This window comes from Talpa europaea, assembly GCF_964194135.1.
Source record: "Talpa europaea genome assembly, chromosome: 1".
In the NCBI taxonomy this organism is placed as follows: Eukaryota; Metazoa; Chordata; class Mammalia; order Eulipotyphla; family Talpidae; genus Talpa; species Talpa europaea.
In genome coordinates, this window is record NC_140073.1 from 8,486,770 (window position 1) to 8,548,334 (window position 61,565).

Consider the following 61,565-nt stretch of genomic DNA (forward strand, 5'->3'; position numbering starts at 1 on the left):
GCTACTTGGGCGGATTGTGAAAAAATGTATATATTTTGTTATTAGCACCGTGATGATAACGTATACAATTTGAATACCACCAAAAGTTTTCTCGTGTGCCTTTATAATCCCCCACCTTCCCTTACTCCCAAGCCCTAGCCATCCTAAATCTGATCTCTGGCTTGTGACTTTTCCTTTGACAGGATGTCCAATAAAAAAGAATAATTTCATGTGTAACTTTTTGAGGCTCAGTGGGCAGCATGAGGAGCACCCCGGGACCCAAAACCTGCCTGCTCAAAATGGGTTCTGCTACCACCGCATAAAGACAAACATACTTGTAGCATATAAGACCTTCAATGGAAAAGTACGTTAATGTAATAGTGTGTGTAGGGCCAGAGGGGAAACACAGAGTTCTCTCAGAGTTTCTCAGACTGTTTTCCCTGTGACCTGCCAGCACAGGTGCCTAGTGGGTAACATGCAGCCTGGAGACATGGTCCGCATGTGGGGAGAGGGGTTAATAATAGGTGACCTTGAGTATAGTTTTCATGAATGAAACCTATTTCTGTGAACTAGGTCTAAACTTGGCCCTTTGCTGGCTTTGTCTATCAGTCATGTAAAACCTAACAGGGCCTCCCTGGTGGCCTAGGAGCCAAGTCTCAGACTACCTCTGATAACGAATGCCAGCCTCAGTTTCCCTCAGACAATAAAAGAAAACAGAGTTTGAGGAAAAGGAAAGCGGTTTAATTTCTTGACAAATGAGGAGGGCAGCAGACTTATGTCTGAAAGACCACCATCCTGCTCTTTGGCAGAGGGCAGGGGTATTTATACAAAGGGAAGAAAGGGGGTTGGGTGAGGGCTGCAAAGGGGCAGGGGAAGGGGTTCACACAGAGACAGGTGGGTGCCAGTGTAGGGTAAACAGTTTTCAGGCTTTTCTGCCTTCCCACTGTTAGGATTGCCCTCCCTGATGGGGGTACCTGCAGTTGTTACATTGTTGCTAGCAGGCTTGTTTCCTTCCCTGGGCCATCCGAGGAATTTTGAGATAATCACTGAAAGAAGCAGAAGCAGGAGAGAAGCAAGAGAGAGAACAGCAGGAGAGAGAAGGGGCGAGAGAAGCCAGAGAAGCCCAGAGTGAAGACTTGGCACCCCTGCCTGCCATGTACCTGTTTGCCACACTACATGTGCAGCTCAATACAAGCCTGAGAAAGCCACTGAGGGCTCCAGGACTCCTCTTTTACCTGATCTGCAGGGATCATAGATAACCTGCTCTGTGCCTACCCTGCCTCCACAGCCAGCTTGCTTTTTTCAGCAACTGCTGCTAAACGCCCTTTTCCTTGGAATGCAAGAAGACAAACTGTCAAACAAGGGGGAAATTGCATAAAATACAGGAAAGACAAGCTAATTAATGCTTATCTGAGAGACTGGTCATTTGTAACTGCATGTCCACCTCTATCACCTCCAAGGCCTGAGTTCGATCCCCAGCCAGGGAGCTGACCCACATGGCACAGCAGATCTCTCCTGTCTCGCCTGTTGCTCCCCTAAGCTGTGTATTTCAGTAGATCTTCTCTTCCCTACTCTGTCTCTGGTGAATCTTTTCACATCCCGCTCCTCTGGCCTACACCCCAGTTCTTCTACGCAAAAAAACCCAAAAACCAAAAAAACCACCTATAGGGCTCTTTGGGGAGATTAACCTACAAAGTGTTAACTGTCTTGACAAACATTCAGCTTTGTCTCCAAACAGGACTCTGAACTTTGACCCACCCTCAGCCTGAGCCAACATTGGGTAGGAGCTGGGAACATGGAAGCCCACTGTGAACCTTGCTTTCCCTTCTTTATTAAAAAAAAAAAGCAGCCTTTTTATCATTTCTCAGCCTTTTGGCTAAGATCAAGTGTAAAATAAAAAGTCTTTTTCTGCCTGACCTTGCAGATGTTTGCAAATCCTGTGAGTTGCGAGCTCTCCCGTTTGAGATAGCCCTTCCTCCCCATTACCGAGTCCCTGCTGTGACAATCCTGTCCAACAAAGTCTCCCCTGAACTAAGCATGCAGGATTTTTTTTAATGCATCCACACTTTGGTGTAGCTGTGTTATCAGTGAGCTGGATTTTTGTGACTGGCCTCAAAACCTGAGCATGTATCTCCTCATCCATTCGTTCATTCCCTCGCTCACTAAATATTGACTGAGATCCTAGTGTTGTGGGCTTGTAGTGTTGTGGTGTCACTAGCTAGGCTGAGCATCATTGCCTGAATTCCTTTTCTTTCGTGTTTCCAGCTACGTGAGTCCACACAAGAGAGTCCTAGGAGAGATTTGGGGGGCAGAACAGCAGAAGCTGTTGACTAAAAGCGGTGGACAAAAGGCTGTGCCTCATCAAGTGCTTGTCGATTTCCCTGAGAGTTCACAGACAGAGATGCTGTTTCTCAGCGGAGGCATCTGAGGCAGCACCAGAAGCTGCCCTGGAAGAGGGTGGTGGTGGATGCCTGTTGCTCTGCCATCCCCCCCACAAGTGTGGGGTCACCTTTTTGTGTTAGGAACCAGGGAGAGTGTTAGCCTCCAATGGTGTTGAATTTGAGATTCACAAAATCCTGTGGATTTGCAAATCTACAAGAATTGCAAAAATCTTTCATGCATCCAGAGGAAAGTCAATATTGTCTAAACTGATTTCTTTACCTACTTTCCTGACTGTTCTTTTAAAGTTCACATCTGCACTGTTTTTCATGTCCAGGATCTTAGCCCCTCACTGCTAGGGAAATTGATTTCAGCTGGCTTCTCTGCTCACTGGCTTTCCAACTCTCTGATTACTGTGTTTAATGTCTTCCCTTTTGCTTGACTCCTTGGGAACAGTGGTCTTTGGGGATGATCAAGTAGACTCTAGTTTGGAGAAATGGTACTGGTATTAGTTTCCACTGAGAGGCATCTTCCAGGTCTCATTACATTTTTGTTTGATATTGTTGCTTGAACATATTGAAGAATTCTTGGATATATTCATTGATATATAGCATCATATTAGTTTCAGGTGCACAGCACAATGATTTGCTGTGTGTATATTACATAATAATCACCACATTGAGTCCAGTTAGCACGGTGGTTAGTTGTCATCATGGTTTTCATTGATTTCCTTGGTAATTAGCAATGTTGAGCATCTTATCATGTACGTGTTGGCTATCTGTATGGCTTTTTCTGTTTGCTTTTTGCAAAAATTATTTTTCAGGTACTCCCTCTGCCCATCTCTAGTAGGATTACATGCTGTGGTTTTGCTTTGCTTTGCTCTCTCTTGAGTTCCTTATATGTTTTGGGTCTCTTACCAGCTATATGGTTTGCAACTTTTCTCTCCTAGGGAAGGCTGCCTCTTGTTTTGTTGATTGTTCTCTTGTTCTGCAGAGAGACTTGTTAGCTTGATGTAGTCCCAGTTGGTTATTTTTGATTTCATTTCTTGTGCTTTTGGAGTCATATCCAAAAAATCTTTTCCAAGACAAATGTCATGAAGCTTGCCCCTGATGTTATCTTCTATGAGTTTTAAAGTTTCAGAGCTGACGTCTAAGACTTTATCCCATCTTGAGCTCACTCTTAGCAGTGTCTGTGGTTGTATCTTCACTGCCTCTGCTGTGGGTGGTCACTGAGACTGGCAAGAAGATTCACTTAGATTCTGTAAATCATTTTTTTTAAACCATCAAGGTGTAGCATTTTAGTTCTGTTGGCCTTCTCTTCCACATCAGCCCATATATATATCTTTAACTCAGTGTCTGACTTAGCACCTCTGATCTTTCTTCTTTTTATTTATAACCTGCTTCCAGATAGCCTTTAAAATCTAGCATTTTCTACTCAAAGTCTCACTTAAATGTCAGTTTTTTACCTATTGACTTCTGGTCTCTCGATATATGAAGGGAAAAAAAAATTTTCCCTTGAAACTATGCACATATTTTAATTATGAAAGTGATTACTTGTACTGAAATTTACCTCTTACATGTAAATCTTCTGGGCATTTTCTCAAAATTATTTGTCTTTCATGCTCTGTTTATCCCAGGGCCTAACATGCAGTGAGGACTCAGTAAATGTTTATACAGATACTGCATAGATTTGATCATTAAACATACTTGACTGTGTAGTCGGGCCACTTTCCAAGAGCAAACACTCCCTCCTTCATTGCGAAGGCGTGTAATAAAGGCCTATAAGTCCTGGGCATGGAACTTTGTACCATGCTTCCGTGAAAAAATGTACTACTAGAATAAAGACATCTGTGCTGTGTCTTAGAAGACAGAAATGTGACATTTCTGAAGGTTTACCTGACATTTAGCTTGGGGCGTTTCCAAAATAGTTACCTGGAAATAAGAGTCACAGTCTAATTTGACACCAGATTACTGGGGATATAGTGTTAATGTACCAGAAAGTACATTTGAGACAACACACACACACACACACACACACACACACACACAAACACTGAAAACACAAAGCTAAGAAAGCCCTGGAAGGAGGAAGTCATCCACTGGCAACACGCTCTCAAGGAGGAAAAGAAAGAAGGGCTGAGTGCCACCATGTTGGGCAAGATGGCAATTATAGGTGACCTTGACAGTGCCAGGAAGGTGATTGTGCCGAGTAGCAGACTGAAGGTGAGAAAGCAGAGAGCTTTCTAGAAATAGCTAGAAACTATTTCCAGCAGTTTACTCTAGAAGGAATCAAGTGAACAGATCAGTGATGGAAAAGACCCCCAGGAATGTGGAAATCTTCATGTGGGTAAGGGTGACAGCTGGGACATGGATGCAAGTGAAATAACTTATGCTGCTGAGTTTGTTCAGTGGGTCACACACAGTGCATGTGGAACTGGAGAACTGAAAACTCATGGGTTTTGTCCAAATCAAACTAGCCTGGAGCACAATGAGGCGTGTGGCTTGTTCTGTCAAGCACAGCTGAGTGGTCACCAGGTCAAAACCAAGCCACAGGCTCCTGGCTCCCAGGGCCCCTTTCACAAGACCCCAAATAAGAGGCAGGCGGGGAGGGAACACGATGAGAACAATGGCCATGGACATTATGTGGGATGTTGTTATTGAAACCTTAGCAATGAGGAAATGGTGACTGAGAGAAGCTAAGTTCACACATGCAGCATTTGCATTATATATATTTTGTTCCCTTTGTGCTTAGTTTCAAAGCCCATAGTTTATCAGAAATGGTAATATTAGACAAAGTCATCATATCATTCATATTTGAGGCAAATCAGTATTTCTGACAAACGTGACAAGTTTAGAGATTTCTTAGTAATTCTTTTGGTTGCAATGGCTCCTTTCATGTTTTCATTGTTGATTTCTTACATTAAAGACTACCAGATCTCTTTCTGAGGAGTCATGGCCCTAAAACCTGCTCTATTTAACTGCTAGATTTTAAATGTGTTGATATTAAGGCTACTGAACAAGGAGAGATTTTGCTTTTATTTCATGTAAGCAATAAATGTGTAGAAAAATAGATGGAAAAAACAAAAAAAAATGTGTGTACAGAAGAACTTGTGACTTTTTTAGACCAACTTATCTTGAGCTTTCTTATTACAACTTAGACTTCTCTTTTACCTGAACACGACTACCAATGAGATTTCTAGATATGGTAATCTAACCAACCCCTTTCCTGGGTTATAAGAGTCAGAGAAACAGTTAGGATTGAACGAGAATCCTCCTTTACATCAACTACATTTCTACAGCTGCAAAAAAGCAAAGAAAGGCAAGGGGTCATGCACACGTTTAATGCAGTAACGAGAAATTCCACCATCCATCTCTCCAAAACCAGACAAAACTGAACCAAAACAAGCCCTACAAATCTGACAATAGAACTGAGAGTACCAGAGGGGAGGGGAGCAGGGAGGGGTAAAGTCCCAGTGTGCCGCAGTGGAGAACTCTGAGTGCTTTGGTGATGGGGTGATGTGGTAACACACACCTAAACTGGTCTAACACTGTACTTCTGAATTATAGGTGATGGTACAAATCCATGTTAATCCAGTTATACAAAATAATACAATAAAGAAAAAAACAGCCCTTAGAACAGAGTCAGGCAGGTCTCCAAGCCAGAACAGGATGTGCTCTGAATAGACTTAGTTCCTAAGGGGGAGTTTACTTTAACAATAAGCCTAAGGCTGTGATGACAAATCCTTTTGAATGAGGTTTCCTTCTGAATGGTTTTCACACTAAATGCGCTGTTTTAAGCTAAATTGTACCCCTACTTCCCCAGTCTTTACACTAGAGAGTTTTAAGGTGCCCCCTTCTTCCTGAAGTCACTTGTGGTCAGCTACACCTGCCCCACAGGTAAGATGCAGGAGAAGCTCAGATACCCTTTACCCTCAGGACCTGCCTCTGCATACAATGGGCTTAGATGAAATAGACCAGGTGAAAGAACTCATATTGATGGCTGTCTGCTTAATGCACCTTCTGCCTGCTGCAAGTACTGCCTGGATTTGCTGATTTTGTTTGTTTTTGATGAACTTATGTTTTCTTTTATTTTAAATTGTATTCTAACATTGGTTTACAACACTGTGTGTGATTTAGGGAAACAAGTTCTCACCTCCTCAGATGTGTGTCCCTACACCACATGCAGCAGCAAGCACCCAGAGCCCCCAGCACAGTCCACTGGGTCCCTTGTCCCGCCTCATTCTCCACCCCCTGCCTCCCCCTCTGGTAGTCTCTGTTCCACTGTCTATTTCGAGAGTTTATTCTGGTTTGGTTTTGTCTGTTCCTTTCCCCTTCCTTACATTCACATATGAATGAAATCATCCAGTATTTGTCTTTCTTCACTGATTGATTTGGCTTCCATAATCCCCTCCTGTCCCATCCATGTCGTCACCAAGGGCAAGATTTCATCTTCCATCTTTCGTTTTCAACGGTGTAGTATTTTTCTTGTGCATGTTACACTCCACATCTTCTTCACCCGCTCCTCCACCACTGAGCTCTAGCTTGGGTCCATACTGGGTTACTGTAAATAGTGCTGCAGTGAACACAGGAGGGCATGTGTCCCTTCAAATCAATGCTTTTGTACTCGCCCAAAGACTCAGGACTCCCCCGTCTGTGAGGATTCCCCGTCCATAGATTGGCAAAGTGAGACACAGAGAAGATGAAAGAACAACAAGGCCCATAAGAGGAGAAACACGAGTCTCAAACGGGGCCGCTGGGCCACAGAACCAGCCCACTAATCCCTCCACTTAGCTGCCCCCAGTGCACGAAACAAGGACTCAGAAGCACCTGCACTTGAACTGGAGCTAGAAACAGAGCTGAACCTCTAGATCTAGCTGGTTCCCAGGCATGGAAGCCCTATATTGGTTTACTCTTGTGTGAGGGCTGCTGTCACAGAGGACCACAGCTGGGACCATTTAAACCACAGAAATCTCTCATCTCCCAGTTTTGGAGTCTGAACGGTCAAAATCAAGGTGGGGCAGGGCCACACTCCTTCTGAAACCTGTAGAGGAGGACCTTCCCACCTCTGTCCAGCCCAGTGCTGGCCGGCAGCCCTTGGCAGCCCCGGCCCTGTCCTCTCACGCTGGTCTCTGAAAACACCTGTGCATCTGTGCCCTCAAGGGTCCATATCCCCCCTCCTCTCTCTGACCTATCACGTAGTTGTGTTTAACCTAATAGCTCACAAACATTTCTGGATTGATGCACAGACAAGGCAGTTGTCAGAAGAAGGATAGTCTCCAGACTGACTGAGGTCCCATTGCTAGAAAGATATAGAACAAGGCAGGAATAAGTCACAATGTCCTGAAATATCATCCCTGCTGGAAAACTTGGCAAGGCTCCACTCCTAGGCACCAAGAGTCTCTAGAACTATTACTGGAACCCAGTGGATTCAGACAGATTTGGATTCAAATCCACTCTGGAAGTCTCTGGATGAGCAGCTTGATTAACTCTCTGAGCTGAGATGTCCTTGGGTATGACATGGAACAATACCCAGAAAGGGTAGCCTTTGACAGCTGGGAGCTGTCCTTGGTGTTGTCAGGGACTGGGCCACCTGAAGTGTTCTCCTGCTGTAGAGAAGCAATGCACAGAATTTCAGATCCAGACATCCCCACATGTGAGTACATGGGAGAGCCCAGTTCTCTCAGATCTGCAGTCTAGGAGGAGAAGGCATTGGAACAGAAGATCCTTAGGCACTCTGGCACAGAGCCTGCCTCCCACAGCTTTCCAGGCTGGTTGGGGATCCAGGCCATGGGATTCCCTTCAACTCCCAGAAGACAGAAGATGGGGGAGGGCCAGCTACAGCATTTGATAAATCTCAAACTCCTCTCATTCCCATCAAAATTCATTCACCAAGACATTGTGAATGAGATCTAGGGGGATGAAAGTTTAAATACAGTTTGATCACTGTTGAGACCATAGAAAAAGCAAGATCTTCTTATCTGGTCTGGAGCATCTTCAAAGAACTGTGCCTGGTGCTCTTATTTGATCCTCCTAGCACACTGAGCCCTTGGCGGCAGGGTGACTGTTACCACTATTACGAGGTAAAGAAGCTAAGCCCCACACAAGAGAGACTTGGTCCAAATTCCATAGCTTGTCAGTGTCAGGATAGTTCTTAAAAGGTCACTAGTTCTGGTGGAAAGAAATAATGTCAAACAGGGACACAATTGAATGGTGATAAATTGTGGAAAATCTCTTTGTTTGCTTAGTTTCTTCAGTGCCTAGTAGAATGTTCAGCTCATACATGATGTGCAATAAATCTTTCATGAAGAAATTATTTGATTGAGAGAAATACTAGCTTTTTTGGTAGCTTTTAATAGTTTGGACTCAGCACAGCACACAGAGTCTATGTTGATTTCCTTGGACAGATAACATCTTAGGAATTGTGTTTACTCTGTACTCTCACTAGGATGAAATTCACAACCAAACAAAACAAAACATCCCTTAAAATATCCACTGAACCTGGAAGCACAGTAACCATCTCTGGGCCTGAAAGTCTTCTCTGTATTCCCTGGATATTTCAACATTTTTTTAAAGATTTATTTTATTTATTTATGCTTATAAGAGCTGGTGTGTAGGCCAGAGGTGGGGTGGGGGAGAGCAGGGTGAGGACTCACCAGAGACAGAGTGGGGAGCAGGGCAGGTAGCTCTACTGAAATACACTGCTGAGGGGAGCAGCAGCCGAGACAGGAGAGGTCTGCTGAGCCATGTGGGTAGTGCCCTGGCTGGGGATTGAACTCGAGCTGCAGAGGCTGCTGATAAGCTTCATAGTGCTAAGACTTAACCCCTTGCGCCACCAGGGAGGCCCCTGGATATCTCAACCTTAACCAAGAAGTAGTAGGTGAGTGAGATTATGACTTATCTCTCCTGAGAAGGAGAGGATGTGTTCTATGAGAGGGAAAAAAATGAAAAACACTTTGGTAACCAAAAATGGCAGGTTATGACATTGTCCTGTGTGCATACAATTTTGTCTCTTTTTTTTTATTGTGGCAAAAGTAATTCTCTCTTTTTAGCACAAGTACATACTATATTTTTACTATATTTTTCTGCAACCTCATTTCTGTTAAGCCTATAAGATTTGGGAAATCATTTGTTAGCTTATCATAGCCCAGAACACCCTGATTAATGCACTCATATTCTTCACAACAAAATGCACTTATTCTAGAGCAATGCAGGACATCACCAGGTTTATTGTAATATTTAAGAAAAGAAGCCAGTAAGGCCATCTGAGTCTGTTTAGTAAGTGTGACTTTAGATCCTTTCAGTAAGCAGAAACTTACGTGTACCAAAGTGAGCACCTGGCCCCAGGCCTAATAAGCATACAAGGAATCTATTCACTCACACATTCAGTGCATATTTATTGAGCACCTACTATATGCTAAGCACTGTTCTGGGCACTGAATTTATTGAGTACCTACTATATGCCAAGCACTGTTCTGGGAGTGAATAGTGAAAAAGCAGGGAAAAAATTCCTAGACTTTTTACTTTAAATAAGGAATGAGAATAAAAATTCATTGTTATGTAGAATACTTGATGCTCATCCTTGTACTGCTTGGATGCCTTCCTAAGCTGCCACTTAGAAACTCAGGTGTGCCCAGGTACCAAGGCAGCCTCTGTGTTGGGCTGCGAAGCCTCCTCTCAGCCAGCAGAGGGCAGCAGAGGAAGCCAAGATCTGTAGCATAAGGTCCCCTTGCTCCAGAAAGTGGAGAAATGAGCACAGCCTGAGGAGGGAGTGAGGGTAAAGAGAGAAGGGAAAGATGCCAAAGCCTCTCAGTTTGTTCCTTGTATTAAATCTCTTCCTCGTGATAAGCAGTGTCGTGCATATATGTACACACACTATTGGCTCTGTTTCTCTGGACAGCCCTACCGGTACAGAACCCCAACTCCATCCCTAGTTACCAAGGGATGGTTTCATCAACCCTAAAATGGGGAAAATAGGATGTGCATCACAAGGTGGATATAAAGATTAAATGGGATAATACAGTAAGTGTTAGGTGTGTAGTCTAGAATTTGACACAAAATAAGGGCTGATTTCTTTGTAGCAATAATTATTATTTAAATATTTAATATTTAAGAATATTCCTCAATCATCTGAAACTCAGTCAGGTGAAAATAAAACCACAGTTCTTCGCTATGACTCCAGAACTAAGATGGAAACATGAAGTCATCAAGGAGATCAATTTCTACTAAACAGAATGCAAATGTTTCCAGCAGCCAGAGCCAGCCAAGGCCATTGAGTTCCTTGGAAGGCAGGGGGTCCCTGGCTGGGGTCATTCAAGCAGACACAATCTGTTCATAGAGGCTTCCCCTGGTGGTGCAGGTGGTTGAGTGCCACGCTGTGAAGCTATCCACAGCCTCTGCAGTGCGGGTTCGATCCCGGCCTGCTGGCGAGGGTCCCACATGGTGTGGCAGACCTCTCCTGTCTCGCCCCCTGCTCCCCTCAGCAGTGTGTTTTGGTCAGTCTGCTTGTTCTGTTCCCTGCTCTGTCTCTGGTGGATCCTCTCACCCTCCTGCACCTCTGGCCTGTACCCCAGTTCTTGTATGCATGAATAAATAAATCTCTTTAAAAAAAAAAAAAAGAATCTGTTCACAGGCCCCAACCCTGGCAGCCCTGAGTGCCTCTGCCACAGGAAGCTCTGTTGTCCTTCCAGTGTCGTGACTCTCCCTATTCTTTGACTACTACAGGTTTAGGGCACCATACTGCATATAAACCAAGGAAACCATGGAAGCTTCGGGGGCTGCTGGAGAGGGGGCCTAATTCTAATACAGGCATCATCCGACTATAAGAACAGGTAGTGTTGGGGAGAATGGATGCCCTGAACAAACTCCACTAATAGGTTTTATGGACTCCACCCCCAGCCCAGACCAAAGAGATTCAAGACACCAAGAACTGCAAATCCCATCATGACCAAAGGAGGGCTGCTGGGACCTGAGGGTGGAGTTAAGCAGCCAGGTCTGGTATATAAACAGACATGTGGGTCTTGGGGGTCCTCTTGGCCTCTCGGCTCTTGGCTTTTTGCCAGCCCTCAGGGTGCTGTTGGGGTTCTAGCTCAGCACAACTGGTAGGACACATTCATCAATTTACCTCCTTTTCATTCTCCCTTCATTATTCATTTCCTCATTTCCCCTTATTTTGTAAATAAACCCTTTATTAACCTTTTTTGTGTGTGCCTGTGGTTGAGTCTTATAAATTATAAGTTCCTTTTAAGCACATGAGTGAGGACCCACAGTCAGGCAGCCCATTTCATACCAGGATTGCCCTGGAATAGTAGGAGTGACTAGTCTCTTGGGTCCCAAGCACCTTGCTCTGTGATATTTATGCTGTAGCTGGAATGTACAGGTTTTCTGTTTATCTTGATTCCCCAGTGTTTGAGGGGCCTTTCATTTTCTTTCCATAACTCATCCAGGGATGAACTTGACCACTACTTAACCCCTAGCTAGTCTATCCTAAATTTCAGGGGGTTACAAGAGCTCTTTGGCTGAGCAGGGATCTATGACTGGAAGCAGTACTTTCAGCTTCAGGGTGAAAGTGTGTTCAGGTGCCATTTGTGAGACAGAGGTGGGTCTGGGGGAGCAACACTCGGTAGGGACAAAGTTCTGCTGCTACTGGGCTTCTGAGTAATCCTTCGGTGGGACGGTTCTTTTACCCACTCTTGTCTGAGTAAGTCCTCCTCATCCTGCAACTTTTAGCCTAAAGCTCACTTCTTAAGAGGCCCTTCTAATCTCCTAGAACAGTCTAGACTTGACCAAACGCTGTGGGGGGATGGCTGTCTGCTCACCACCCTCCTGGGTCAGGGTCTGCCAAACACCAGCGCTCACACTTCTGCACACCCCTCTAAATATTTGAAATGTGATTTATTTTTTTCTTTCCTGAATCATTTCTTCTCAGTGGATTCCAGATATGGGAACATTGAGTGTTTGGGGCAGTTCTCCCTCTTGTACCTTCAGGGAGAATGTCCTTGGCAGGAACTTGGTGTGGGGAAGGAGCAGGTAGGTTTTCTTGGTTCTCCAGCATCCTTTAGTTAACCCCGCGGTGTAGACAGTACAGTGTAGACATATGCCTAGTGGGCACAGCAGTTGGAGGGAGATGCCACTTACAAGACTTACCAGGAGGAACAGTGAGGGAAATTCTGCCCGATAGTAAATTTTATACTCGTGTGTGTGTGTGTGTGTGTGTGTGTGTGTGTGTGCCACAATTGCGGGAGGGGGGTTGTATTTACAAACCCAGAGTGCTGTGATGCTCTCACAGTCTGCACTGCCCCCTGCTGGCAGGTGGCACCGACACAGGGAAGAGCATCCTGAGTTAAACCAACTCTCCCCACCAGGGGAGCCCTTGACTCCACGCTTCCCTCCTGGCTTTTCAAACCAGCCCAACATTTGTTCCTAGGGTCAAAGCTTAGTTCAAAGTCGGCACCATAAGTGAAGAAGCTTATTCAAAGCCTGCACCATAAGTGAAGAAGTCTGTGGGCCTCCCTGGTGGCCCAAGGGGTTAAGCACCGCACTATGAGGAAATCCGCAGCCACTGCAGCACGAGTTCAATCCCCAGCCGGCCAGGGAGAACCCACAAGGTGCAGCAGACCTCTCCTGACTCACCCGCCCCTCCCCTCAGCAGTGTATTTCAGCCAATCTGCCTGTTCTGTTCCCCACTCTGGCTCTGATGAGTCCTCTTACCCCCCACACCTCTGGCCTGTACCCCAGCTCTTGTGTGCATAAATAAATAAATCTTTGCTTTTAAAAAAAGTGAAAACTTTTAAAGTCTTCCCCTTCTTTGCTCTCCCCACTTCTAGTTGCTCTGCAGTATCCGGAGTGACTTTAAAGATTAAAATCTGATTTCCCCCGTGGCTGTGTATTCGCCACAGGCAGTTGAGCTGATCTCCGACTAGGGCATGTTGCTTCTTCTTTCTGTTATGGAGAGCAGTTTCCCTAAATTGCTGGTCTCACCTAAAATGGTCCATTGGCCACAAAATAGGTTGAATTCATGGAATACTCTTCAGGAAGAGAACAGAAAAAGATGGGAGTTTCCATTCAGGAATTTGAACACCTTCTATTTGCCTTTGGAAGAGAAGCAGGTGATTTCTACACCCAGGTGGTGGGGTGGGGTAACACGAGACCTTCCTGGGCCTGTGCGGTAAGGTAAGTCTGAGCAGTGTGAGGCTACACACCCCTGAAACAGAGTGTGATGAACCAGCGTTTCCCCAATTAACATAATTTAATTAAAATTGTTTTTCAAAACATTTCATGGAGTATCTTTTGAGTAACACTTTCAAAGTAAGAGTTGGTGACCTAGTATTGTGTAATCAATGAACTCTCACAAAAAGGTAGAGTTTAAAACAAATCTTTTGGGCTTTCTTTTTAATAAGGTAACATTAGCTTACCTCACTATAGTCCAAAATCAGGTGTATGATTTCTCACCTCAGCAATTGTGTCTGTCTCACCCCACCACCCAGTTGGTCCCCTCTGCCTGTTCCTCCTCCCATCTGCCCCCTCTGGTAGCCACCATTCTGTTATCAGAATCAACAGTTTTATTTTTGTAAAACAGGACTTCCCTCACTATTCTGGGGTTTGACTGTGGTCAACTGGACACTTCCTCTGTCCCACCAGATGTTGATCCAGACCTCATTCACATGTCCTTCATGAAGATGGCGGAAAGGCTGGACTCAGCCAAAACAAGGTGTCCTGTCTTTCCGGATAGTCTCCTGGCTCTCCCTCTCCGTTGGCCACAGGACCAGCCCAGCTTCGCTGTGGGATGTGGGATGGAACCTTTCAGGAGCACCAGTTCTGGGAGGGGTGGCTCATGGGTGACCATTCTAGGACATCAGTCACAACAACGGGTAAGGAAAAGCTCCTGAAATGTAGAAAAATGAGCAGAGAGGAAACCCAGGGGAAAGCACCAAGTTGGTAAACATGGCTAGTTTCAAGCGTACAGTCTGCAAATGAGAATAAATGGGCTACTGGTGTGAAAGTGCGGCCACAGTCAGACTGCTGGGGACTTGGAAACTTAGAAACAATTTGCAATTAATTTTGTCAGTAATTCTTGAATGCAACTGCTACGGAATCATCCTGGGGACTGAGGACAGTCAGCTCCCCAGATACTATCTATGTAACTTGTCAACAAGAAAGGGAAATCACCACCCCAGCAGAGATTTGACGGTGTCTTAACCCAAGGAAAGGGCAAGGTGAGAATTTATTAACAACTGGAAGTTTGGCTTAAGGTAGATCCCTCATTGGGTAGGGGCACAGGAGATCTTGATTAAGATTGGGTAAATGTCACAATACAACAGTCTATGGTAGGTGGAAAAATCAGGGCCTCCCTGCTGGCGCAGGAGTTAAAGACTGCTGCAGCACTGCTGATTAAAGAATGGGCCTATTCTGCTTCTTCTGCCGCCCAGATAAAAAGTCAGATGCCCAACCAGACTGGGCCCCACTTCCTGATAGTGCCAATGTGGGGCTGAAGTGTGGCTCCTTGAACCCTTCGAGTCTGGCGCCAACGCCCGCCACTCCCTCCCACCTCTGGCTGAGATGCCCGCCCTACTCCACCACATGTGTTCCCTCCAGGCTGCGCCTTATGCCAAGGAGCCAGTAAACCCACCTTTGTTCAAACACAGGTGTATTTCTGGTGGCTGGGGCAGTGCAGAGATGGGGGTGGGGCACATGGACCCGACATGGAAGATAGAACCTTCATTGACTCCAGCACATGTAAGTTCTGAAGGTGGAAATTTTATGTATTCTTGTTATAAAGTTTATGATATCCACCTGTTTTCCAGAATCATTGCTTTGTACCCAATGACCCAAAAACTTCTCTTGAGCTCTTAGACTAAGTCAGAGTTTTGTTCAAATAGGGTCTGATCTACTTGTGGATGATGAAATGGATTAGGTTGTTATCAGCATTTTTAAAAATGACAAAGAAATGCAAATACAGTGCACTGCATGAAAAAATATAACTGTGAAATTGTGTTTCAGTTATCTGTATCTGACTGTATATTAAGTTGATCACATAATGCTGCTTTTACCCAGTCATTTTTTACTCCAAAAAATGACAGTTTTGTATAGATTCAACTAGAGCTAATCTATAAATGCATGCATACATGTGTGTGTGAATATATATATATATATATATATTTCAAACTGTGATCACAGTCACACACTTAAACCACTGTTTTCCATGGGTGTTTCATGAAGTCTAGCTGAGTCTCCACACCTCTCTCTCTCACCCAACCAGTACCTATGGAAGAGCTTCTTCCCCTTTGAGGTTCTGTTTAAACTGCCATCTCTAGCCCAAGACAGCAGCCTCTGAATAGAGAGCAGAGCAGCTATGCAAGGTGCTTTCCAGGGGAGGACCTGGAAAACCTGAGCTCCACCCTCCAGATATACACCTGATCTCAGCCAGTCTTAGAGTCTAGCCTTAGGCTTGGTTCAAACACCATCAGGACTAACAATTGTTCTTTGTACTTCATGGAGAGAGAGTTGTGAACCAGAGTCTCTCCAGTTATCTCCAGAAGTTCCTGACAATTTAGCAATGAAAATAAATTTATTTTAAAACTATGTTTTCTTAAAGCAAGTTGGGTACAAATAAAGCAGTTTGTGTGTGTGTGTTGTAAAAAGTGTGTTGCAGCAATGAAAGGTTGGGAATAACTAAGTTATAGACAAATCAGCAAAGTTGGGAGCTAAAAAATCAGACAGGGATGCAAGGAATCTCTGCAGACTTTCATGGTTTGGGGATTCCAGAGTGGGGAATCTGGGCAGTAAGGAGGGTGTGGGGGGCAATAGTGAGGTCTGTGGGTTGCAGCTTGAGTGCTTACAGATTGAGACTCAGGCTTCAGCACTGCAGCCTGGAGTACACAGATTCAAGGGGTACTTGAGCTGATTGCACAGGAACCCTACTTATGTAGGCAGAAGGGGAGGGGTTAGGTCTCCTTTATGCAAATTAAGTTTTTATGCATAAAGTTTGCGCAGTTCTGATTGGTGGAAAATTTGTCAAGCAGTGATTTGTACAATTTCAAACCTGGCCGTGGCTTGCCAGGGGAGTTCATTTCTGATGAACTCTGTGTTCTGATGAACACAGGTTTTTCTGTGTCCCAACGTGTCTGGGCACCTGGACTTGTCTGGGACCTGACTCAACAACCCCTCAACTCTGTTTCGCTGTCCCCCAGACTCTGATGTGACTCCATATTAGTTTTTCTTTTTTCTTTTAATTATCAATGGTAAGGCATTTAAATCTTCCTTCCCTCCCTGCTCCCCTTTGTTCTGAAGAAGAATGATCCTTTGCTAAGATTCTGAAGATAAAAACAAACCAAACACTGAAGGAGAAAATGTAGAAATAAAACTCTGTGACCTTGAGGTAGGCAAAGCTTTTTGATATGACATCAAAAACACAATCATCAAAGAACAGATTAATAAATTGGATTTTGAAGGCAACCAGAATATGTCATCCTAAAATACAGTTCTTTGACATAAAGCTAAAGGTAATTAAGGAGCAATTGCGAAATCAGCTCCCCCTTTTCTATCTAAAGGCAGAATATAAATTCTGCTTTCATGGAAGTCAGAACCTTATCAGCCCAAAGAAAACACCAGAGAAATCTCCAAACAAACCTTACTCCATTAATTTTTTTCCCATATATTTTCCTTTCCACATTTTGGCACCTTTGGAAGTCTAAAATTGCTTCTCTTTGTCCTGCCATTTATCTACAAATGCATTACTCTTTGCTGAAGATGCTGTGTAACTGATCCTCATGGCTGCTCATCTGAGTTATAGTTGGTTCAGGTTTCTCCAGCTTTAATAAACTGCTTGTTTTGTTTGTGTTGATCTTTTTATTAGAGTTCCAGCTGAAAACTAAGATGTGTAGAAATAGAGTTCTATCTTCTTTACAGCTTTAATTTTACGAAGTTATTATGATACCAGCAAAATTAGAAATTGGACTTAGAGAAAGCTCTGAAGCATAATAATCATATGAAACTGGTGTCAGCAAGCATGGTCCACAGCTGAGTACCTGTTTTTATAAATAAAGTTTTATTAGAACATAGTCACACTCATTTGTTTACATCTAGAGCGGCTTCCATGCTACAGTGGTGGAGTTGAATAGTTCCTACAGACACCTGCTATGCACAAGTTAATGTCTACTAGCTGGCCTCATGAAATAGTATGTTAGTCCATCCTATAAAGTGAGGATTGTCCAACAGCATCCAAGCTATATTGACCCCTTCAATGCCACGGTAATCAACTGGGTACTGAAGCTACCTGACACCCCTGTTCTACCACGGTTCAGTTCCTGCCAGCTTAGGAAAGCCTCCTTTGAGAATCCAGATCCTTTCTAATTTACTCCAATATGCCATACAGACATTATCATTTCTTTTTTTATTTACTTCTATTTATTTATTGATGCACACAAGAACTGGGGTGTAGGCCAGAGGTACAGAACAGGCAGATCTACTGAAATACACTGCTGAGGGGAGCAGTGGGCGAGACAGGAGAGGTCTGCTGCACCATGTGGGTCAGCTCCCTGGCCGGGGATCAAACTCAGGCCACAGCAGTGGTAGCACTGAGAGTTAACCCCTATGCTACCAGAGAGGTCCCCAGACATTATCATTTCCATGAAACATGCTGGAAGCTTTGGTACAATGCTGCTTCTGCTCATACCTGTTCACTCCCTTCATCACTATCTCTACCGGTCTCACTTCCTCTCACACAGCATCTACTTGCCATAACAATTCCCATTATTTCAGGGAACCCAGTCTCTGCTTTCAAGGAGACCACAGTCTAGCAGGAGAGACACACATAATTAAGATGGAATGTGTTGTCATATAAAACTTACTAAGGGGAAGGTATGACTTGTCCACCCAAATAACTATTTGACTCTGAGAACTATCAATATTACCAGCTCTGCAACTTTGTATGAGTCACCTCTCTAAGCTTCATTCAGTTCTTTCACTGATAAAGTGAGAATGAAAATAACATTAAGAGTACCGGGTTGGCATGAGGATTAAAAGAGCCGCAATAGGCAAATCTCCTGGCTCAGTGTCAGCCTCCGTCTTCCTGTGGGCAGCGGGGCAGTGCTGTGAGCAGCAGTAGTTGGGCAGCCACGGCCACAGCCACGACCACAGCCCCAGGAGGTGCAGCTGAGCCGCGACAAAAGGGCAGCGGCACAGGCATCCTGATCAGTGACATGTGATGGGTCTTGAAGGGAGAGCAGCAGTGAGCCATGTGGAGAAGGAGGCACAGGGCAAATAAATTGCAACCCTTTTGTGGGACGGGAGTTTGCCAAGATGGGAGGTGACAGGGGAGCAGGTTCCTGATGGGCCTTTGATCTCATAAAGCTCTGGTGACTGTCAAGAACAAGAGGGGACTCTGCACTCAGATTTGGACAAGGTGACCCTTCCAGTTCACATAGGGCTAAGGCAGAAGAACTGACCCTCCTTATCTTTTCCTTCCTTCCTTCCTTCCTTCCTTCCTTCCTTCCTTCCTTCCTTCCTTCCTTCCTTCCTTCCTTCCTTCCTTCCTTCCTTCCTTCCTTCCTTCCTTCTTATCTTGGCTCCTTTTATGCTAACTTTAAAAGGGTCATTGATCTAAGACCTTGAATGTTTCCTCCTGGTCTACAGAATGAATCAAAATTCCTTGGCATAGCATCAAGGGCCTCATAGTTGAGTCCCGAGCTTCCTCTCCAGCTTATTTCCAGCCACTCACCACCCCAGTCCTTCCTCCGTGTTTTCTGTCCTCTATGCTCAATTGAGCATATGCAGAACCCACACTTAGGATCGCCTATGCTAGCCCCAGTATCAGTTTCTCCTAATTTCTTGGTTCTCGCTTAATTGATTCACTATCTTCATTGTTGGGAGGGGGTGCTTTATGATTCTTCCCTCTTCTATAACTCACTGTCCTTCTGAACCCCAATTTCCCATAACAAATCTTCAGTCATGGTTTTCCAAACTGTCCTTTCTCCATCCTCACTGTTTTTAATTCAGGTTCTCCATCATCTGAATTTTTTCACTTCCACTCTGGCCCCCTCAAACTCATCTTCCTGCATCATCTGAGTGCTCATTTAGAAAATGCAAGCCCTACCTTGTCATTTCCTGCTTTCACATGTGCAGTGGTTTCTCTTGATGTGGATGGTCTTTAGCCAAAGACCAAGCAGGACATCTGTGGTCAAAACTGGTTTTAAAAATCCCCCCTGGGGGCCTCTCTAGTGGCACAAGGGGTTAAGCACCGCACTATGAAGCAATCCACAGCACGAGTTCGATCCCCAGCCAGGGAGCAACCCACATGGTGCAGCAGACCTCTCCTGTCTCGCCCGCTGCTCCCCCCAGCTGTGTATTTCATCAATCTACCTGTTCTGCTTTCCACTCTCTCTCTGGTAAATCCTCTCACCCCCCCACATCTCTGGCCTATACCCCAGCTCTTATATGCATAAATAAGTAAATCTTTAAAAAGTAAATAAAAATAAAAAATAAAAATCCCCCCTGGGTCTCTTGTTCTAATGAACTTTACCTGGAAGGAATCTTATTCTGTACAAAAACATATTTATCCATTGCCTCACACTGTGCCCCATCCCCCCTAATATCAGGGGAGGAGAGGGATAGAGGACCCCCAGATTATAGTAGAGGTGGGATTTGGGGTGACAAAAACATCTAGGTCCCCAGGCTTATCAGGGGTGAAGGCACCAGAGAGCAGGGACTGGGAAAGGAAAAAGGGAGTAAATCGAGATCCCCAGATTTCCTAAGATGAGGCTGGGGTAATGGAGCATCAGGGAGGCGCATGGGGCATGCCCTGAACTCAGTGGTGCTCCAGCTCTTGTCCTTCCAAGCTGGGACATGGGGAAAGATTCCAGAATCACCCTGGCTTCCTTGAGCTGTTTAATGATGGGATTGAGCCCAGTGAAGTTTGAGCTCCCTCTTGGAGTGAGAGGTGGTGCTGGCATATGGCAGGAGGACTCTAGTATAGACGCATGCTCTAACAAGCCCCGGGTGGTGCCTTGGCGTGCCTGTTTCCTTAGCTCCTTAGAGACCCTGCCAGGTTTCTCCAGAACTTGTCCGACCCCGCCTGATGTGAAACCATCTTCTGGGTGCAGTGAACAGTCTAAGCCTCCCCTCCCTAGAGGTGGTGGTTCCGGGGGCCAGGTGTGAGAGCTGGTGGGTCTCTGGTAAGCAGAGGCCCACAGGCACCTGGGGTGGGGCTAGGCTGCAGCCAGATGGATGCTGGGGAGCCACTGGTCTTCCTCTGGGGTACGTAGGTGGAGAGAGGATTTCTGTACACGATGGTCTCCACTGCTAGTGTCCTGGGGCTTTGGGGTGTGGCTGAGTGAGCTTGAGAGCCAGAGCTGAAGGGCTGATGTGTGATTTACAAGAGGAGAAGTCAACAGTCATCCTCACTTCCCTCATTTGTAAAAGGGAGATAGTATCTCAGGGATTAGATGCCAAAAAATAGCGTGGAGATCCCTGACACAGCTCATAAATGCAGTGTTGTCTTCTCACATTAGAGGTGAGGCTAAAAGGGCACCTCAGCAGTTTTCCAGCAGTTTCCCTGTGTGACTCTGCATCTTAGAAATGGGTTAGCAAGGGCTCTTTTCTGTCTTTCAAAGACTTGGCCTGAGTTCAAAAACTTGAAATGAAGCCAAAGGAAAGCGCCCTCCCAGCAGGCTGGGGACACCACACTGGCCTGCGGTGACGGGGCCTGGCCTCCTCAGGCTGCCCAGCCTTGGGACTCCTTCCCAGCAGCCTGACCTCATGGAGATGCACTCAGGATGCCTGATTAAGCCTGGCCCTGGCTGGGAGGATGACATTTCATCCAGTGTTGAAATCACTTGAAATTTCCCCTTGTTCATCCACAGATACAGAAATAAAAGATGCAACTCATGGTGTTGCTGAGGCAAGATCTTTATTGTTAGCCTTTCTTGTATTTTTTATTTTTATTCGCCCAAAGTAGATGGATCCAAGCAATAGAAGTCTCACATGCATGTGGGTTCTCCTATTTCACACACCCTTACATTTGATCAAAAGATCAAATTATTTTTCGACTGTCTTTATCGATAGACTCTAGAGTTCTACAGCTTTGGTGCAGAGAATTTTTCTTTTCTTTTCTTTCTTTTCTTTTCTTTTTTTTTTTTTTTTTACCACTTTCACTCTGTGCCAAGATTAAGAGTTTTTTCTTGGGTTTGATGCTTGAAGCTGGGGCAGGAAGCCAAATTATTCTGTCTAAATGCCCTGGTCTAAACACTGTTAGTAACACACACACACACACACACACACACACGCACACACTACCAGTGGCATCCAAATTCCACACTTTCCCCTTTATCTCTTCTTCGTCAATCCCTCCCTCATCTGGGGGCTTCCTGCCTCCCTCCCTATCTTCTCGGTAACAGGGAAGGTGCTCAGTTACCCCACCAGGAGCTGGGACTCACAGTCATTCTAAATGACCCTGGATGAAGCCTGCCCTGGCCCTCTCCGGCTTGACCAGCCATCCCACGGTGAGTCATCCTCGGGCTCCCATCCACAACAGCCTGAAATAACAGCAGTGCCAGGGCTATGACTCGACACTTTCCATTTTTATTAAAACTCTCGCTTTCCTCAAACCTGTTCAAGCTCATTGTCCTGCACACCCAGTGGTAGAGCTGGGATTGTTTGCAAGTGTTTCCCAAATCACCCTTTGAAATCAAGGCAAGAATCTGTCAACTCTCATTTATGCAATTCCTTGACAGATTCAGGACAGCTGAAGCTCTTTGCTCACAGGGAGGATTTTTCTGGAGACAGTGGAGGAAAGAACTCTATAAAACAGGAGTTAGGGGCGAGGAACTAAAATTTATATACCCATTTTTTATGTCTATATCTAGTGTATATAAGAATCCCTCAGAAAGCCTACCCACAATGTTTGTGTCTAAGAAACAGAAACAAGGTCGAAGAAATCAGGGAACTAAACCCTAAAGATAAAAATCTCTTCGGGGCTGCAGATCCTTAAGATATATTACCTTCCAGGGTCATCTGAACGCCCGCCTAGCTGACAGTGCGGTGGCCCAGCCGGTCCCTTCGGCCTGTCCCCTCCCTTTCAGAGAAGCATGAGGTGAAAATCCCTCCACATTTAAACCACACGTGCTGATGCTTGCTATTTTGGCGCAGAGCTCATGTCTCCCTGACTTAATCTTTCCCCAAGGAGTTTCTGCACACTTCTTGTGCAGCGCATCGCAAGTTTCTTGAAAGAGCAGCTCACACACCACGCCGAACTGTGCTGGGAAGGCACGAAACTTCGAAGCTTTGGTGGCTCAATCCCTGCACATAGCACCATCTGCTCCCCTGACCTGACAGTGAGCGCCTGTCCCTTTTTGGCACCCTCTGCCTCTTCCAGTGCGCCCCTGGCCCACCTGGTCCTTCTGGGCCCTGCAGCTGAGTTGAGGCCTCCCTGTGGTTTCCTGAGCCTTCTGATGTCGCTCCCCCACCCCACCCCCACCCCTCACCCCCCACCCCCACCGCAGCTGCTGAGTGAACCCCGCGAAATGCCCTGTGCACATTGGCAACCAGTTATTCCCCATAAAGAAATTCCAGTTGCATCTTTTTAGACCAAGAGCCTTAAGATACTATGCAGATAAATTTAAGAGCTTTACATGGATAAACACATACTTTGTCAATTAAAAATACTGAGCAGAGAAGACATTTCAATAAGGAAAAGCTTGAATGAAATAAACCTCTATGGATTGAGAGGAGGGCTCTCCATTTACGCCAAAATCACAGATAACACTGAACAATAAACCGCTAGTGCTAGCTGGACCCAAATGTTTATTATCGCCTCCCTTTTCCCCAAGCAACTCCTGCTTCTCCCCTGGGTTTGGTGCTGGCTCTGCCAGACTCTAAGACACACTGAACTCCTCCCTCGCCAGGAAGTGACTTCTGACCCCTCTCACCTCTCTCTCTCTCTCTCTCTCTCTCTCTCTCTCTCTCTCTCTCTCTCTCTCTCCCCCTGGACAACCTCCCTCTGGTAAGTAACATACACAGATTACTCACTTTTGTGGTTTAAAAAAATTATACACACACACATATTTACATCATTCTTCCTTTTGCATGCTTTCTCCTCTCAGGTGTAGGCCCCGTGAAATTCCCACCACCCATTCACCGTGCACTATCACCATAGCCCCTTGTGTTCTTCACTCCCCTGTTTTGATCCCTCTCCCTCCCCTTCCCCTGCCAAGTCACTGATTAATAGTTGCCTGTTAATTCTGTTTATAATTAATTTATTATAATTTTTTTCCTGATCCCTTATTTGGTTCCCCTACATCCCTCTTATAAGTGAAACCATCTGATATTTTTCTTTTTATCCTTCACTTATTTCCCTTAGCATAACTGTAGCTCCATCCATGTTGCTGCAAATGGCATGAGTTTATCTTTTTTGATTGCTGAATAATATTCCATTGTGTGTATGTACCACATCTTCTTGATCCAGTCATCTATTTTTGGGCATTTGGGTTGTTTCCATAGCTTAGCTATTGTAAATAGTGCTGCTATAAACATTCCATATGACCCAGAAATTCCACTCCTAGGAATCTACCCAAAGGGCAGAAAAACATTAATTCAAAAGGACACCTGCACCCCTATGTTTAACTCCTCTCTTTAACTCCACAAACCGCCTTATTGTTCCAATCTAGTGGCTACCTCCTCTGCGTACAGGCCTTGCCCCACCCACACACACCAGAGCACAGGCCTCCTGCCCTGTCTGACGGCCCAGAGCGCCCTCAGGTTTTATCCCATTTAGTTTTGGACCCACTGGGAATGGACATGGGCTAAGTGGCCCATCCCCCTCAAGCCAGTGAAGGGAGCTGCCCCCTCCCACTTGGCTTCATTGAAGGGTAGAGATGGCTCAAACCACTGAAGCTGACTTGGACCTAGCCCAAGAGCTCGAGTTTTAATGGCCTGGCAGTGAGAGATAAGTGACTCCCCGAGAACTGCTGGATTCACGGTGTAGGGAGTTTTCAGGCTGAGGGCAAACACCCTTCCCCATCGTGCCCACGTGTACAGTTAGTGCCCTTCACACCGTGTTTCTCTAAGAACAATGACGCGCTGATCCCGGTCTGCAAAGCATGGAGACTGCTGCACATCGTTCCCGAGTGGGGGCCAGGGGGCCTCCCCCTCTCATGACTAGGTCCAGATAATGTGTGAAACAGTTGTGATATTTATTTATGCATACAAGAGCTGGGGTGTAGGCCAGAAGTGCGGGAGGTGGGGGGCGGTGGTGAGAGGATCCACCAGGACAGAGTGGGGAGCAGAACAGGTAGCTCTACTGAAATACACTGCTGAGGGGAGCAGCAGGGAGACAGGAGAGGTCTGCTGTACCTTGTGGGTCAGCTCCCTGGCTGGGGACCCAACTTAGGCCAGTGGCTGCTGATAGCTTGATAGTGCTGACTTAACCCTTGCAACACCAGGGAGGCCCAGTTGTGACTTTTTAACTGAGCGGTCCTGTACCTGCTGTCCAGGGGCGCCTGGGTTACCATGCCTGTTACCGCGCTGCTGGTGACAGGGCCGTGAGGGGAAGCGGCTGCAACAAAGGCTGTGCCCTGCCCCGCTCAAGAATGCGAGTGGGCCCTTGAGAGTCCCCCAGCTCCTACAGTCAGAAGTTTGGGGGGTGTAGTCTTTTCCCCAAACAGGATCTTGAGATGTCCTCTGCTGTCTTCTCGGGCACGAAGACACAACAGATACTGCCTTTTAACCAAAATTGAATATTCAGATCATGTAATGGGGATTGCTTTTTCAGTGCTGGGATAGATTCTATGAATACACTTCCCAACCCTCTGTGGCAAAGGGGTGCAGCAACGGAAGCTCACAGACCTCTGAAGTGAAGGGTGCAGGGACCTGGAATGAGAAAGGCTGGCCTCAATCTCAGTATCCTGCTGGCCAAGTGGGGGATTGCACACGTTTTCTCTGTGAGCTTGCTGCCCACTCGCCAGATGAGATCACCGCCACCTTCCCACAAGCCAATGCTCGCCACCGTCCAGAGTCCAAGAGTCAAGTGAAAGTGACAATAAACCACGTGGCATATTGCTTTCAACTAAAATTGCGCCACTACTCAGGGCACGTAGTGGGGATTGCTTTTTACAGTGCCGGAGTAGACCCTATGAATACATAGATATAGATACTCAATAAATGTTAGTTACTATTTTTATTATATGAGAATTTGAATTGGCTCGAGTCCATGGCTTTTAATTTACTGTTTCTGTCTTCTCAGAAGAGTCATCCAGGACTAGAGTTAAAAATGAATTTCTCCTGTGAGGCTGTTAAATGTCTGTAAAGGTTACTTAGTGGGTAGAAAAGGTTAGAGCGCCGAGGTGGAAGGATACTGCCCATGGCCCTGTGCCTCACAACCCCAACTTTCTGTCTCTCGCTCTCTCTCTCTCTCTCTCTCTCTCTCTCTCTCACACACACACACACACACACACACACACACACACACACGCCCCAAGCTAAACCCACTGTCCATGTTTCCAGTCTTACTTGGTAAAAATGCCTGTGGCCTCAAAGTCTTTCAAAAACTTCAGAATGGGAAAGTGAGGCCTCAGAGAACATGTATATTCCATTAGAAAAGAAAGGAAGGAAGTGGGGGGTGGTGTGGGGAATTAGTACATTTTCTTGTCATTAGCAATATAATGGCTCCCATGTGCTGGGAGCCCCATCTGAGGAGAAGCGATGACGCGAAGGTCATGAATGGACCTCACTGTCCAGTGTGAAAGCTCCTGCAGCACCTTTAGGCCCCACAGCTTCTTCTCAAAGAGTCCAGAATCTCCAACAATAATGGGCTTCCCGTCCACCTCATTGGGGGGGATCTTGTGTTCCAGGAGCACCATCAACTCCTCCAGTTGGTAAGCAAAGGCAGCGACCTGGAGCAGCAGGGTGTGTATGGCCTGGTGGAAGTCGCCTTCTGTTGGCGTGAAGTGCACCCGCTGGTCCTCCAGCAGCCTGGCCAACATGCCGTGGAAGGTGCGATAGGCTTGGAGGTTCTCTTGCAGCCGCTCTGCCTCGGTCAGCTCGCCCCACCGGTCGGTGCTTGCCATAGGCACACCATCCACAGAGTCCAAGTTTATGTCCTCGTTCAGGCCCTGATGCTTCACCTGGCCAAGGAGACGGAAAAGCTCAGTGATAGCTCCTGCATTTCCCTGATAGTCTCACTTGAATAACCCCTAAATGCAACATCGCCTTCCTGGTCTAGGACCCAAACTGTCAAGAGAGTAAGAAGAACAGCGCAGGAAGCCTTTGTCTAAAGCACGTGACTGAAGTTCAGGAAAACTCTATTGTCTGACAGGACACACACCACCTTGACCAGCTGTTCGTCTTCCCTGGGAGAATTGATGGGCTCCATGAGGTTGAAAGGTTGAAAAGCCCTGCTTGGGAGCTTTTTCTTTCTACCTCCAACTCCCTCAATACTGGACTATTTAAACCGTGATGGGGTGTAGGTGTTTAAACATACCTGATGACACCCGAGTCACCCTAGAACACATCATGTAGAATTCCCCTGGTGGCCTTCTCCATCGCTCACCCTCAGTGCTGAGGAGAATCCTTTAGAGAGTTTTAGTGGAATACAACAAAACTGGTACTTTTAACTTCTGACTAGTGGAAATTTATGAAGCTAAACCAGTTCTCAAGAGAACTTCAGACCTCTCCACAGGCACCTGGAATGGCCCCACGGCAGGCCAGCGGTAGAGACCAACCAATGTGGAACTATGAGAAGAAGCTGACACTTCCCAGTGACTCTTCTAGGGGACCCCCTTGATAATACAGCTGTCTGGACACTTCGACACCTGATGTATGTTATTAAGCAGTGGGCGGCTCACGTGGTGTAGGTGACATCGGGAGGTTAGACTGCGCTTCTCCCAACCCTATAAGCCTCACTCTGCCTTTCACTTACACAGCTTAGAAATTCAGAACAACTGTGAAGAACCCAAACTCAGAGGGCCAATGATTAACCTGTTCTAGTAGAATTCAGGCTATGGGCAGTCGAACCGGGAACAGCCTCTGAGACACCTATCTAGGTAGTCACCACTATGTAGAACCCAGTGTTTATTTTCTTATTAGAGGCACAAGCCTGCTAAATGGCCTAGAGAAATTAAACAAAGTCCTGAGTTTCCTCAAGGGAAGGAGTCAGGTCAAATGACAGGTGCCCAATCTATGAATGACTGTATGGCTAGGGCTTCCATAACTGACACTGGGGCTGGAGCATGATCCTAAGGGGCTGGGTCAGAAAAGATGGAGTGAAAATAGACAACAGCAAAACAGGCAACTTACATAAGATTCCATAAGAGCAGTCAGGTCTGAACGAATCTTCCTTGCTAGCCAGATAGAGCGGCTGCAGAGGTCCCGGCGAGGAGGGCTCTGTGGAGAATGTGCTGCGAAAGCCATCCCCACCTAACTCAACTGTCCCAGCAAACAAGTGAGCTGGGTTTGCTTCTGTCTACACTGGTCCAAGAAATGTGACTCTCAGACGAAATCCACTGGGCATTCTCCACTAATGGGACTGTGCACCCCACCCCCACCCCTGCCTGACTCAGAGGTGGCAGCAAATTCCTGGCTGTGGATTTTCTGCCTTGTGGAATCAAAGGCCCCTTTTTAATCAGCCTTTCTTTCCTTCGGCGTCTGCCTCCATCTCTCCTCCTCAGTGCCTAGTGTACTTGTTTTCATGTCATTGTTTTGTTTCTGCACTTAGCAACAAGGTCACTATCACACTAATCCTCATGACACCCCTGCCTACTGTAAACTCTCATACACACACAAATAATTAGTTCATTTATTATCACCCTCCCTCATCCTTCCTATATCCTTTTCTTTTTTTAGCTGGCATCCAACAGGATTAAGTCATTACGGAAAGTGCTGCCATTTATTAGCACCTAACCTGGGCCAGACCCCATGCTAAAGGCTTTCAGGCTTTGAACTTGAGGATAATTCTATGAGATACTGTTTTCCCATTTTAAGCAAGAAATCAAGGCTTAAGAAACTAAGAAACAGGCACAAGATCCAGTAAGTCGGCTCGAAATTTAAAGACAGGCTTTTGATTCTACAGCTGTTCTTGCACTGACTTCCAATTTCATTCTTCAGGTGGTTCAGATTTTGTTCAAGTTTGCGTGAATTGAGTCTTTTAAAAACACAGCCTCTTTCCACTCCCATGCGCTGGCTGTGGTGTTCAAGTTGGTGAGAAGCATCTCTAATCTGTCATGGAGCCGCCCCTCGTAGCTGCAGGATGAGGAAGGTACTGTTTAGGCCTGTTCTCTCCCAAAGGACAGGAAACACCCAAGCCTGACATGGTAGCACTTCTCAGGCAGTCGCACTCAAGTGACAACACGCTTTCCTTTCTCTACTTAGCCCAGGCATACACCACAGGCTTCTCAGGGAAATCAAGAGAATAAACTGGGCTTTGGAGTGAGGGCCCGCAAGCTCCGAGGCGCGGGTGAGGTCGCTATGCTGAACTCAGCAGGGGTGAGCACCACGCCTATGACATGGGGTTGCGGACCACCCCCAAATCCATCTGTTAGCTGTCACCACTTCACATCACAGCTGATGCTGCCAGATTGCAACGCGCGCCTTCTCCCCTGTGAACTTCCAGAGGTGAGCAACCAACGAAGGCTGTGAGGGAGAAACAAATGAGGCCTGGGCAGCTCTCACAGGCCTTTTAAGAAGATAGGATTGTATTTTTTTTTTTCTTTTTAAATGTTAGTACTCGATATGGACACTGAGCTTTGTGAGGAAGTTGGGTGTTAAGTGCTATCAGAGTGTTGGCATCAGCAGAGTGAGTTTAATCTCACAGCAGCCTCAACGCTCTAACAGAGCCTCCTTTCCCAGTTAGAAACCTGTGAAGAGATTCCCAAGTTTGCCAAAGGGTCACATAGGACATGGCATCTCAGCATCAAGATCAAATCAAGAGCCAAGTGGAGTCAAAAGTTAACTACCCGATTCTTAACAAGAGCAGACAACGGTACCATACCCCACAATGCATCCTCCTGACCGCAGGCGCTGGGTTCTCACTTAGCAGCACCAACCATTTCACCCCTAGGACATCTGTGACTCAGTACAACCAAGGAAGACCAGTTGCTTCCATGAAGACAACTTTTATTTTTCTTCTTTACATATTTATTTTGGATATGTCTTACTAGATTAAGAGAAAACAAGGATTTGAAAAGCAGAGTATCCCTTTTATTATAATTTCTTTTTACATAACCTTTTCAACCTAGATTCAGGTAACTACCTGTCTCTCCCATCAAGGAGAAGGGTCCTGCACATTACAACAGGCAAAAAAGGTTTTTAGGAAATAAAATATTTTAAATTGATCCATTACAATTTTTCAATTTTCTTGAGTACATTGAAAAGTGGGAAAAAGGAAGGAAAATGGTACTTCAAACACCCAGACCATAAAAACCTTAGTTAGGTTTAGTACACTCTATTTTTTCTCCGAACAGGTACAAAGGAGGTTCAAGTGCTCTATGTGGATGCTTTTCCGTATCTTCATTTTTTCAGCTCCCAATAACCCTGACCCCTGATATCTCAACTTTCTGAAGCATACTAAGTCTCCGTAATGCAAAATAATCCTTGGCAATTACAAACAAGGGAAGCACATCCCCTGGAATATTTCTCTCTCAACTACATTTTCAAAATTTGGAACTGCCAACTCAAGATGGAGAACCGGCAGTGGGAAGTTATTTAAGAGGGAATAGAATTTGACGAAGACAGGGAATGCAAAATTTGAAGATTCAAAGAGCTCCTTAGAAGGACAGTAAGTCCACAACCCAGGAACAGAAAAGGGAAGAAGGCCTAGTACGGAGAGGTCACGCACACCAACTGCTACTATGCTAGCATTCCCTTTTCTCAAAAGGAAAAGATAAAGTCCATGAATAATATTTTAAAATGTATTGAAAATTTCATGAAGCCAATTCTTTGAAAAGGACAAAAAAAGGGAAAAAGAACAGTTGCTATTGGTGGGCAGAGGAGTGTGACACAGGAAAGTACGTATTTTTCCCTCCATCTTTTAAAGTTGTTTTTTTCTATGACTAACCACTGCAAAAGTAACTTACGGAGCTGAGAGAAAAGGGAAATGTGACAGAGATAGAAGGTTAAGTGTGGGCATCTAGATGCTAGTGAGCGAAATGGAACAAAAAGGACTTCATGGGAGACGATCCACTTCGCTCAAGACCCATCCGATCAATCACAGTATCTTCAAGTCTAGTCAACACACCAGCGTCAACTCCAAACCCAAAGCGTGGGCAGAAAGGCACATTCTACATCTCGGCCACCCTTATTTCATTTTCTACCCCCGCTGTGGAGGGACGGCATATTTGCAACACTCTGAGAAGAAACAATAGTGCATTTAAGAAGGTTCACTGTAGGTGTTTCACTCTGTTTCCCGGCATCCCAACCACTGACACCAGTGGGTGGAAAGCAAGCCTCTTTCAAATATGACATTTTGTTACCCCTCTTTTTGGGAAAAACTAAATCAGAGAGAAAATTGATAAACTTTGCAGTTTTAGTGTTTGTGAAAAACAAGCTGTTCCTTATTTTGTTCTCAGCAAAACTTCATTCTTTCCTATAGTCATCATACTTTTCTGACAAACAATGAATAGGGCAAGCCTTTAATTCCAGCTTCTGAGATACACAGGAGGCGAGGTCTTGCCCTTCCAACTCTGAAAAATGAACCAGAATAGGTTTTGAGTCTTCTGGGAGTTATGAACACCGAAAACACTACCCATCTCTTCCCATGGACAGTGATAAGCAACCACCCCATGAGAACCCCTACTCTCAAGGAAAGTGGTGATACCCAGAATTCCAGGGGAAAGCCAAAGTCATTATTATACAAGTAGTAACTTTATCTACTGAGGTCATGCCTCGTCCCAAGTGTCAGTAAAGGGAAGGAGCAATTCTGACTCCCAATGTCCGACTCCTAGCCTGCTCCTGCACTGAGGCAGGGTCCTCCCCGGGGCTGGAATGAACCAATGATAAAACAAAGCAAAAGCAAAAACAAAGCAGGGGCCCAAGTTAGGCCAACAGGAAGGTATGTGTAAAATGATGAGGACAAGAAAAAGAATTCACAAATCTTTTATCTGTAATTCAGACCCTGGACAAACCCTCCTCTTCCCCTCAAAATTTCTTAATCGCAATGCTCTAAAAACTCAAAGAGCACTAATTACCACAAACCTAACATCCTTTCCTAAAAAGGCTTCCAAAAAAGCACTAGGCTACTGTAGTGATTCTGTTAGTGCTGAGGACCAGCTTTCTTTAAAGGCCACTAGAGGAGAGCTATGATTTTAGAGGCTGGCTGTGCTTCTTTAAACTGTATCTTGCCTTCAAATGTACCTCTTATGGAAAGGACCCCACATCAGAATAATCTAATCTCACCCAGCCCCACAAAATATAGCAACGAAGACAAAAAAAAAAAAAAAAAAAAAAAAATCAGACTTTCCGTTAATAAATAAGGAATCTCGGGTTCCACAACACAAAAACACACATGTTCAAAGTGCAAATTTCTGCCATTAGTCTGGGACTTTTCTTACTGTCTCACTGAGAGAGCCCTTCCTATGGTCAGAGACCACGCAGAGGGCAGCCCCCTCCCCGTGGGGAGCCTGCTTCCAAGCAAGTGAGCACCATTGAGAACCAAATGGAAGTGTCAGGAGGGGAACTGGGTGCTGGGGCCAAAGAGGAGGGAGGTGGTCCCCACGTATCCTTCTTTTCCAAAACCCAGTGGGAACGGCGGGAAAGGGGTGAGAGATGTGTGCTGTTTTAACAGCTCACCCTGCTAAGGGGCCCTAAAGTGCCAAGTCAAGCTGCCAGCCTCCGGAGGTTAGAATTATGATACTTTGAGGGTACGTGTGCCGCAGTGGGTAGAAGCAGAACTACAGGGCAGCGCAAAGGAGAAGGGGTTTGAGGACAGTATATATCAGTACGAGTTAAAAGCTGATCCAGAGCACATCAGAGTTACAGGTTGGAAAGGGGGATTTGCCACAGAAGTTGGCCTGGCTGGAAGTGAGCATGAGGAAAACCCTCACTTTAAAAGCTGCTGCTTCTTTTTTGTCTACCTTTCTGGTAAAGGCAACTTCAATTTTATAAAGGGGACAATAGAGGAAGAAGAGAGGATGGGTGTGTGTGTGTGTACTGTGATCCACAATGGAAAGAGCAGGCCCTTCAGTTATTTTACTAGATTTTTAAATGCTTTAAATTTTTTTTGTCCTTTTTTTTATCTTTTAAATACAAAGTCTCAGCTGTCCCAGTGCCCAAAGTCTTCCTTTCCACTAAGGTCCAGTAGAGTCTGAATCTTCAATCAGAACCTCTGTGGTAGCACCGAGTAGATCCGAGTTCATGACCAGCCCTTCAGTGCCCCCACTGCTGCCACTTCCCACAAAGATCTTCCCATCAGCCATTAGGCTCACCCGCTCTGTCCCACTACAGTATGACTTCGACATTCCTTCAGCCTCCAGCAGTAGGCACTCTCCAGAGGTGGAGTTTCCCAGGGGCTCTGGAAGAAGAGGAAGGCCCTGACCATCTGCAGGTTGCGTCAGGGACTCTGGATTAGTGCCCAAGATATCTGTGCTGGTGATGAGGGCGCCTGCGTTGGCAGCCAGAGCTTCAGCGATCAGCACCTCAGGGTGGCTTTTTGCTTTGTGCGCCACCACGCTGTCCTTCTTCTCAAATTTTTTGCCACAGATATTGCAAGAGAACTGGTAGAAGGAGTCTGCATCATGCTTCTTCATATGCCAATTAAGGGACGCCTTTTGTCGACAAGTGAATCCACAGATCTCGCATCTGAGGAGAGTGGAAAAGGGAATGGCTCATGAAATGAGAAACAGAGAGTGCTGTACTCATGGTCAAGGCTGAGAATTTACAGGTCACAAACGTAAGGAAGAGTCAGTTGCATACACTTTTTGGGAAAGATTAGAAAAAGCTACTAAGTGGAAGACGAATCTGATTTTTTCCTTCTGTTTGACAAAGGAACCAGAAGAAAAAGGTCTCCAAGTAGCTCCTCCAGTGAATACCTACTCTTTCATTTGGTAAAAGGAAAGAGCAGAGGCAACTGAAATGTGTGACAGGGCCAACCCTGATGTGGGATGTAAGGACCTCTCCCGCAGGTGTTCACGAGGAATAACACTCACTGGAGCGGCTTCTCGCCAGTGTGGATCATGCGGTGCACCGCCAGGTTGTGGGAGCTCTTGAAAGCGCGAGCACAATATTCACAGATATAATCCCTTTGATCTAAGGAGAAAATTACTGTGGTCAGTGTATTTTTCTCTAGCTTACAGTAAAAGCAAACAGTTGATCAGGCAGGTCAACTTAGAGTAAAAACAACACCGTTTTCAATGTATAAATATACTTTGAATAAACACAACTCGAAATAGAAATATAAAGTTTTCATCTTTTGAAGTCCATATGTTTTAAGAATAAAGACCTATTTAAAAAAAAAAAAAAACTAGATAGAAATATAAGAATTATAATTCCAATCTCAATTTTACCAGTAATACAGGTCTTGCATAAATTGCTTAGCAAGTAAACAACTACATTTTCCATGGATTTTATTTCTTATAACACTTTGACACATGTGAAAACTGAACCTTACAGGTAAAGAATCTGGCATTCAAACAACAAGAGAATTTGGCATTCCCTAGAAGTATCTATATCTAAAGTGGTAATCATAGCTTCTGTTTCAGGTTTAAAAAATGTTACCCAAGGCAAACAATTTAAGCTTCTCTCAAGACTCCAGTTACTGCTGTAAAATATATGCAAATGGTACCTTTCCTACCCCACATCTTCTGCACCACTGAACTACCTCCCTGTCTCATTTCACAATCTCCCCCCAAATTTCACATTTTTTTTTTTTGGGGGGGGGGATAAATTTGGTATGGGGGCAAATAAACACTGTACTTAATTTTTATTTCTTGGTTGGGGAGAAATTGGAGAGGCAGATGCTCAGTATGTATTTGCTGAATGAATGACTCTGTTGTTTCCCTCTGCCTTTCACTTAAAATGACTACACATGTTCAAAATGAAAACTCAAAAGGTTAAAAAAAATATATAATTTAATAGTATCATCCACCCCAGTTCTAAAACCAAGTGTGGGAAAAAAGCCAAGTTTTCCTCAAACTGGAATATACTTTGAAGTCACCTGAGGATATTAATAAATGAAGATACTGATTCAGCACGTCTGCGGCAGGGCCCGATAGCCTGGAGCTCCAACAAGAGTTCAAGTGATACTAAGGCTTTTGGCTTATCTGCCCTTGATGAGCGGCAAGGTTTAAACATACACAGTTCTAAATAAACCAAGGACAGCTCCTTAGTGTATCCCAGATCTGGTCCACTTTTTCAGCTCTCTAAGGTGGCAAACTTGGGTGGGGAATCCATTTGCCTAAAATATATACACAGACCAGGGACAGCATTCTCTCTGAAGAAACAGTTACAATGGGAAGACTACTGGAGTAATTAAGACCTCAGCTCAAGCCCTGGTGTTCTAAGTCTGCATGTGCCACGCCCTGTGCAGCGAACGGCACTTTATCTCATACCAGCTGCATTGCACAATACTCTTGGTGCGAAATGAAGTTAAAGGACAAAAGTTATAAAGTCCCAGTCTCTTCATTCCTCTTTTATATTTTATCACATTATCTTTCAATCTTTCTTTTATACTTGACCACAGAGGTAAAAAACAACATTACTAATCCACACACTTAAAAAACAAGAGGGTGCATTTAGCCACCTATTTTATAAAGTACCTGTATGGTGTTTGGCATGTCGTAAAAGCTGCTTTTGGAGTCTGAAGAGTCGCCCACAGGAGGGATGGGGACATACATATTTTTTCTTCAGCAAATGTTGATATTTAATGTGGTGCTAAAACAGTAAAGACAGCAAACATTGATCAAACTAAACACTTTATACATGAATCGAGGCAGTAGGCCAAAATGGTTAAGAACATGGGCTATGGACAACCTGGGCCTGCCATTCACGAGCAGTGCGCATGGCGCATGGCAGAGAGCAGCCATTATCATGATCACAGCAGCACCAGAGTCAGAAAGCAGGCCTGGGTTTCACATTACATATTTGCAGCTAAACTGCAGTTCAAATAGGCATTTCTTAAGCTTTTGTAATTAGTACTTCACTTTTGTGTTTTCTGTCAGCACAAAATGTAAGTTTTATCCTTCTTTATTCACTAAAAATATACCACAATGAGAAACACTGGAATATTCCAAGATTACAAGAAAATTCTGTATTTGGGTTCATGCTCTTAGTCATTTTTTTTTTAAAACATGACTGAAATAACTTCACGTTTAAAGGGAGATTTTTCTTGACATTACTTATCAATGATAAAACCTACATACTTTCACAATGATAATCTCACTGAGTATGAGAAAAATGGACAGAGTCTGGAAGGCTACCTTATGCAACAACTCCACACTCACCTGCAAGTAGCGAGGGTGAGCAAGGACAGTTCCACATCCTTCCATCTCACAACGGACATATTGGATCGGAGGCTTTTTTCTATTATCAATATGTAGGGAAAAAGTTAAAAGCAGAAAAGAAGCAATTTTCACCAGTGGCCTTAATACCATAGGGGACAACTATTTTATGGTATGGAGATTTAAATCTCTTTACTATAATACAGTGTACAGAATTTATGTGAGAAGTAGTCAGACACTACCAAATATTTGAAGATTTTAAGAAAATAGCACAAACAAGCATGCCCCAAAAGGAAAAGAACTACTAAAAAATTTTTTAGAAGCGTACAGATTCTGCAATGGAAATAAAAACGTAGTAACTCTGCATAAAGGATTCTAAGGAGGTTGCTTCTGTGAAATTCTTAAATTTCACTGAATCACAAAATTCCTGCAGGGCTAATATGAGGGCTAATATATATATATGAATAATATATATATGTGAATATATATGTGAATAAAAAATATATATGTGAAAAAATATATATGTGAATAATATATATATGTGAATAAAGGTTCTGGCACCAGAAATAAGACACAACAAAAATCTAAGTTACTCACCGCCTTTTAGGTAATCGTGGACTTTTGTCATCCTTTCGCCTTCTTCCTCTTCTATAGAGAGAGAACAGAGTAACTGTCCGCATATTCTGGACTGAAGCTCACAGACTTAAGGTTAGCTGAAGGCATGACTCAAGACCAAAAAAACAGGTGACAGAAACAAAGGACAGCCCAGAACACACAAAGTCAAAGATGCATGTGGCAAACAAAAGACTTTATTCTCAAGTAAGTAAGCCTGCACCTTGAGTTAAATATGAATTACTTTGGAAGATACCGGTAAGCCTCAAGGTTACTATTTGAAGAACATTTTCAATGAAAAAATCTATCACTTTAATCCTAAGAATATAAATTATATTTTCTTCGCAACAGAACCAAAAAACCTAAACATTAAAAAAATCTGCTAGAAAATTATTGCTAGGCAGGATTTCATTTTTTAACCCAATCAAGGGCACATCATTCAACTTATTTGCTTTTTTCTGAGGAACCACATCTGCTATACTTTTTCTTGCTGTCTACACTCTCTCTTCTATTCCTATAGTCACTGTCTTATATTTGTTGATTTGGATGTTTTAAGTATTGCCTTGAATTAAACTTTTCAGGCTTTTATTTATTTATTTATTTATTTATTTATTTATTTATTTATTTATTTATTAAAGATTTATTTATTTTTGCAAGCACTGGGTATAGGGTATAGTCAGAAGTGCGGGAGGGTGAGAGCATTCACCAGAGCCAGAGCGGGGAACAGACAGGCAGACTGATGAAATACACTGCTGAGGGGAGCAGTGGGTGTAGCAGGAGAGGTCGGCATGTCATGTGGGGCCCTCGCTGGCGGCCAGGGATTGAACTGGTGCTGCAGAGGCTGCGGGAAGCCTCGCAGCCCAGTGCTCAACCGCCGCGCCACCAGGGGAGGCCCAACTTTTCAGGCTTTTGAAAAAAGTTTCCCCAATGAAAGTTACTTGAGGGAGCAATAGTTAGAAGTCAACATCCCTCTTTGCATTCCCACCCATTTTTTCATTAATGGCTTCAAAACCCGCCAGGTCTCCATTTTTAGCCGTAACTGCCTACTTACTTCCTAGGAGGTTCCTCATCCTCCCTAATTTCGTTCTCTTCTTCTTTCACTTCTACCTCAACTTCCACTTTAATCTCTTTCTTCTCTTTCTCTTCTTTCACCTTCCCCGATTTTCTCCGTGGCTTCGGGGTTTCCCTGAAAACACAAAAATATCTCAACATTGATACCTTTTGCAAAGTATCTTTTCAAGGAAAATTGTGACAATAGGATAAAACATGGCATTTTTGTTGACTTATTGTAAAACTGTGACTCTCAGTCCACACAAGTGACTTCCAGCCGACTATTCCTCACATATATAGTGATGATACATATTTAAAGTGTATGGGATAATACCTCTAGGCTAATGATGTCCTATAATCAAATCAAAGACACAAAAGTAAAAAGCAAAATTTCTAAGTTTTCAGGTAATTCATAATATCTTAAAATAAAGACATGCAGACAACACGATAATTTGGATACGATCAAATAAAGTTCCATACCTTTCTAAATGGGGTTTGTATGTCTCATCTCTTGGGTCATCTTTGAATGGTATCTCCTCTTCACTGATTAACATCTCTTCCTCCTCCTCCTCCTCATCATCACTACTAAAAAGAAAACACAGATGAGAAATTCCAGTTTTAACAATTACATCTGACAGGATTTTATCCAAAAATTCACAATAAATGAAGACTCAGTTAAGTTAAACAGGATTTTCATCCATATGATCTAGTTGGACCTTGACCTAGCTGCTTTTTTCCTAGAGTAGTAAATGGAACTAAAAATACATAAATCCCAAACAAGCTATCACTTCATTAATTAAAGGTAAGTCTTTGAGATGACTGCTTAGTGGAACTAAAAGTTAGAGCACACTGGACATTACAAAATTATGTCTCATAATCTACTGATCTGCTAGATCAAAAGACCTGTCAATAGACACCCCCACCACCAAAGTCATATAACTAATCATCGATAATACTGAAAAAATTTCAAAACTGGTGAAAAAACCCACAGCTCACATTAGTAACTAGCATGAAAAAAGCCAGGATGCAGAAGGTACGCAAGACGTGGTTTCTGAACGACATGGCTAAAGCTCTCATGAAGAATGAAGTGAATCTAAACTGAGCGTAAGCTACTCTCCCTTGGCCACAGATCGAGGCTCCTTCCACCAGAAAACAAATTCTGAGTCACTGAAAGTGACTGCACCTTATATCCCTAGGGATTTAAATGTGAACATGCATTTTCTTACCTAATGCCACCTGGAGACTGATGTTCTTCTGCAACATCTAGAAGAGTAAAGCCAGAAGAAACTTTATGTAGACAAAGCTATCTTCTCTCTGCAGTCAAGAGACTCAAACCAAATTACTGACTGAACGATGCACAAAAGAAGAATGTCTGCAAAATTGTCTCAAGACCACCACATCTACCACTGCAAAAGCTTAAACTGTTTTGGGAAATCCTCAATGTCACATTTAAAACCAACATGTAACCGGGGATGTGCACTGTACCACAATCCAGCTGCTCTGTGTTTGGCTCCGACTTGCAGATGAGCTGCAACGAACCAGTCCTGGACCTTGAGCTTCGGGTGTTTTCTGCGTCACGGAGCCGAGAGACAGACGTTCTGCTGCTGCTGCGCCAGCCTCTGCCGGGCCGTGCGGAAGCGACGGAGACTTCCTGAGGGAGGGGAGAATCATCTTCTTCCTCTTTCTCTTCCTTGGGATCTAAATGAGAACATAATGTTTTCATTTACGGTTAACCAATCTCCATATAGCTACTACTGTAATACAGTCAATGGAAAGAGAAATTAAAAATTTTTAAGGAAAATGAGGTAAGATGCTTGTGGTCAACACTCTAAAAATGTTATGTGACAAAGCAATATATTTTTTTGCCTTATCTACTAGAAAATGGAATGCTGAGAGAAATACATTAATTCCCAATTTAACATTATCTATAGGCTCTTGGACACAGCCACTTTAATCACAGCAGTGTAATATGAAACCAATTTTACCAGAAGCTAACTGATATATAAGAGTTAAGTTCCTATGGTGTATTTCTTTTCTGGTCACAAAAACATCACCAAACTTCTAACTTCTAAATAACCCACAGCACATCTAAGATGAAACATAATTTGTGTTCACACACTCCCTTTTCCAAACCTCTTGTTCTTGTCCAGGGCTGCTGGTGGCTAAATCCCAGGAGCTCAGAGAAAAAGATGGGACCCAAGCCTCAACAGGATGCTTTTCCACAGCAGGGCACACACACACTCCCCACACCCAGCCCTACTCAGAGTGGGGTGACTTATATGTGCCAATCTATCTAATATGCCCATCTCTGGGATATGGGAGGGAACTGTAGAGCACTCAGAGAAAATTACACGGACATGGGGAGCATGTGCATCTCACACACAGTGGTCAGCAAGGGATTTGATCTCCCCCCATCATCATTACAATGTAACATTATTTTTGTGGACCAGCTATATGCAAAAAATACCTAAGCAATTCAAGTCAAGGAATTTTAACCTTTATAGACTTAAGCCAAAAGAAAGAAATGGAGTGGCCCCAGAAAAAATGACCAACTACTGAGACACAGAAAAAGAGAACATTTAGATCACAGAAAACAAAAAGATCACAGGTCTAAATGGTCTAAGAACCAAGCAAAGCTACAAGGAGTTGCTGAAGAGGAATTCTAGTAATAGGAATGCCTTCCTTTGACTATATTCAATAATTTTATTTGGAACTACAACATGAATTTAGTTAATTTGCAGAGCAAATCACTACAAAGTACAGCTTCAGTGTTGTTCTGTTTCTCAGGATAGAAAAGGCCATTTAAAACTGGCACAAAATTTCAGGTGTTAAGACTGATACGGTGTACTATATAAACTCGAAAACAAAAATCTGCCTTGCAAATTCCACTATAAAAAGTCTCATAGTTCACCAAAGAAATGGCAGTTCAGTAAAAACATGGCTTTCAAATATAGGAACAAATAATAACATCAAAGTTCACCCACTCACAAGAGAAACTCAGATGACAGCATACCATTGCTTTCCTATAGCATTGCAATCACCCCGATGTTCAACAACACAGTTACTGACATGGCTAGAGGAAAGCATGCGCACTGACAAAGCCACTATGAAAGACAATTTGGCAGTATCTTTCAAAATTATAAATGGACACACCTTTCCATGTTAATTTCAACTATTAGGAATGTATCCTACAAAACAATCACACTTTTAAAAATGGTACAGTCATTACAGCACTTTTTAAAAAAAAGATTTATTTATTTATGCATACAAGAGCTCGGTTGTAGGCCGGAAGTGCAGGTGGGTGAGAGGGTTCACCAGAGACAGACTGGGGAGCAGAACAGGTGAACTGAGATGCACTGCTGAGGGGAGCAGCAGGTGAGACAGGAGGTCTACTGCACCATGTGGGTAAGCTAGCTTCATAGTACTGAGATTTAACCCCTTGCACCACCAGGGAAGCCCTATAGCACTGTCTTTGGTAAGTATTGAGGGCATTGGTTACATGAATTATGATACATTTGGCCAATGAGTAATTACATGGAATCAACTGTAAAACACAAAATAACAGAAGCCCTCACAGGGTATATACAAAAAACACGTTTATATATAGATAGATATAACATGCACTGTGTTATATGATATATGTACCTTACATAAAAGTATTCCTGGAAGGACATACAAGAAATATTAGTTGCCTCCAAGGAAGGTCAAAAAATACATCCACCCATTTCACCTCTTAGAAGTAGGTGAAGTGAAGTTGCACATGGAGGTTTACCTGTCCATAATTGCTAAAAATGGAAACTTAATCATCTGTCAGTAAATATTCAAATAAATCAAGGTATATTACACCAAGATAGAATATTATGTATCTGTAAAGAATGACAAAAAATTAAAATATTAAATTAAATATTGTCAGTGCACACGTTTTCCTCTATTTCCATTTTTTTTAAAGATTAATTTATTTATGCATACAAGAGCTGGGGTACAGGCCAGAGATGTGGTGGGGAAGAGGATTCACTAGAGACAGAATGGGGAACAGAACAGGCAGACTGACCGAAGTACACTGCTGAGGGGAGCAGCGGGTGAGACAGGAAAGGTCTGCTGCGCCATGTGGGTTGCTCCCCGGCCAGCCGGGGATCGAACTCGTGCTGCAGAGGCTGCGAACAGCTTCACAGGTTGCATCTTAACCCACTGGGCCACCAGGGAGGGCCCTCTATTTCCATTACTAAACATGAAAAAAATCCTACACACACATGCAGAATGGTCAACAATTTCGCTTGACATCTTTTCAGAGATCTGAAAAATACAGCTTTCTCCACCGCAGAACAGGTGCTGAAAAGGGAACTGCTTTAGTGTTAACTATACTGTCTGAAAGTATGAGAATATACTGAGGTTACAGAATAAAATTCATTTGAAATATTGAGAAAAATAGCAATCAGATGGTCTAAAAACCTGATATTCATTACATCAGAAATGCATTTCCTTTTCATAGTCTTATCTGAACTACTTTAAGTATCAAATAATAAGAAATGATTAGATTTGAAAATATTTTAAGATTACCTAATGAGTCAGAAGGTCAAAGAAGACATTTATTCAAAATCACAAAGCTAGCTACATCAACCTAGTTCTAACAATCATGACTTGAGACTAGAAATCATGTCTTGAGACTAACAGACATTATATCTTGGTCATCACTGCTTTTAGGAGAACTTCTTCAAACACAGCAATTCAACACCCCACCATAAAGTATCACAATATTAAATAGTGGAGAGGAAATTTTTTACTCAACTCAACTACACTCATATTGACTTGAAACCCACTTCATACTATCCTACAGTCAGCAAAGGTCTTCTTGTGATGAAAGCACTCTATGCCCCTACCTTCTCACACCGGGTCTCAAGCACTGCACAAATGATTGCAATTTGGCAAGAACTAATCCTTACAAATAAAGCCTAATAAGCTTATCTCAATGAATACCACACCCATCTTTCAGTACTCTAGTCTTTATGGAGGAAAAAAAAAAAGCATTGTAAGAGATTGTGTCAATAAAAATGCTGCTACTACTTCTCTCTCTCTCTCTCTCTCTCTCTCTCTCTCTCTCTCTCTCTCTGCCAGAAACAACTTTGTAAAAACTCTGGAAAGAAGTCAGATTTATAGTAACCTCACTACTGATTCAAGAAAAAGCTAAATTTAACATGACATTTAAGGAGATCTCTTGCAAATCACTTGTTGAACACAGTTAAAAAAAAAAAAAACAGCCTTTTTTTTATTTTGGAAGATTTATTGTTAAAGTAACTTTAGATTCATAGCGAAGTTGAGGAGAGGACACAAAGATTTCCCATCTATCTCCTACTCCAACACATCCAAGGCTTACCTCACGACCCACCACCAAAGTGTCCACCTGTTTAAACTGATGAATCTATATTGATACATCATCATCACCCAAAGTCCACAGCTTATCTTAGGGTTCACTCTCAAGTGTTGTACACACTATGGATTTGAACAAGTATGTAATGACATGTATCCACCAGTATAGTATCACACGTATTTTCATTGACCTGAAGTCCTACAAGCCATCTCGTCTCCCCTCCGAAATATTTTTTACTGTCTCCATACTTTTGCCTTTTCCAGAATGTCAAGTAGTTGTAATCATACAGTATGCATGCATTTAGCCTTTCAGATCACACAAATAATTATTAATAGTTTCACAATGTTTCTGTATTTCAGGAAAGTACAAATAGTTCAAATGTAACATATAAACTAAATATGCAGCCAGCAAGAACCTATGATTTAGGTTCAGCAGATCAACTAAAATGACATTAGCAATATTGTATCAATTGTATGGGTTCATAGGGAATCAGCAGTTGTCATTTCTAAATAGTCCTAACAAAACAATTATGAAAAGCTAACATATGTGAACGTTTCTTAAACTGGTAAGAACAGAGTGTCTCCCTGGTGGCCTGAGGGGTTAAAACGCAACTTATGAAGCTGTCTGCAGGCTCTGCAGCAGGAGTTCGATCCCCAGCCGGCCAGGTAGCTACCCATCTGGCGCAGCAGACCTCCCCTGACTCACCCACTGCTCCCCTCAGCAGTGTATTTCAATCTGCCTGTTCTGTGTCTCTGGTGAATCTGCTCATTCCCCTGCACTTCTGGCCTGCACCCCAGCTCTTGTATGCATAAATAAATAAATCTTTAAAAAAAAAAAAAAAACCTGTAAGAACAGATACTACTCTTGATCTTAGCCAAAAGGCTGAGAAGGGATGTGAGGCCATTTTAAAACAGAGTTGGGGAGACACTACAGAGAAATTGCATTACCACTTTCCTTTGAATTGTGTCAAAAACATTTGAACTGGCCAAACTGACTCAGTTTGGACTGAGTCAAAAGCAATTATTTTAAGAAACCATCAACCAAATAAATGTTTGGTGATAGGACAATTAGCCTGAGTCAGTTCCCTTTTTATCCTTCCTAGAGACTCAATAATCAATTATGTATATAGCCAAGAACAGTTTAGCCTGCTCACACAAATCAACTCTTTTCTTCAACAGCTTACCTCATTTTCCTCTTTTCTTTATTTCTTTTTTTTACATTTATTGTGCCATGAGTTCACAGGGAATGGGTTCTAGCAACTTGAGGCTCTGTCCTAAGAGTTCTCACAATGTGTAAGGCTGGCTCTTCTATGGACCCCAAGTACTTTTCTTTTTGGCCTTTTCTCCTGATCATTTCTCCTCACATGTTTCAGGAATCTACCTGGACTCTTACGGTGCTGAATATGTTCAATATGAATATTAATTCTCCTGGTAAGAATCTTGCCCTTCGTATGTTTGTTTACAACAATGCCAACTGCAAGCTGGGTAGCACTGTACTCTTCTAGTGTTGCCATGGTAACATTTGTGGGGTATTCCTTTTGAACAAAGCCTATCTCCTGGATGTATACAGTATCACTTGTAGATTCACATGGATGTGGCCAAAGGAACAACTCCATGTTTTCTAAGACCTAGAAGACACACAGGTGGTGCCTGTCCTCTTCCCCTTTGTGTTAGTCATTCTGTCAGCTTACTGGTAGATGGTGATCCCAGCCCTTTTGCACTCTCCCTACCATAAAACCCCAGTTTTAGTATTTTAGGTTTACCACATGAATCTGTGTACCCTAAGTTGCAATTCTTCAACCACCAAAACAAACACCTTGCTTTCACAACTGTCTTGTGAATTTTTAGTTTGACACTATTAAATGCTACGTAAACTGTTATTATACTGTACTGTCCGAGAATAATGACAAGAATAAAGACAAAAAAGTCTGTGCATGTTCAGTATATATACCACAGACCTAAAAAAAGCACTTATTTTCCTTGGTAGAATCAGTGAATATGGAATCCAAGGATGTGGAGGGTCCAGGGTCCAGTGTATTTCTGAAATGTGCTGTTTTAAGCAATTTCCAAACCTCTGGCTTATTCAGACTTGAAGATGCAGATAGCTCTCTGGAGGAAGAGCAGTCCACATGGAAGGAGCAAAAAGCCTGGAAGCTTAGTTTACCACTTCCAAAGAACTACCACCTCTACTATGCAGCTTCTACTAGTATAATTAGTAGGAGGGATGGAATGAATCTCTCTCTACATATACCCTATTGGATTATCTCTCTGAAGAACCCTGACTAACATGGACTCTGGAACTAAAAGTGGCTCTACAGGATGATAATCGTAAAGCTCAGTTTCCTAAATTGGTTCTCTAATCTGATGCGATTTAAAGGTAGTAATTGATTATATTTCCAGTATTAAAGAAAATAGTTACAATGCAAAGCATGGTGTGGCATCAGAAGTAGGCAAAATATCGCCAACGGACACGTTTTCTCAAAACACTTATGCTCCTAATTACATCGGACAAAGTAGGGCAAGGAAGGTCTCAGGGATTCAAATTTGCAGCTCAGTCACCACAAAAATGGTCCTGATAGTTTCTATGCCTGCCCAGAAAGAAATCTTTGTCTCTTATAGCTGCAGAGCTGAGGTTGCTGAAAACCAAACCCAGAATCTCTCCAAGGCCAGTATGGTTATGGGCACTGTTGTGTGCCATCTGCTAGCAGCAGAAAAGACTAACACTAAGTCCCCGAGGTAAGACAAACTTTATAGGGCGATTAGCCAACTAACACAACTGTATATATGATATATTGTAACATGTCCAGAAAAGGCAAATATATGGACGGAACTCTACATCGGATATAAGTGAATTTTATAGTATGTAAATATACCTCAACAAAGTTGTATTAAATATTCACCATAGCACTTGTCACAAAGGCAAATAACTAAAAGCTACCCAAATGCCCACTGACTGTAGAATACATTATGATGTATTCCCACAAGGGAACATTACAGAGCCATGAAAATAAACCATCTAATACAAACCCAACAGCAGAATGTCACATAATGGTGAACCAAAGAAGTCCCACACAAGAGTTTAATGGTTACAGATAAATTGTTATAAAGTTATTCCTTTGAATGTAAGGGACAGAAAAACTCGTTTACCCAACTAATAAAATATTCCAGAACTGAAATGAGCTGATAAGCAGGGTTACATAAGTCTTTGTTACAATTCACATATACTATAAATGAAATATGTCTGTATTCCTGGGAATCTAGAATAGAGGAAACACCACAGACGATCTGGATGTTTGAACAAGAAAAACAATTTAAAGCATATGGGGCATTTCCAACAAGGAACAAGATAACCGAGTAGATCATTCTCAGAATGGGAGAAATAACAGGGTTCCTGCTACGTCAAGATAAAGGACTAGGAAGGAAATAGGATAAAATGCTTATCTAATTTGTTACCAGCCATTTGAGACATGAGCATTGTCATAGTGAGAAACTTGAGTTTCTGAAACCTGATCAGACTACTGTATTTCTATAATTAGCACTACTTTGTTTTCTGTAAATAATTAGTGAAGCCCATTTTGAAATATTAGCCAATCTCAGCATTATTAAAAGAAGTCAGGGAAGGGGAGGTTTTTTTTAAAAGGAAACATTTAAGCCATCTTTAGAAGAGTACCATTTAGTTTGTGAATGGTACAAGCGTGTTTCAAGTAAAACTAATACCTCTGAGGGTAAACACTGGAATTATATATGCCTTATTTTTTTACTTAGAGATTCTCCATCTGAGCTCTTTTCCACTCAAAATGTATTGGATTTTATTTTAACTAGACAAACAATGTTCTCAAGCAAGGATACTCCAACTTTTTTAAGAAAAAATTGTTAAGATTTGGGCCTCCCTGGTGGCCCAAGGGGTTAAGCACCACACTATGAAGCAATCTGAAGCCTCTGCAGCACCAGTTCGATCCCCGGCCCGCCAGGGAGCTGACCCACATGGCGCAGCAGACCTCTCCTGCCTTGCCCGCTGCTCCCCTCAGCAGTGTACTTTGGTCAATCTGCCTGTTCTGTTCCCCACTCTGTCTCTGGTAAATCCTCTCACCCCCCTGCATCTCTGGCCTGTACCCCAGCTCTTGTATGAATAAATAAATAAATCTTAAAGAAAAAAAACTGTTAAGATTTCACGCCATTCTTTATGCAGAAGCTCAAAAAGTGAGTGTTTTTCTCATTGGAGGGGAAAAAAGGTGGGAATGTCTGCTTCTATGTATTTAAAAACAACACATATATTGTTCAAGGATATTAAAAATGAGGATACATATAATCAAAAGCAGCTCAATACAGAAAAATACTCTGATGAATATTGAAACTATGAAAATTGTTAAAAATCCAATTCCCAGATTTATCATGAACTCACTTGACTGTCTTAGGCACTCTTTCCAACCATCATTATTCCGTAACAAGAGTAACTGTAAACAGTAAAATGATTTTGAATAAAAAAATAAGACCCAAGGTAATTTTTGTTCTGATTTTTGCTTTAACAAGAACTGCTCTGGTGAATGCTAGTCCTCAACATTTTCTCCCCATCACAGAATTTCCAAAGCAGGCCGTGAATAAGGAACATAAGCTGTGCCATTCTTGGTGGACATACCTATCTTTCAAGCAACAAGAGCGACAAAACCCAAAACTTGCTAGACAAAACAGTCATGCAAAGCTTTCTACACAAAAAATTTGCTTCATACTCAAAACTTTTGCCTGGTGTACTATGAAATACTAGCCTCAGATTCTAAAATCCAGAGGACAAAAAAGGAACCTGCACATCAACACACAATTATTTACAAGTCACCAATTCAAGTTAATGGTTTCTAATCAAACTGTCATTTTTCTAAGTAGCATAAAACTCACGTTTTAAACTTCCCTTATATGTATTTCCAAAATTCCCTATATATTCCCAAAGCATCCTCATAAAGAGAAAAATCTTCATTAATAATAATTATGTATAAAATATAATTTAACTGGTTAAGCCTCAGTTACAAGGCAGGTTTTTGTTAGGATTGGGCAAAGATCAGATACAATAAATGAGATATATTTAAAAGCATTACTTGTTCCAGGTTTAAAAAGGAAGCTGTATATTTGAATTCAGCATCAAGGAACAGAGTCAATAACTAGAAAATAGTGTAATGAGAGAGCATCTGGTTCAACATAGGGCAATTTTAATAACCTGATCTGCAAAGCCAGAATCATCATTTTAAAAAAGAAAAAGCGAACATTATCTTCCTTTTTATAATTCAGATAGCAGATTACACTCAATACAGAAAAGTATTTGGTTTGCTAAACTAAGAGAAACCACCTAATGAACCCACTTAATTATTCATTAGGATGAAATCTTAGAACTTGCTTTTCGCCTTCTTGAAACTGCATTCATAATTTGAATCTCTATCAGCAGCAAGATTTTGTCTATACTTCATTCTGTATGTTCTGTAACATTCCCGTTACCTCTTTTAAAAAGTCAAAGAGCTTAAAAATTACAATAAATAGAAATCAAATAATCTCATTCTCATTATTAGGTTTCTAAATAATGCCAAAATGCCCCCCTTGTCCAAACCTGCTTGTATCTAAACAGGTTCTATCTACTCCAATCATTGTTTACTGGATAAATCACATTTAAATGGGGACAATTTGAATTATCTGCCTGAAGTTTATTTTACTATAATCAATATAACAAACAGGAGTGGTTAAGAGTAACCAAGTCTTACCTTTGTCTGTTGTTACTTTTTCCACGCATCTGAAAGAAATGAGAATCAAATATGAAATGAACAATCTTACATATTTTCTTGAAACACAAATATTCATCTCTTTCAGGTTCATTTTCAGAATGATACATAAAACATCTAGAGTAGTGCTATCCAATAGAACTTTCTGCAGTGATGATAATATTCTGTATCTGCTGGCTAATATGGCAGTCCTGTATGTGCTACCAAAAGCTTGAAATAGCTAGTGTAACAGGAAATGAATTTTTAATTTTAATTAATGCAAATTTAAATAGTGACAGGTAGTTGTCATATTTGCCAGCACACAATTAGTGTGTAATTTCTAAACAGTTGTTTTTAACTGTAAAAAACTATTAATACAAAGATATAATGCTAATACTATATTTATGAATGATAATGTCCTTATTTAACACAAATGTACTAACTAGGAATGAAATGTTTGAGATTGCTTTTAAATTACAGCTACCAAAAGAAAATGATCAGTAAAGGGGATAGAAGCAGCAATTATGGCAAAATCTTGATAATTGTCAAACCTAGGTGAAAAAATACTGGTTTCATTATACTATTTGATCTATTTTGTATGTTGACAATTTTCACAGTAAAATTTTAATGAACCTAAAAGGAAATCCTTCAAGTATTTCTTTGTCAAATCCAAGTCAAAATCTATTTCTAAAAAGTCAATACACCAGAACTGAGAAATAAATATAATTTGTATGTAAGAAATTAGACAGCTACAGTAGAGTTTAACGTGTTATCAACGGCTTTGTAAGAAAAGTTATTCCCATGTTTTTGATTTGGGGAAATTTCTCTCATACACAACTTCAAGTATAGTGTAATACTCACCCAAATCCAAAAATCAACATGGCTTGTGGATCTTTACTATGAAGATGCTTTATTGCCTATTATAAACTATCTCTGAGCAGTACAAAAGTTTTCTTTTTTTTTAAAAAAAAACAAACTATGAAGACTCTTATGTCACAAATACTACTCAAGGATACACAGAAGTCATAGCACAATACAAATTCTGTTCTTTAGAATAGCTATCATTTACTCATTCCATGTTTTTTTTTTCTAAAAACTTGGTATTATAATTTTATTTTGTAAAGTTAAATTCTATTACCAATCTTCCAATTAACAATTAACAGAAGGTAACTGTTCATTCCTAACTCTAAATAAAAAGTATCTAAGTAATTGTCAAATTTTGAAACATACTTTCCAGAAACCTTCTGATGTTTCTATTACCATACTGATCATGATAAAATACCTCAAGGTTTTATTTGGAGAATGAACCTTCTCCAAAGTGCCATGAAAGTTTTTTATAAGTCAAACACTACTGGTCTCTTCATTCTCATTATCTGGTCATCCTCACAAAGCAAAGCAGCAAGAAAGTGTTACCTTTACTTTTAGCAAATGTTTGCTACCACTTCACTTTTAGCAAGAAAATAAACCAAAAAAGAAACTATACACTAGAGAATAGAGCAATATTTATTTCCTTCATCTGTAACTCATCTGGACCTGAAAGAGTACCCCTACGGAATCCTCAGTTGCTGCCAATGCAGTCGCTCAACAGTTACATTAGAATAAAGTAAAATTAAATCTTACATTCTGAAATACAGAGAAACTGAAGGAGTCACTATATGGTAAAATGAAAAAGTTTTTAAAGTTTTAATGTACTCTTAATTTAACAATCGCATTATTGCCACGGAGAGCACAGATGTTTTAATTTATGAATGGGAAAAAAACTGGTAGAGTATATTTATTCAAAAAACCAAACGTGTATTTGAAATATAAGAATCTTAGCTCTAGAATTAATTGGCTAAAATACAGCAAATGATGAGCTTAATTCTTAGTATTTCTTCAATTTTGGTTTATAGGCTTTGGGTCTTCATTCACAATGATTCTAGTATTTAACTTGATGCCTTTCTCGCAAGCAGATTCACTGAAATATTTATTGCCCTTCAAAGATATTTTACTATTCTCATTAACTTTTGAACAGAAATGCTGTTATTAGCTTAAGAGAGCTTATAAAAACTACATCTAGTTATCATCCAAGTATAAAGCTCACTTCAAAAATTTTGTTATTTATAGAAAAAGGAAACTTAAAGAGGTTAAATGACTTGCCTAAGGTCACTTGTAAGCAGCAGAAAGCTAGATGATACTTTCTTACTACAAGCATTTCTTACCAATGCCTTTTCCAGGGTTATTTTGCTTTTTATTTGGAAAGATGTTTCAATCCATTCAAATCTCTGTATTTACTGAACTTTTAGGTTACTGTACACTTTTTTGTTTCTTCAACCACAATAAGCAAATGTAGGTTAAACAGTTGATTTACTGGGATTTTATAGGGGGAAGTGCTGGGATATGGAGAAAGGATCTGAACAGCACAGATTCTTAAGGGAGATTAAACATCTCCTTTTTTAAAAATTGACAAGTTATTTGGAAAGTAGAGCTGAATCAAGGTCAGAAGGCACTTGACCAGAGTTCAATACACGGATACTCAAAAATCTCTTGAAATGTCTTACAGGATTAAGATTGTTTCCTACTTAGTTTTAAAATGTATCTTATCACTCTTAAAATCTGTAAACCATACACATGTTTGACAAACCTCCACTAATCAATATGTCTTCCCCTGTACTCCAAGGTCTTTAAAGACAAGGAATGTGTCTCCTGTATCTTTATGAATCATAGCTCTGCACAGTACCAGGCCCAGTTTCTTAATTAAGGCTGACCAAACAGAAATGCGCTAGGAATCCTGATTTTCAGGCCATGCAGTAATCAGAAAATTTGTAGCAAAAGCATTATGATTAAAATATATTTTAACAATTCAACAAAACTATAATTTAAAAATACATAATCAAGAGACAATTCTTAGACTAAGAGAATGAAAATTATCTTTCATGACACTAGGAATGAAGGCTTCCTTTCTCCCCCCACAAGAAATATTATGGAAAAAAAACTAAAGGGTTTTAATGAAGTCACCTTCTTCCAAGTAAAACTGTTAATATTTATATTGTGGAAGTAAAAAAGACTTACGTGTACTTTTTTACCAAGAATTGGGGACAAAATAAACCATGACAATAAGTAAAACTTACCACTCTAGATATAATTTTGAGTTCATTTATTTAAGTAAAACTGGTGCAGCAGTGGGATAGTAGTGAGGCGAATGATAGCCAATGGGTAAGAATAAGGATTCAGCTACTAATTTTCTTATGTATGGTAAGAAAAAAAATTCTCAATTTTGCAGAATTTACATGAAAAACACCACTACACATCACTAAGCATCACTCATATTTCTATTACACCACCACCATTCAAAAGATAAACTTCTTGACAAATATTATCTATTAGGCTTTGTGTTAAATGTGTCACACATAATTGTCACAAACTCATGTATCTCAGGGATTAAGAAGACTAAAGACATGTAGTTTAAAAAGTCTGCCCAAGGAATTTGTATTTAAATAAGGCTGTATTTTTCAAATTTATTAAATATAGAAGCTCATCATTTTTTGGAGTATGAAATTCGTCCACAGTAATTAGAATCCTAAGTGCAGCTGAGTGATTTATAATCGAAGACTTTTTTGTTGTGTACTGGACGGCCACTGCCATTAACACAACAAATTCTTTAAGTGATGTTAATAGTCAAAACCGCAAAAGCACATCTAATATACCACAGTATGGCAGTTTTTGGTGTACGTTCCTATTTCTGAGCGCTTCAGGGAAAGCACGTCAAGTGAACTAAGTTAACTTCATCTGAAACAAGCAATCGTCAAGTTTTAAATCTACTGGGCATGTTATGAGCTAAGTCCTGGCACACGTTCTACTGGGGGTGGGGTGCATTTACAAATGCGACAGTGTCACACCCCCTTCGATTTTCGCTGCTTTTGCCATTTTATTTCACTTGAAAGTTAAATCACAAGCGGTGTTTCAAGCAATAAACCCAAGTGATTCATCTGAATGAAACTAGCTGGGATTCATTTCTAGATTCACAGACAGGCACGTCTCGGCAGCCAACACGGGACCTTCCTGAACAACTTGGAGCATTTTGCAGGCCGCCGCGCCGGCGGCTCGCGTCCCTGCGGGTGGCGGGGATTCCTCGGGACGAGCCTGGCGTTCGGGAGGGAGCGCCGGCGTGTGGGGACGCAAGCCAAAGGACAGCCACGAGCTCCCCGACAAACACAAACCGACCCCGCGACGCGACAGCCTCCCCCCACCCCCCGGCGGGGCCGGCTTCGGGACGCGCGGGGAGCGCCGCGCGTCCAGCGGGCTATGGAAAGGCCGCTGGGGGGCCCGGCCGGGAAGCGCCGCCACCGAGCATCAGGGGGAGGGGCACCCCGAGGGCCGGCGAGCGGGGGGCGGGGAGCGGGGGCCGCCCGCAGGGCGCCGGGGACCGGCTGACAAAGGGGTGCGGGCGCCGGGCGCCGGCCGGCGCGGGGCGCGGGCGGGCGCGGCCGGCAGGGGGAGCGCGGCGCGGGTCACGTGAGCGGCTACGGGAGCCGGGAGGGCGCGGGCCGAGGGTCTCTCCCACCGCCGGAACCGCGGCGTTACTCACTGGAGGCGCGGGCTCTTCTTGCCCTGAGCTGGAGACGGGGGCGTCGCGGCCTGGGCCTGCGGCCCCGGGGCGTCGGGCGGCCTGGCGCTGGGGCTGCTCCTCCGCCGGCGGGGGTACTCGGCCTTCCTCCGGCGGGACACGGCGGCGGCGGCGGCGGCCGCCGCGGCCCGGCCCCGGTCCCGACCGCCCCTCAGCACGCGGCTGCTGGTCGTCCCCGCGGGCGCCGCGGCCGCCGGGGGCTGAGGGGGGGGCTCCTGCGGAGTCGCCTTGGCCGCCGCCGCCTCTCCCCCTTCCTGGTCCTGCTGCTCCGGGGGTCTCGGCTCTTCCGTCTCCCCCGGCATCGGGGCTCGTCCGTCCCCCACCCCCTCGTCCCAGGCGGCGGAGGCGGAGGCGGCGGCGGCCGCGGCGCTGCTCCCCCCGCCCCCCTCACCTCCCGGAGCGTCCGGCTCACTCTCACTCTGCGCTCCTTTCCCCCCTCCCCTCCGCCCGGCTCCGAGGGCGCCCCCCCCACCCCCTGCCACTCAAGGCCCGCTACCGCTGGCGGCGCGCGCGCGCCCGCCGCAGACGCTCGGCGGGCCAATCGGAGAGGAGGGACGGCTGCCCCGCCCCGCCCCTCGCGGGCCCTCACGCAGCGGCGTACCGGGTTCCCTCCCCCACCCCTTCCGTCAGCCAATCAGGAAACGGCTCCAAGGGAGCGCGCGAGGTTTCCTTCCCCGCGCACCCGTTCTCACCGTTAAACGGCTGCGTCTCGCGACAATCCCAAAGTGACCTTTTTTGCCCCCCTCCGGAGCTCAACGCGCACTACGGGCAGTGGGAGGGGCAGGTCTCGCGAGGAGGCTGGTCGGAAGAAAACGCACCTCTCTCCCCGCCTCGCACGCACCCTGGAACGGCTGCGCGCGCACCTGCCTCCCTAAGGAGCCGCTAATGCCACAAGGGCTCTTCCTAGCCTTCCTTAAGCCGCGGAAGCCTCGGCGTTCTCCTGCCTCCACCCTGACCCCACTTTCCTGTCTGTGGCCTTTCTGCCCCCAGCGCCGCCAGGTCTTGCGGGGAGAAGGGGGAAATTTTTTGAGCTGTCGCTTCTCCTTTAAGAAAAAAAGCCCCGCCGGCTGCCGGATGAAAGTCTCTGAAAAAATGGCGGCGGTAGAACAGAGGCGGGGTCGTGAGGGCAAGGCGGGCCCGCCTCCTGGCGCATGTGCATAGCTAGCTGGCCCCGAGGCATTCTGGGGGATGAAGTCCTACGTAGCCGATCCTTTAGGGAAAAAGATCGGCCGCCCGAAGTGAAGAGGATGCTGGGAGCTTTGGGCCCCGACTTGACGGGAAAGGTAGTCCGCGCCCTCCGCAGCTGGGCTCCGGCCCCGGGAGGCAGTGCTTCCGGGTCGGGCCGCGACGCCTGCGCAGATCCGGCGCCGTGTGGGGCCAGCTGCTGGTCGCGGGGGCCCGGGACGACTTCCCCTTCTCTTTCGCTCGGCGCTGGGGAAGCGCGTGTGGGGCGGCCACGTCACCGCCTGTACCTTGGCGTGGCCCGGGGCGCCTCCTCCGGGGCCGGCCGGCGCTCATGCCTGCGGGACTCGTCTCGTCATCCTGGGGCTGACCCACTGACCCGTCCGGAACTGAATCCGGTTCCGCCGGGCCGGAGCCCGATCCCCGTCCCGCATTAGGTTCCCCGCAGAAGCCGGGGTGGGGGGGGGGCTGTAGGGTCGCGCTCCCCGAGACGCCCCCGGCCGCGGCCCCTGCGCTGCCGGGGGTGGAGGCGGCGGCGGGACTCGGCGCCGGGCCCCGAGGCGCAGCCTCGCGCGTGCTCCGCGCGCGGAAACCACCTGCTGCTGTGGCTTGTCAGAGTCGCGGCCGCACAGGAAGCTGGTCGGAAGAGCTGCTTTGTCAGAAGTTACTTTTTTGCTCACCAAGGTGTGCAGCTAAATTAATGCGCCAAACGGAAGTTTCCATTGGCCCATTTTCAGGTCGCCTTGGGTGATTCCAGTGGCCTCTGCGTTCCTTCCTTTCGTTCGTTCTAATCAGGGAGCTATTTGCGAGAATGGCTCTCACCCCCGGAAAACAGTGCGCCAGGAATTAAAAGCCCCCGAGGAAAGCGTATGGACACATGGCCTGGGAATCCAATTCGTATTTTCCCATTAATCATTCCGTTAAACTGCGGCGGGAGTCCGGTATTTGTAAGCCAAGTGCTGAAGTGTGTTTTTCCTTCCAGCATTTTGGCTCAGTTACTGCTTCAGATTACAGAAATGTTTTCTCTGTTGAGTGTCGTGCGCTTTCATAAGGCTAACGGCTTATCAGTTGTAAAAAGTGACATAGCGTGGACGGGAAGTTTTCAAACCCGGGTCCTAATGAGCAGATTTTTGGAACAGCACTGACATCCAATGGCTGCTCAAAGTAATGCAGAGTAGGAATCTCCTTACCATTTAAAAAATGTATATACATCTAAAAATCTATACATCGATACATCTATCTACATATATCTGTATATATGTAAATGTCTATGTATAACTGTATATAAGTGTCTCTGTGAAGCGGAGAGTGAGTGATTCATTCAGATCACCCCCCCCTCCAAAATAAAACACCATCCCAAACCTGTGTTGTAAAGGAAGGATTACACACTTTGAAGCTAAATCTGTAGGATAGTAAGTAACAAACAGCCTCTGAATTCTGTTCTATTTGGCAAATTAGAGAAATTATTTGAATCTCTTTCACCACTGGTAAAAAATGGGATAACATCTATTTCTCAGGGACATAATTATTATAATTCCTTCTAATAGAAGCCTTTTTGTAAATGTTTTATTTCATTCAAAGTGAATAAAGTCATAGCAGTAAAAAAGACAAATGTTAATCTTAGAATCACTTTTCCAAGAAACTGCTATAAAGCAATATAACCAGGCAGGACTTATGCTTGTTTGAAATATCTACAGCTTAGCACCTGGTGGCTTTTTTTTTTTTTTTTTTTTTCAGTTTGAGGTTTATTTTTTTTTTTTTCCATAGAGGTATTTTTATTTATTTATTTATTTGTTTGTTTTGTTTATACATGCACTGGGTACAGTCAGAAGTGCGGGAGGGTGAGAGAATTCACCAGAGCCAGACCGGGGAGCAGAGCAGGCAGAAGGACCGAAGTACACTGCTGAGGGGAGCAGCGGGCGGCAGGAGAGGTCTGCCCGCCATGTGGGACCCTCCTCCGGTGGCCGGGGAGCAGCCGGGGATCGAACTGGCGCCGCAGAGGCCGCGGGCAGCTTTGCAACCCAGCGCTCAACCACTGCGCCACCGGGGTGGCCCTGAGATTTATTCTTAACTATCTATCAGGAGTGCCTATTAAAAGAGTAGGAAAAATAAAGGAGCCCATCAAAAATAGTTTGCTGACAAGTGGGAGGGAGGGTATAAAGTTAGGAACCCCATTTAGGCAAGGAAATGTCCGAGTTATTGGTGCCATTACCTGGCATTTCTGGAATGCCCTACACATTTCCTAAGAAGTTCCACTGCCCTCTCGTGAGATAGGTGGTATGTAGTATCAGTCCAGAATACAAAGAGGCAGGAAGGCACCATAGCTGTGGGCTGAGAACGGTGCCTTAGCCACGGATACCAGGTCCTCATATTGTAGGATGCTGGACGCAAGGATGCCAGGTTTTCCATATGGTAGGATGCTGGACCCTTGAGCTCAGCCAGGAGGAGGTTGGCACAGTAGGGGTCCGACTCTGAAGACAGCCAGATTTCAGTGTGTGAAATTAGCCTCTGCTGTGGGAGACAATTCATAATGATTTCACACTATATAAAGTTGTGCATTTTCTGAATATACTCTACAAGTAGCTCAGTGTATCCAGCCTCTCCAACAAATAGTCATCGTTTTGCACTCATTTCAACATCTTGTCCTGATCGTCCTACATCTGGACTATACTGCTAGCAGTCACCCAGTCGTAAGTGACAGGGACATAGTGGAGGCCCTGGATGCCGATTACATACTCCCTGGTAGCAGAGGCATGGGGTGCTGCAGGTTACTCCTGGACTTCTTGGCGTCATTGGAGATATGGCACCCAGTGGCTTAAATCTTCCACTTTCATTTTCAAAAGTTGTTTGTTGTTGTTTTTGTTTTACTATCTTAGGCATTGCACGTGTGTATGTGTTCCACTCACCCTCTGCAGTTGCTTGCATTTGAACCATTGAAATAAACTAGGCCTTAAGAATCCCTATGTGAACTCGCGTCTGTCCTTCCTTTAGTGAATTTGCAACCTGTTTAGGGAATCAGGAAAGCATAATTTCTGGATAAGTAAGTAAAGACAGCAAAATGAATTGGGAACTAGTTAACACTGATGAAAATTTGTTAGTCCTCCAGCTTCACAGGAAAAATAAAGGTGGGTTTCTTGATATACCCACATAGGGAAAAACACAAGTGGAAACCTGTCATTGCCATGAATTCAAGATGAACCCTGGCACATAGTAGGTGCTCCTGTTTTTCAAAATTAATTTTGAATCTATCAGGATACTACCAGAACTCAAATCTTACTTCATGCCTTTCTGTGTCAGTACGATTTTTTGAATTCTGACCTACAAAAAAAGAGGAAAAAAAAAAAAAAACCAAATCAAAAGAGAGGAAGTGCTAAGCAAATAAAGGAACCAAAAAAGGTTATAGAGGCTGCTGCACACTGTCTCATTCAGTTCCTCTGCGGTCCTCTTCCTCGGCACTTGCAAGAGCAGCTTCTCACCACCTGTGGGATTAGAGCATCTTGGGTGTGTGACTATGGAAGAGTTGGGTGAGTGTGGAGCTTCTTGGAGGAGAAACTGAGGGAAATGAAGACTTGGCTTAACTTCTTCATATGTGTTGGGGTGTACTTTTAGCCAGATGGAGGGTAGTGCTGGCAGATTTTATTTTCACTTCTCTCCTGATCTCAGCCCAAGCAAGAGTGAAACATGAGGAACTATGATTGAGGGAACTATGGGTACACTGTTTACAGTAACACATCGGGCAGAGCTTGGTGCTAACCACAAAGCAAGCTCTGCACAAGTGCTTTTGGATTGAATTGTGATTAAAATTATTTTATGAGCATTTTTCTTGTTGGGGGTTACTGGAGACCATGGGAGCAGGTGTGGGGGTCACCCAGTTAGCAATTACAGATTGGGGGAGCAAATGAAAGAAAAAGGATGTTACAAACAGAAGAAAGAATAAAAGTACAAGAATGACGGATCTGCGAAGGTTGGAGGCAGGCCAAGGTGGTTTCATCTGTTCCATGGCTTAGTATTAAATCAAGAATATATAGCACTATAGCTCCAGTGATTTTTGTTGCTAAACTTTTTATTCAGAGGAATTCTGAAAGACAAGATTACTATGGGCTACAAATATGATACCTCCTTCCACTCCAAAGCAATAAAAACCAGCAGTGAAACTATTGGCCACAATGCTCAGAGAGATTCCCTGAGTTCAAACCTCTGGAGTTAATGTAAGCTTTGTCATTCTTGGGACTCATTCTATATCCTTGGCCAATTTTTGTTGCCAGCATCCTTTCTTACTAACACTGAGTTACTAACTTTTGCCCAATTTCCATGCTGTCTTAATTCTCCATTTTTGTATGTTGGGGTATGTCAAAAGTGCAAATAACTACAAAAACATCTCTTGCACATTTTCATTGCTTGGAGTGGGTTGGAGAGCTGGAGGGATAGAGTAAGAAAGGCAGAGGAAGGGGGAAAGATGTTAGTGAGAGGGGAAAGGCAGTGTTTAATAAATATTAAATTGTTTTGGAGGCTATTTTGATGCTTAGCATAGAATATATTTTGGACTTGGGGCAGAATCCAAATTCTTATCCTATATGAGGATGAGGGAACCTTACATTTCTGCCTAAGTTCCAGAAGATCCAGCTATGGTTTATTTTATTTTATTTTATGCATTACTTAATAACAGATGCAGTTCTTTCAAAACAGAAATAATCAGCGACTTATGCTAAAGCTAGACAATTTTACATGGGTTAATCAATTTAGCATCTGAACCAACCCTCTAAAATAGGCATTATCTACATTTTTTTAGGGTTTATTTATGCATACAAGAACTGGGATACAAACCAGAGGTGGGCGGGGGGTGGGGAGTGAGAGGATTCACCAGAGACAGAGTGGGGAGCAGAACAGGCGGTCTGACTAAAATACACTGCTGAGGGGAGCAGCGGGCAAGTCAGGAGAGGTCTGCTGTGCTGTGTGGGCAGATTGCTGGCTGCCCGGGGATCGAACTTGTGCTGCAGAGGCTGTGGATAGCTTCATAGGGCTGTGCTTAACCCCTTGGGCCACCAGGGAGGCCCTACTTTTTTTTCAAAATGAGAAAAATAAGAAAAACAAAATAATTTGTTCAGTATCACTCTCAAAGCACCCGCCACCAATAGCTTCGAAACTACAAAAAGTTCTCCTATTTTAGAGGCGTGTTGGTTCAAGTGTTTCAGCTAATCAACCCAGAAAATTAAAAAAATTATAACAGATATGGATTTTCACAGATTTGTATTTTCTGAGCAGGATGAATGATAGAGAAATCTGGTCCAGAAATAGAGAATGTACTGAGCAAGCTGAAGGTAGCATTCACGAGCCAATCCAGGTGTCCCAACCTCACAGGTTGTCCATAGCTACCCCTCCAGTGCATCTGCAAATTATCATCTGCCCAATATCTATCAAAGATAGGTGGGTCTTCTTCCCTACTGTGGAGAAGCAGCCTGGCAGGCAGGTCAGCACAGGCAGGCCCCTACTGCCTCTCTGCAGAGCTTCCTCCAGCCTGGGAGTATCTACCAAGATTTTAAAAACCTGAACAACATGAGGATGAGATAAAGGGTACTCGGGCCGATGCTGTCTCTGAGTGAAATCAGTTCAATCCAGTGAGAAGCCCTGAGAGACCTCACTTTCCTCCTTCCAGCGCTGATGTGATTTGAATTCCGCAGATGAGAGGCAGGCCATTGAGAAGGATCGCATAGTTTTCATCTAAATGGACTCTACTGCCAGTCATCCCCGATTTGTCACACTGAAATTAGTCATCTGCCAATTACGGAATCTGACAGAAGGCAAAATAATCTTGGGGTGTTGGTGATATGTGTGTTCCCTAGGAAACAGGAAGAGAAAGGTCTGCTAACTCATGACCCAGAAGGGAGAGTTTTGTTTAGTTTGTTCTTCAACTAGGGATTTGCTTTTCTTACAGAGGGTCTCCAGGCCCCCCTCATCTTTATTGTAAACACCTTTTTATTTTGAATATCCAAGAGGATCCATGACTTCTGGTTGGAAAAAAAGCTTAGAAAATACAAAAGGCAAGGACTCTATCTTAATAGAAGGGTGTGGAATAAAACTTTGGTACTCAGAAATCTGGAATTTAACTTTCTACTTCAATTTTCTTTTTCTTAAAAAAATCCCTCTTTTTGGAAATTTTAAAATATACAAAAGTAAATTGTTTAATAAAACAGGTGTACCTGTCAACCAATTTATATAATCATCAATGCCTGTTCAATCTTATTTAATTTATTCCCCCACCCACTCTCCATTCCTGGATCATTTAAATTTTACACATTATATAATTCACTCTGAAAATATTTCATCACAATCTTTTAACAACCACAACCTGTGTTTTTAAATCCACTAGAGATCCATTAATAGTTCTTGACCCACAATTTGAAAAAAAAATGTTCTAATACAGATACTTCATCAGAGAGGTGAGGAAACAGCTTCAGAGAAGATCCTAAATACAGGTGGCCCAGAGAATCCAGTGAGAACGGGGATTAGAATTCCCATCTTGACATTAGTCTCGGGTGTAGGGGTCAGACAGGCCAGGACCTAACTGCCAGATTCTGCAGTCAGTACAGTGTGACATGAAATGAGTTATGTCGGGGGCCTCCCTGGTGGCACAAGGGGTTAAGCACCAAACTATGAAGCAATCTGTATTTGATTCCCGGCCGGCTGGGGAGCAACCCACATGGCACAGCAGACCTCTCCTGTCTCACCCGCTGTTCCCCTCAGTAGCGTACTTCGGTCAATCTGCCTGTTCTGCTCCCCACTCTGTCTCTGGTGAATCCTCTTACCCCCCGCATCTCTGGCCTGTACCCCAGCTCTTGCATGCATAAATAAATAAATCTTTAAAAAAAACAAAAAAAAATAGTTATGTCTCTTTCTACAAAATAAAGATAATAATATCACTCATGTAAACCATTAGAATGATTAAATTCTAATGTAAAGTCCTTAGCACAATGCCTGTCATATATTAATTTTTATAATTATTAATAATTTTATCATAACAGAAACAGAACAGTGTAATACTTATAAAGTCCTTTGGTTTTCCCCAAGAAAACCACAAGGGAAACAAATTTCAATTCTTTGGATTGCAGCATCTGATTTTGTATTATCTGATTTCCCCCTAATCCTTTTATCTCTTCATACCCTAGATGACAAAATACATTGTTCTGAGAATTTTGTTTTGTGCTCGGGTTATAAAGAAAAAATCACCAGTGTTGAGAATAAGTGTTAC

At 43.5% G+C, this 61,565-nt stretch overlaps 2 protein-coding genes across 3 annotated transcripts; both read right to left on the reverse strand.

Moving 5' to 3' along the window:
* Window positions 1-25,975: 25,975 nt before the first annotated feature.
* CNTF (ciliary neurotrophic factor) lies at window positions 25,976-27,752 on the reverse strand (the record flags this gene model as incomplete). The annotated part of the gene is made up of 2 exons (XM_084259427.1): window positions 25,976-26,467; window positions 27,639-27,752. 2 exons carry the CDS (start codon window positions 27,750-27,752, stop codon window positions 25,976-25,978), a joined length of 606 nt encoding a protein of 201 aa, XP_084115553.1.
* A 4,586-nt stretch (window positions 27,753-32,338) lies between these two features.
* On the reverse strand, window positions 32,339-53,439 carry ZFP91 (ZFP91 zinc finger protein, atypical E3 ubiquitin ligase; the record flags this gene model as incomplete). Of its 2 annotated transcripts, none has more annotated exons than XM_084232515.1 (11): window positions 32,339-33,131; window positions 33,479-33,578; window positions 35,087-35,201; window positions 35,771-35,849; window positions 36,365-36,415; window positions 37,431-37,565; window positions 37,910-38,011; window positions 38,656-38,692; window positions 38,915-39,127; window positions 48,535-48,563; window positions 53,099-53,439. In XM_084232515.1, the coding sequence occupies 11 exons, from the start codon at window positions 53,437-53,439 to the stop codon at window positions 32,621-32,623; spliced, it is 1,713 nt and encodes a 570-aa protein (XP_084088641.1). In that variant the 3' UTR covers window positions 32,339-32,620. The 2 variants fall into 2 exon arrangements, with proteins under 2 accessions (XP_084088641.1, XP_084088640.1); XM_084232514.1 differs by having other exon boundaries at window positions 37,910-38,014.
* Between the last annotated feature and the right edge of the window lie 8,126 nt (window positions 53,440-61,565).